The sequence below is a fragment of the Pistacia vera genome, unplaced genomic scaffold (genome assembly GCF_008641045.1).
Source record: "Pistacia vera cultivar Batoury unplaced genomic scaffold, PisVer_v2 Contig184, whole genome shotgun sequence".
In the NCBI taxonomy this organism is placed as follows: domain Eukaryota; kingdom Viridiplantae; phylum Streptophyta; class Magnoliopsida; order Sapindales; family Anacardiaceae; genus Pistacia; species Pistacia vera.
The window spans coordinates 800,263-872,351 of NW_022195938.1; the positions used below are offsets into that span (position 1 = coordinate 800,263).

At 35.1% G+C, this 72,089-nt stretch overlaps 4 protein-coding genes and 1 long non-coding RNA gene across 12 annotated transcripts; 4 read left to right on the forward strand and 1 right to left on the reverse strand.

Annotated features, from left to right (window-relative positions):
• Window positions 1–7,460: 7,460 nt before the first annotated feature.
• On the forward strand, window positions 7,461–10,841 carry LOC116126863 (putative pentatricopeptide repeat-containing protein At2g02150). The gene is made up of 2 exons (XM_031412541.1): window positions 7,461–10,238; window positions 10,508–10,841. Exon 1 carries the CDS (start codon window positions 7,563–7,565, stop codon window positions 9,867–9,869), a length of 2,307 nt encoding a protein of 768 aa, XP_031268401.1. The 5' UTR covers window positions 7,461–7,562; the 3' UTR covers window positions 9,870–10,238; window positions 10,508–10,841.
• Window positions 10,842–12,625: 1,784 nt separating this feature from the next.
• LOC116126837 (uncharacterized protein At2g02148-like) lies at window positions 12,626–23,785 on the forward strand. 6 transcript variants are annotated; one of them, XM_031412514.1, is made up of 9 exons: window positions 12,626–12,662; window positions 12,829–13,017; window positions 17,029–17,152; window positions 17,268–17,609; window positions 17,905–18,067; window positions 21,949–22,072; window positions 22,413–22,478; window positions 23,185–23,433; window positions 23,575–23,785. In XM_031412514.1, exons 2-9 carry the CDS (start codon window positions 12,844–12,846, stop codon window positions 23,674–23,676), a joined length of 1,344 nt encoding a protein of 447 aa, XP_031268374.1. In that variant the 5' UTR covers window positions 12,626–12,662; window positions 12,829–12,843; the 3' UTR covers window positions 23,677–23,785. The 6 variants fall into 6 exon arrangements, 5 of the variants coding, with proteins under 5 accessions (XP_031268374.1, XP_031268373.1, XP_031268375.1 ...); XM_031412512.1 differs by lacking the exons at window positions 12,626–12,662; window positions 12,829–13,017 and adding exons at window positions 15,463–15,499; window positions 15,666–15,854; XM_031412513.1 differs by lacking the exon at window positions 12,626–12,662 and having other exon boundaries at window positions 12,747–13,017.
• A 9,529-nt stretch (window positions 23,786–33,314) lies between these two features.
• Window positions 33,315–52,298, forward strand: LOC116126776. 3 transcript variants are annotated; one of them, XR_004127529.1, is made up of 5 exons: window positions 33,315–33,681; window positions 35,875–36,095; window positions 50,797–50,868; window positions 51,286–51,339; window positions 51,799–52,298. It is a non-coding gene; the product is annotated as an uncharacterized LOC116126776 (long non-coding RNA). The 3 variants fall into 3 exon arrangements; XR_004127531.1 differs by lacking the exon at window positions 50,797–50,868 and having other exon boundaries at window positions 33,524–33,681; XR_004127530.1 differs by lacking the exons at window positions 50,797–50,868; window positions 51,286–51,339; window positions 51,799–52,298 and having other exon boundaries at window positions 33,524–33,681; window positions 35,875–36,175.
• LOC116126775 (tobamovirus multiplication protein 3-like) lies at window positions 33,901–42,229 on the reverse strand. The gene is made up of 11 exons (XM_031412444.1): window positions 41,955–42,229; window positions 41,747–41,837; window positions 41,483–41,535; window positions 41,302–41,394; window positions 41,135–41,206; window positions 38,430–38,502; window positions 38,285–38,330; window positions 35,353–35,416; window positions 35,200–35,253; window positions 34,778–34,855; window positions 33,901–34,258 (listed from the first exon to the last, which is right to left on the reverse strand). Exons 1-11 carry the CDS (start codon window positions 42,096–42,098, stop codon window positions 34,166–34,168), a joined length of 861 nt encoding a protein of 286 aa, XP_031268304.1. The 5' UTR covers window positions 42,099–42,229; the 3' UTR covers window positions 33,901–34,165.
• Window positions 52,299–68,287: 15,989 nt separating the features above from the next.
• LOC116126854 lies at window positions 68,288–71,534 on the forward strand. Its single transcript, XM_031412533.1, has 5 exons — window positions 68,288–68,418; window positions 69,240–69,293; window positions 69,866–69,969; window positions 71,008–71,046; window positions 71,129–71,534. The coding sequence occupies exons 1-5, from the start codon at window positions 68,334–68,336 to the stop codon at window positions 71,261–71,263; spliced, it is 417 nt and encodes a 138-aa protein (XP_031268393.1). The 5' UTR covers window positions 68,288–68,333; the 3' UTR covers window positions 71,264–71,534.
• The last annotated feature ends 555 nt before the right edge of the window (window positions 71,535–72,089 follow it).

Genomic DNA, 72,089 nt, shown 5'->3' on the forward strand with positions numbered 1-72,089 from the left:
GAGAGGTCGCTCTGAGCTCTTGGTCCTTCTCCCCGGCCTCCTTTGAGAGTCTAGCTATGGTCTTTTGCAGCTCTTGTAACACCCCACTTGAAATACGTAGCCACTGTTTACGGTATAGCCTAAAGGATTACTGAATTGCCCCTAAATGAGTTTATATATTGTTCATGTTGTTTGGTTGGTCTTTGGTTGAGTTTATGTTTTGGGTTTGGTTGAGTGTGTACCCTGGAATTGATTAAGACATAGCAACTTTTGGAGTTTCAGTCTTCGCCGGGGCGAGGGAGAAGCTTCGCCGCAGCGACGTTGGTTCTGTGTTGGCGGTGTTGGTTCTGGAATGTTTCGCTGGGGCGATAGAAAGTTCTTCGCCGTGGCGACGAGACGGCAGAAAAGTTTCTTGAGTTTTCTAGAGAATTCTTCTTTTGGGGCACAATGACCATTCTACCCCTAATTAGCAGGAAAAGTGGGGAATAGAATGCAAGGAAATTTCATGGAGAATAGTGTAAAATGGGGGTGAGTTTGTAAAGAATTAACGGATAAAGGTGGAAATTTCAAAGAAAGAGTAAGGGCAAAATGGGAAAGAGTGGATATTATATGAGCTAATAAGGGTTGAGTTCTCTAAACCCATTCATTTTACCCATTTCCACCGCCTCTTCATCTCCCATTTTCTCTCAATTTCTCACTCAATCTTCCAAGGGATTTTTGAGAGTTTTGAGTTGGAATTTGACAAAGAAGTGATCCTAAGCAAGAAGAGGTAAGAATCCCTACTTTAGAGATGAGTTTTATTCATGTAAGGGTTAAGTTCTTACTAAGTTTATGCTTAGGAAATAAGGGGAAAGCTATGATCCAACAAGAGTAGAGGGCTTTAGTGGAGACTACTCAAGTATGAGGTAAGTAAATCCAACTCAAGCTAAAGTTTAAGAAATTCTTAAGTAGAGATTTATTGATGCATGTATATATGATGCTTGTTGAGAAAATTGAGTAGAGATATATGTCTACTTGTTGAGAAATTGAGTTGAGGAGAGTATTTATATTATGTTTGTTGGATATTTCCTTTATGGGAAGTGTTTACGAGTAATAGTTTGAGATGAAGTTGGAGGAGATTGAGTACATATTTTGGGAGTGTTTTTCTATGGTAGGGATTATGCCCATAGAAGGGAATTTCCAATTTTGGATGGTTAAAGAGAGAAATAGAGTTGTAGTTAGAGAAGAGTTTTTATATGCACATGAGTTGTTTGATGAAATGCCTAAGTGAAATCTGCCCTATCACTGCCGTGACTTTCTAAGTAATTTTTTGGCATCTTGCGAACTGAACTGGGCTGAGACCAAAACATAGAAGTTATAGCCCTGTTTCTAAGCTTTAAAACGAGACCAAAATCGTAGCAATCCGAGTGTATAACGCAAGTTATGGTCTTTTTAGTGCGACCTGTGCAGAATGACTGTTTTGAGGAAATCTTGCATTTGGCATTTCAAAAGTGCATTAATGAGTATGAACCATTCATATGCATTAATTGTGCATTGAGAAGTAGCTTGAGAAAGAATATAGAATGTTGAGTATGAGCTACCTTATGATTACTAGCTTAAGAGTAGAGAATTTTGAGTATAAGTTATACTATGAGTAATAGTTTGAGTGAGAAAAAGTAGAGAATGTTGAGAATAGCAACTCTTAAGAGTAAAGAGAATGAGAATACTCTGATAGTAAAGAAAAAAGTTGAGAAAGAGTAGAGAATTACTCTAAGAGTTAAGCTACATTATGATGAGTAGCTAGAGAAAAAGTAGAGATCTTATGCACAAGAGTTAAAGAAGAGAATAGAGTAAGTTGTGCGATGGGGAACCTGTGAGTGACGAGTAGAGTTACGCAGAGTGGAACACGAGGTTCCAGCCATGCCTCCGGTCAGATGGGGCCGTGACATTCAGAGAGAGAGAGATTGTACACTCACATGGCCAAAGGTTCCGAATCCATGCATAATTAAATCCGATTGGTAGCGAATTGAGCGAAAGTCACGTAGAGTGGTAGCACCCAGCCGTGCCTCCGGTCAGATGAGGTCGTGACATTCCAATGAGTAAGAATGAGAATGAAAAGAAATAGAAAGAACAGAGATGCGAAAAGCTAAGAAATAAGCTGTCCTATGAGTACTAGCTTGAGTATGAGTACTAGCTTGAGAAAGAGATGAGCAAACATGACAAATAATAAGAGAGAGATAAGAGCATAGAGTAGGTTATGCGATGGGGAACCCGTGAGTAATGGGTAGAGTATTCCCGCATGTATGCCGCATTGAGAGAGCGGCATGAGTATCAGATAAAGAAGTGGTGTAGCCCGTGAGAGTGCATGCGGATGAGGGCTATACCCGAGTACCCAAGAGAGAGATTATATACTCACATGGCCAAGGGTTCCGAATCCATGCATAACCAAGTCCGATCGGCTAGAATGAGAAGAAGTCACGTAGAGAGGGAGCAAGTCCCGGCCGTGCCTCCGGTAAGATGAGGCCGTGACTACTAAAGAGAGAGTTAACAGAAAAGAATTATGAGAAAGAGAAACAGAAATGAGAATGAGATAATAGAAAGAATTAAAGAATGAGAAAGCTTGAGAAAGAATGAGATAGAAAGAGAGAGAGAGTATGAGAAAGAATGCGAAAGTTTAAGCTAATAAGAATAGAGAGTAGAGGAAAGAAACATGCAGTTCTTTCGTATTAATTTCATGTAGACCTTGTACCGGCGAGAACCATGATTTTCCTTCATGGTGAGTATGATGAGAATAAGAGAGAACCATGATTGCCCTTCATGGTGAGTAAGAATAAGAGAAAAAGAACAGAGAGAAAGAAAGAGTAAAGAGCAAAACAGAGTTAAAGGAGAATAACAGTATTAGAAAGAAAGAGAAAAACAGTGAGAAATAGAAATAGTAGAATAGTCGAGTAAGGAAAGAACCAAAGAGTGAGTTGCGGGGATAGTAGTAGAGGATTTACTTACTGAGCATTGTTGTGCTCACCCCGTTGTTCTTCTCTGTTTTGCAGGAAATAGGAGCAGCGGTCGGATGGACCTCGAAGAGCGAAGAGTATTGGCACCACTGTCCACCAGCTATGACATTTTGTACTAATTAGAAAGTTTTTAAAACATAGTATTTTGTATTTGTAAAGAAGTATATTTTAATGAGTAAAGAAAAATTTGAGCCCACTATCGTTCATATTATATACATATCTATATTTTACATAGTACGTATTATAAGAATAGTACTAAAGAGGAGTTGTTACAGCTCTTTTAATTTCTCTCCCTGCTTCTCGAGCTGCGCTTTTTGGAAGTCCACCGTACGAAGAGCGGCGTCTCTTTCGTTCAGATACCTGTTCGCCGACTTAGAAGACAAGTTTCTCTATGTTTTGGCAGCTTCCAAGCTTCGCTTGAGCACTGCGTTCTCTTCCTTCAGAGCAACACCTCCCTTCGCAGCTCCCAGTTGGACCTTTTCCATGGACATTCGCATGGAAAGAAGAGCCTTCGAACAAAGAAAGAAAAAGTTAGCTAATCAAAAGAAGCTAAGGGAAATCGTCGCCGAAGACAATTCGCTCACCTTGCTCAAGTGTTGGACTGATGTGGACATTAAGTCCACATCGCTGGAACTTGCGAACTGCTCGAAAGATTCCGAGAGTCTGCATTCCAACAGGGCGTATACCACCGGCTACAGATCCTCCGACAGGTTCCCAACGAGTCCAACACTGGGGTACCCTTCTTCGCGGCCTCAACAGCCGTTGTGTCGTCTATAGGCGCCTTGCCTGACTTACTTGCATCCGGCCGCGACCTCTTTGATTGATTGTCCTCAGACTCGGTGTCTGATTCTTTGACCTGAATCTGCTTCCTCTTCTTTCGCTGGGTCGTTGTCTTCAACCTCGGCTGAGCAGGAGACGGCTTGGAAGCCTTCGTTTTTCGTGTTGGTATGTCCTCTGACTATTGCGTATGAGGAGTCTCGGAAGGTTGCGCCGGCAGGCCCGACGTCGCGCCTTCAGCCAGTGGGACTGTCGAAGCAGCTTCCGTTGCTTTGCCTTTCTTTGTCCGAGGGAAATTGACATGCCTTCGTCGCGGCTGCTCTGACTCCTTCGGAGGCATGGTCGCTGTATGCAAAACATCGTTAGCAAAAATATCTCATTTCACAACCAAGAAGGGGTCAGTTAGCAAGATTTACTCAATGGGAGCTCTAGCGACGCGTTTACGTTAAAGAAACCGTATTTCCTCAAGCTCGCGGTCGTCACGAGTTTCTTCACGTCACGTTGATCCTTTGGTAAGGAGTCGAAATGCACGATCCTACCTCTATCGAAGAGCAGCCCTAGGTCAGTCGTCTTGTTAACTGTCAGAAAGAAACCAGGTCGTTAGAAAAGCGCATTTAAAAAAAAAAAAAAAAAAAAAAAAAAGAAGAAAAGGGACCTACTCGAATCCTGGAAGCGGCAATGGCCATCATAACGAAAGAAGAAAAACTTCGTTTCGTAGGCACCCGCGGTACTCGGATAGCTATGTATCCCATCGGCGATAGTGGGTCGCCTGGACAAAGTAGGAATCCTTGTCCTTACTCTTCTTTAAATAATAAGAGTAGCTGACCTCCATCGCGGTTAGCTTGCCTAGTCCGTTCTCTTGGCACACGATATACATTGCAACAGCAATGACGTATGCATTCGGGGTCAACTGCATCGGCGCAACCCCGAAGTGGTCCAAAAGTGACCTGATAAAAGGGTGGAAGGGGATCAGTCCCCCACCCTTGATAATCTCCTCGGAAACCGCAGCCAGACCATTTAGTGGGTACCGCGATGAGTGCGCCACGTCGAGGAAAACATCCACCTCGATAGCGTATTGTTTTACTACCCTTTCGAGCTCCTCCCTGGTAAGCACCGAGAAGACCTCGACAGGGATGTTTGGAGCATCCTGTGGGGACGAACTGATTCCCTGTTTGGATCTGGTTGTTGAGGGGTCCATCTTGCCAGTCTGCAAAAAGCGACAAGCAGAAGGGTCATTTACCCATCGTACGCTATTTCGTATGATGATGTGGGAGAAAACAAACTCTCAAAATCCGAAAGGAAACCCTAACAGCATGATTCGAGCCGCCATTCATGGCTCGAACTAGGCCTAAGCATCTCGTCTCCGATAGGCTACCGGAAGACAGACGCCACTCAACCATGGAAAATAACGAAACAGAAACAGGGAGAAGCTCTTATCGTACAGAGTGTGAGAATGACTTCCGCTTCGAATGCTTGAAAACGCTGGTTTGAAAGACAGAAATTCCAAGTTTGCGCAAATCCTTTACTCTCTAAGAAAAAAAAAAAAAGAAAAAAAAAGGGCTCTGGTAACATTGCCTGAGAACGACTCGAGGTTTTTATAGCATATGAATCGGCACTTGGGTTTCTCAGAATCGAAACGACGTTTGGGCGACAAAGGTTTCCCACTGTTGATCACAGCCACGTGTCGTGCATCAGCGGAGAAGAGTGAGCGTCACGACTGGATAAAGTCAAACCTTCATCTCGTCCGTTGAAAAGCCCAAACGACAGACATTCTCTCTTTCTCAAAGCATTAATTGCATTTCAAATCCACATTTAATGCTCTGGTAAAGGGCGTCGTTCCAACATATTGCGCATTTAATGTCCTGATAAGGCGTACTGTGTCAACGTACAACGCATTTAATGCATCTGGCAGGCATTTATCACGCCCAGGGCACGTCTGCCAGCACAGGGACTGCTTCATTAAATGCACCCATGGCAAAACGACAACAAGTGATGTCTGACGAAACCAGGTCGCTCGTCCCCTGCAAACAATGGACATGTGAGGTCGTTCTCGAAAAAGTTCCATCTCGACCTACTTTCAAGCAGGTCAGGGTTTCCAGAATTTTTGGAATTTCCAAAATCTCCGGGAATCATCCAACTGCGGCATGACTAGTAGTTTCCAAGGTTCAGTTCTCGAACCTTAAAAACTAGGGGACTTCTGTTATGCCTGAGAACTTAGGGCTGACGTGGCGCCCTAGTAAGTGCGCAAGGTCAGGCCTCAGGAAGAGCCTACGGCCATCCTGACGCAGCTACTTCGTGTGATCACGGTGGCACCCACAGCTTCCTTCCGTCAGAGTAATGGGTGCACGTCAGGCCAGCAAAGAGATATGGTGATCTCGCGTGTCCAACCCCTGCGACAAATCACGTGAATTACTCTAAACAAAGGATTTGCACAGATCATCTCACCAACTTGCAGATTCAGTGACGATTGCCTCAAGACATCCCACTATAAAATAGGAGTTCCTCTCTCATTAAGGGGATTCGCACATTTTACTCTTGAAAAAAAACATCTCTCTAGAAAAGACAATCTTCGATACTTTGTATCATCAGTGTAAAGTCAGTCGTCTAAAGCGACCTGACCATCATCATAAATAAAAATATCAATGGATGTAGGATTTGCTTCCTTAGCATCCGAACCACTTTAAAACTCTTTTCTCACTGCATTTACTTTCATTTTTCTAAAAACCTTTCACGTGTGTCTTTTGGGGGCAACTCAACATTTCACGCGTGCTTTTAGTTGGTGTCAAAATCGTGCATCAACAGTAACAGTCATGGTTATTTGGAAACATATTATGGACATCTTATAAAATTTTCAATACGACGAACTCAATTTTGACAGTTTATGGACAAGAGTGAAGAACTGTAAAGGAAAAATTTTCGGTGCGTTTGGCTTATTGTTTTTATTCATATTCCCAATCCTATTTTTTAAATGTTGTTTGGCACGTTATTCCCAAAATATTAGTCTATTTTTTTAAATTACATTGAGACCCTATAAGTTTATTAATTTCATTAAATACCCCCCAGAAAAAAAGTTAAAAAACTAACAAAAACACCCCCACCACCAATACTTGCCAGATTCCGACAACCACTGCCGGTGGTAGCCGGAATCTATCACAATAGTCACACAGCCACCAGAAATAGCTAGTAATGGCTAGATTTGGTGGATCTAGTCGGAAAAGGTTAGATCTGCCGTCAACGACAGCCAAAGATGGCCGTCGTTTCAGCCTTTTCTAGCTGTCGTAGCCACAACAATTAGTAGATCTGGTCTTTTCCAGGTGGATCTGGTCGGAAAAGGCCATAACGACGCGTTACGATATAGATCTGACCAGTCTGTGTCGTAACGAAATTTTCTAGTGGCCGGAATCTGGTACTGTAGGTGGTGGGGGTGTTTTTGTCATTTTATATATTAGGGTCTTTAATTAAATTAGTAAACCTAAGGGCTTTTTTATAAATTTTTAAAGTTTACCTCATAATACTCTCCTATCCAACAACCCAATACTATCCCCAAAATCTTATCCAAAATAATAAATCAAACATACCCTTTAGTTTTTTACTTTTATTTTAAGCGACAATTTTTTTTGTTGATACCCGGGCCTTATTTTCCGGGGTCGGGCCGGTGTAATGAATACCCGGGCAGGCCCCATTTAAAAGTGCGAACTGAAGAATCTCAAACAATTACCGCTTCCTATAAACCCTAATAAGTAAGCTTTGATTATGATTTATATATGAATCCCTCTGAACACCAGCAAATGCAATGCTACGGCTCCTTTTTGAAAAATGAAACTACTTGTATTTGAAGCTGCTCTCTGTTTCTTCTCCAAAATGTTTTTCTCTTTACGCAATCTCTTCTCCATCAGTCGTAGAATCCCTCACAGAGTAAGCCCTTCTCTCTCCTTGAACCCTACTCGTTTCTCTCCTGATTCTTTTATTTCTTGCCCTTTAATTTGGTTCACTAGTTTTCTCTGTATTATCAGATACCCTTTTGTCTCTAAAACAAATCCCAACAGTCTTTTTCTAGATATAAATAGGGATTCCATGCGGAATATCATCCAACAAGACCAATGGGACGCGCCAATTATCATTCATTTGTTCGATTCAGCATTGGCGCCCATATGGGTTTCCAAGGTTTTGGTTGAGTTAAAGCAAGATCCAATTTTAGCATTCAAATTCTTTAAATGGGCAAAAACCCGAACTGGGTTTTACCACACCACAGAGTCCTATTGCATATTGGTTCACATTTTGTTTTATGCTAGGATGTACTTTGATGCTAATAATACTCTTAAGGAATTGATTTTATCGAACCGGGCAGTACCTGGTTTTGATGCTTTTGATGTTTTGTGGTCAAAAAGAAATGTTTGTGGTTGGGGATTTGGTGTTTTTGATGCTTTGTTTAGTAGTTTGGTTGACTTAGGAATGCTTGAGGAAGCCAATAAGTGCTTTTCAAAAATGAAGAGGTTTAGGGTTTTGCCAAAAACGCGGTCTTGTAATGCACTTTTGCATAGGCTTTCAAAGTCAGGAAAGGGATACTTGTCAATGGAGTTTTTAAAGGATATGGTTGGGGCAGGGATTGATCCATCTGTGTTTACGTACAATATAATGATAGATTATATGTGCAAAGAAGGTGATTTGAAAACTGCTAGAAGCTTGTTTGAGCAAATGAAACGGAGGGGGTTAAACCCTGATATTGTAACATATAATTCTCTTATTGATGGTTGTGGAAAGGTTGGGTTGTTGGATGAATCCATATGTATATTTGAAGAAATGAAGGATGTGGGTTGTAAGCCTGATGTAATAACATACAATGCTTTAATAAATTGTTTTTGTAAAGTTGACAGAATGCCTCAGGCATTTATGTTTTTCAGTGAGATGAGGAACAACGAGTTAAAACCAAATGTTGTAACATATAGCACATTGATTGATGCTTTATGCCAGGAGGGGATGATGCAACAGGCAATTAAATTTTTTGTTGACATGAGACGTATAGGTCTTTTACCTAATGAATTCACATATACTTCTTTGATTGATGCAAATTGCAAAGTAGGTAATCTGAATGAAGCCTTGAAGCTGGCTAATGAGATGTTACAAGCTGGCATTGAGTTGAACCTTGTTACTTATACAAGCATATTGGATGGTCTTTGTGAAGGAGGGAGGATGAAGGAAGCAGAAAAAGTATTTAGAGCAATGCTTGAAGCTGGAGTAACTCCTAACCAGAATGTTTATACTGCCCTTATTCATGGTTATATTAAGGTTAAGAAGTTGGAGACTGCCATGGATCTTTTCAAAGAAATGAAGGAAAAAAACATCAAAGCAGACTTGTTGCTTTATGGAACCATCATTTGGGGCCTGTGCACTCAAAGTAAACTTGACGAGTCGAAGCTTTTAATAAGGGAAATGAAGGAGTATGGTCTGAGTGCAAATCCTGTCATATACACAACACTCATGGATGCTCATTTGAAGGCTGGAAAAACCTCAGAGGCCCTGGGCTTGCTGCATGATATGCAGGACTCGGGTATTGAAGTTACTGTTGTCACATTTTGTGTATTACTTGATGGTTTGTGCAAAAGGGGATTGGTCCAAGAAGCAATTGATTATTTCAGTAGGATGCCAGAGTTCAATTTGCAACCAAATGTTGCAGTATATACGGCCCTGATTGATGGTCTTTGTAAAAATAATTGCATTGAAGCAGCAAAAAAGATGTTTGATGAATTACTTGAAAAAGATATGATTCCTGATAAAATTGCGTACACTGCTCTGATAGATGGAAATTTGAAACATGGAAATTTTCAGGAAGCTTTGACTTTGCATAACAGAATGATTGAAGTGGGTATGGAACTTGATCTGCATGCCTATACTTCCTTAGTTTGGGGATTTTCTCAATGTGGTCAATTGCGGCAAGCAAGAGTGTTTTTTGATGAGATGATTGGCAAGGGTATACTACCTGATGAGATACTTTGCATTTCTCTGCTAAAGAAGTATTATGAGCTAGGAAATAGAGATGAAGCTGATGAATTGCAAAATGAAATGGTAAAAAAGGGTCTATTGCTGCAATTTAGCAATAACGTGGTTCCTAATATACAAGCTTGAAAGGGTAAAAAGTCTTGATCATCAGTAACTTTCTAATGCTTTTCAGAAAGATGTTTGGGAAGCAGAAAGTGTTTTAATTTTTTTAATCCCGGGGGATAAGTACACAAGGAATACAAAGTTCTAGTAAATACTTATTTCTGGATGGATTGACTCAATGCAAACATTATATTTGTTGCTGGTTTGTTAAAAAGGGTTCTCACTGGACATCTTTTTATGCATATCAAAAGTTCCTTTTTGCTCTCATGATGCCAACTCTGTTACTTGGAGACATTTAAGTTTGCAGTATTGGAGTGAGTTTTAGTGACTTTGAGCACAGACATGGTATTTATTCTGGTTTCCAGTTACAAAATGCCTAAATTTCTTTTTCAGGTGAGTGGTAAGTTTTGATTTATTCTGGTTTCCATTTGTAATATATGATGCGAGCTATGTGGTCATAATAAACTTTAAAAGAAGTAGCATAAAAATGGGGGGAAACGAAACTGAGTAAATTTCATTACTCAAATATTGTGGCATATTATATTTTTCTTATTCTTGATACAGTGCTTCTCCTGGACTTATTTCATAGATATTTTATTGCAGCTGGGTAATTCTGAAGTTGGAAGGTTAGTTGGACATCCAACTTCCTCATGTTTTGGTAGGGCTTTGGACTCCAAGGATGCCATAGAACTCTTTTGTGTTTGCTGGAGAAGTGGGGTTAAAGCTTCAGTGGAGACAGATAAATTATACATAAATCCGAATGGAATGTGAAGGAGATGAACTTGTGGAATGAGGTTGTCAAAATTTACTCAGCTGGAGAAGAGTTATTTGTGTAGTTCCAAGTAGCTGTGCACTACTAGTCTCTGATATTCTTTATGTTTCAATCCAGAGTTATATCTTGCTTATCAAATTTAGGATCTACATTTACTTGTAAATTTGGTTCATTGGTGATGAATGAAATTAACCAAGAACTTAGCTTACAAAAACTATTTTATAAATGGTATCTTTGATCATGTTTTTCTCTTGGTTTAAGTTATGCAAGTTTTGTATTTCTAATAAATCTTTGACTTGATTCTTGTAGATTAATTCCCTTTTTGATAAATTAGTATTAGAAAACCCTTTTGCATTTTTATAGTCTCCAATCCTATAAGCTCTTCTTCCCCAAACGGCCCTTAAAATAATGAATAATACTATACGTATTTACGAGTGTATTAACTACCATACTAACCTTTGTAAATATAGAGCATAGTACGGGTATAACAAGTATAGTATGGATATCATATGTAGTTTTAACAAAGGTTAGTAAGATAATTAGTAAGATCCGTGAGTACGCATAACATTACTCTAAATTAATGTCTTTCACCTAACCCAAGGATTTTGGAAGTGATTTTTGTCCCTACCTAATGATTAGTATCCTCTTACACCAAATACACCTCTATTATATTTTGAAGAAAAATCTCTTGAAACCCTATTTAATACAAAAAATAGTCATGCTTAATTAGAGTTTTTTGTTTGCATTCTTTTTCCTTACTTTCAAACTTGAAGTTAATTTTTTAAACAAAAATATAAAATATGTTATGAATGTATTTAAAAATAATTATTATGCTATTCTTTAATGATTTTCAATAAGGTTAAATAAATAAAATTTAAAAGTGGGATTTGATGGGGCTAAAAATCACTTCCCTAAGGGTACGTTTGCTTTAAGGAATGTTGCATTACTGAGAATGTCATATTAATGAAAAGATAGATTACCATGAAAATTACTAAAAATATTTAGGGAAATATGTTTGGTTAAATTAAAATAAATTGATGAGTATTTTATATTGATATATTTGATTGGGACGAATAAATTGGTGAATATGTTATATAGATTACTAAATTACTTTCCTTTTTAATATTAATATAATATTATTTTTATTATTATTTTTTGAATCATTTTTTTTAACCCTCTACATTTGAGATTTTACTAAAACACCTTAGCCATATAAAAGTTTAAATTACAACAAAACCACTCTCACCCATCCCAAGCCATTATCGGCCACCATCGTCGGTTGTCAGTCTTGCGCCATTCTGGTCGTTTTCAACCAGATCAATGGTCAAAAATGGCCAGATGGATGTGGATCTGACTGTTTATAGCCATATCTATTATGACACACAAAGCGACCAGATCCATGGCCGTTAACAGCCAAAATAGATATGGTCGTTTTTTACCAGATCTACGCCCATTTGGCCGAAAACAGTCAGATTCAACTGGTCGTGCACTGTTTCGGCGACCATCAGCGGTGGTGACAAGAGGCGGTCTTGGGTGGCCTGCAATTTGTTTTAAATATACGGGTATTATTGTTAAAAAACTTAATTAATTATGGGTAAAATTGTAATGGCAAGTTTATGTAAATTAATGTCAAAATAAGGCCATTATTCTGTAATAATTTTAATAGTTAAGGGTAAAAATGTAACAAACTTAAGATTTTTAATTAATCTTAAAATACTTAAGAAAATAGAGGTATTCAGATTATCACTTATATAACCAACAACAATTACTATTGATTTTGTAAGATTACTTAAATCTTATATTACTTAACAAACAAATGTGACGATGTAAGTAATATAAGATAACATTAACTCATTAATAGGAGGTAACCCCCGACTAAACGCACCCCAAGGATTTGCATGAACTTTGGAGGCCAAATCTTTTTCCTCACTGGGCTGGGCCGAGCCCATATGAAAGGGATTGGGTTTGGAGTTGAAAGTAGCATTGAACTTCGAAGCGGAGGTTCGGAATTCGGGAACCTTGTTTGAGCAGAGGAGTAGGCTGAGGTATGGTTTCAGGCTTGGATTTTTCTCACTCTCTCACTCTCTCTTTAGTTTTAGTCTGTATAGCCGTTAGTTGATTAATTAAATAAAAAATAATAATAATAATAAAAAAAAAAAAGCGTTGTCTGCTCTTGTCAAAAAAGTACCTGAATGTCTTCTTCTTCATCAGGACTATGTTTAAAGAATGGGTTCTAGGGTTCCTGTTCAGCAGTACAACTTGAGATCAGCCAATTCCTTCATCGGAACCTCTTTGCATGACCTCAACACAGTCGATTCTCGCCCCTCTGACATCGATGCCATTGCTGACGTTGATCCTCACCAAGATTCTCTTCACAATCACCATGATTCCAACCCTGTTGTGAGTCCTCCTTTTTCTTTTTCTTTTACTCTTATTTTTATTTTTATTTTTTTATTTTTTTACTTTTTACTCTTTCATTTCACTTAACATTTCCCAAATTTCACTTCAATTTCAATCTTATATAAGACTAAGTGTTTGAGCTATGAAGCTTTTATATCAAAATTTGTACTCTGTTTGACTATTTCTCGTGGGAAGTGATTAACATTTGATGGTAATTGCACTGCAACTCTAGGTTTGTCAGTCATTTAATGTTCGGTGTTGACGTTGATGTGATCTCGTTGAGGCCTAGCGCAATCAGGAAGCTTGAAGTTAATTTCTTATAAGGCATTACATGAGTATTTTGCCAGTAGGTGTTCTAAGTTATTTTTCTTTGTGTGAATTGCTTGTTTAGGTTGTATTCTATGGTTCAAAATGTCATCACAAGGTGGAATAAGAGATTAGGAAATACGGAAGGTTATTCACTTCATTCCCTGTGAGCTGGAGATATGTTGTGGTTTGTTTTTTACTTTTAATAGGAGTTGGGAGTTGTTTCTGTGATGCCTAAATAGACTAATTAGACTGTTGGGGAGGAATGATTGAGAGGAGACATAGCATAGAAAGTGTTTCCTTTGTGTTGATTTAGGACTATCTTGAGGAGAAGGAATAGTTTACTTTTGAGGATGATGCAAGATGACTTTCTGGAGGACTCTTTCCATGTAGCTGTTGACTTCTACTTCTTTGCTTATTGAGGCTTTATTCTTGATCTTCTACATGCCTTATCTGTTAGGTTGGTTATTGCTTTTGTGTGTTATCCTTTCATTTGTAGGTGTGACGCGTGAGCTATGAGAATTATGTACTTCTTTTGGCATTCCTTTAGTGTGGTACCAAAGAAGTATGTATTACATTTTCATTTGTTCTTGTAATTTTGTCATTGTTACGGGTATAACAAGTATAGTATGGATATCATATGTAGTTTTAACAAAGGTTAGTAAGATAATTAGTAAGATCCGTGAGTACGCATAACATTACTCTAAATTAATGTCTTTCACCTAACCCAAGGATTTTGGAAGTGATTTTTGTCCCTACCTAATGATTAGTATCCTCTTACACCAAATACACCTCTATTATATTTTGAAGAAAAATCTCTTGAAACCCTATTTAATACAAAAAATAGTCATGCTTAATTAGAGTTTTTTGTTTGCATTCTTTTTCCTTACTTTCAAACTTGAAGTTAATTTTTTAAACAAAAATATAAAATATGTTATGAATGTATTTAAAAATAATTATTATGCTATTCTTTAATGATTTTCAATAAGGTTAAATAAATAAAATTTAAAAGTGGGATTTGATGGGGCTAAAAATCACTTCCCTAAGGGTACGTTTGCTTTAAGGAATGTTGCATTACTGAGAATGTCATATTAATGAAAAGATAGATTACCATGAAAATTACTAAAAATATTTAGGGAAATATGTTTGGTTAAATTAAAATAAATTGATGAGTATTTTATATTGATATATTTGATTGGGACGAATAAATTGGTGAATATGTTATATAGATTACTAAATTACTTTCCTTTTTAATATTAATATAATATTATTTTTATTATTATTTTTTGAATCATTTTTTTTAACCCTCTACATTTGAGATTTTACTAAAACACCTTAGCCATATAAAAGTTTAAATTACAACAAAACCACTCTCACCCATCCCAAGCCATTATCGGCCACCATCGTCGGTTGTCAGTCTTGCGCCATTCTGGTCGTTTTCAACCAGATCAATGGTCAAAAATGGCCAGATGGATGTGGATCTGACTGTTTATAGCCATATCTATTATGACACACAAAGCGACCAGATCCATGGCCGTTAACAGCCAAAATAGATATGGTCGTTTTTTACCAGATCTACGCCCATTTGGCCGAAAACAGTCAGATTCAACTGGTCGTGCACTGTTTCGGCGACCATCAGCGGTGGTGACAAGAGGCGGTCTTGGGTGGCCTGCAATTTGTTTTAAATATACGGGTATTATTGTTAAAAAACTTAATTAATTATGGGTAAAATTGTAATGGCAAGTTTATGTAAATTAATGTCAAAATAAGGCCATTATTCTGTAATAATTTTAATAGTTAAGGGTAAAAATGTAACAAACTTAAGATTTTTAATTAATCTTAAAATACTTAAGAAAATAGAGGTATTCAGATTATCACTTATATAACCAACAACAATTACTATTGATTTTGTAAGATTACTTAAATCTTATATTACTTAACAAACAAATGTGACGATGTAAGTAATATAAGATAACATTAACTCATTAATAGGAGGTAACCCCCGACTAAACGCACCCCAAGGATTTGCATGAACTTTGGAGGCCAAATCTTTTTCCTCACTGGGCTGGGCCGAGCCCATATGAAAGGGATTGGGTTTGGAGTTGAAAGTAGCATTGAACTTCGAAGCGGAGGTTCGGAATTCGGGAACCTTGTTTGAGCAGAGGAGTAGGCTGAGGTATGGTTTCAGGCTTGGATTTTTCTCACTCTCTCACTCTCTCTTTAGTTTTAGTCTGTATAGCCGTTAGTTGATTAATTAAATAAAAAATAATAATAATAATAAAAAAAAAAAAGCGTTGTCTGCTCTTGTCAAAAAAGTACCTGAATGTCTTCTTCTTCATCAGGACTATGTTTAAAGAATGGGTTCTAGGGTTCCTGTTCAGCAGTACAACTTGAGATCAGCCAATTCCTTCATCGGAACCTCTTTGCATGACCTCAACACAGTCGATTCTCGCCCCTCTGACATCGATGCCATTGCTGACGTTGATCCTCACCAAGATTCTCTTCACAATCACCATGATTCCAACCCTGTTGTGAGTCCTCCTTTTTCTTTTTCTTTTACTCTTATTTTTATTTTTATTTTTTTATTTTTTTACTTTTTACTCTTTCATTTCACTTAACATTTCCCAAATTTCACTTCAATTTCAATCTTATATAAGACTAAGTGTTTGAGCTATGAAGCTTTTATATCAAAATTTGTACTCTGTTTGACTATTTCTCGTGGGAAGTGATTAACATTTGATGGTAATTGCACTGCAACTCTAGGTTTGTCAGTCATTTAATGTTCGGTGTTGACGTTGATGTGATCTCGTTGAGGCCTAGCGCAATCAGGAAGCTTGAAGTTAATTTCTTATAAGGCATTACATGAGTATTTTGCCAGTAGGTGTTCTAAGTTATTTTTCTTTGTGTGAATTGCTTGTTTAGGTTGTATTCTATGGTTCAAAATGTCATCACAAGGTGGAATAAGAGATTAGGAAATACGGAAGGTTATTCACTTCATTCCCTGTGAGCTGGAGATATGTTGTGGTTTGTTTTTTACTTTTAATAGGAGTTGGGAGTTGTTTCTGTGATGCCTAAATAGACTAATTAGACTGTTGGGGAGGAATGATTGAGAGGAGACATAGCATAGAAAGTGTTTCCTTTGTGTTGATTTAGGACTATCTTGAGGAGAAGGAATAGTTTACTTTTGAGGATGATGCAAGATGACTTTCTGGAGGACTCTTTCCATGTAGCTGTTGACTTCTACTTCTTTGCTTATTGAGGCTTTATTCTTGATCTTCTACATGCCTTATCTGTTAGGTTGGTTATTGCTTTTGTGTGTTATCCTTTCATTTGTAGGTGTGACGCGTGAGCTATGAGAATTATGTACTTCTTTTGGCATTCCTTTAGTGTGGTACCAAAGAAGTATGTATTACATTTTCATTTGTTCTTGTAATTTTGTCATATTTTGATTGATATGTACAGCTTTTCAAGTTCTTTGCTCTTAAAACCCAAAACGATTGAGATGCCTAGAGTTTCATCTGTCTGAAAATTTGGTTTCAGTTGATTGTAGTTAGTGGTCAATTCTAAACAATGGATGAGAGATGAAAAAAGTGTTTTAATTTCTTTATTCTTTGGAACAAAGGAAGACAAACCGTATTGGATACCATATTTATTAAATCTTTGGAGAAAGTTATTAGTCCCCTTGTAACTTTTATTTGATTTTAGGATTGTATACATGAATCTTATAGAAACCCTTTACCACTTCACGGTGTTGGAGTGGAAGAAGATCGCTCTAGCTTGGAGAATACTGGTCCATCAAGTGGTGCTTACGATACTCTGGCTATTGAGGGTATGGTTAATATATCTTATTTTCTTAATATAAAAATCTCGGAGTTCTTTGCATTGAATCTTATGGATGATTAATGCCTCATATGGATTCACTAATTTAAATGGGTTTGAACCAGATGTTTCCCCTATTGAATCGGCTAGGGCAAGGTTTCTGCAAATTATTGTGGATCATTTTATTAATGACCATGTGATTGAAGTGGCTGACTCTGAGGCTGATTATACTTCTCACTCAGGGCAAGATAAATTGAATAAGAGGAAGACAGGAGATGTCCAATATGAAGGTGATCCAAGGTTTGCTTTGCCTTTGATGTATGTTGCTAATTTGTACGGAAGCTTAGTTAATGATGTAGACTTAAGGCTTGCTTCCTTGAATGGTATTCGTGAGAAGACCATTGGGGTGGCCCTTGAAGCAGCAGGCGGTTTGTACAGAAGTCTGGCTAAGAAATTTCCAAAGAAAGGTATTACCTTTTCTTTTTCCTCAATTCTTTTTTGTTGTACGGAGGAAAAGTAGTTAAACTCCTCTTGGGGGCTTTTAAACACCCTAAGAAATAAATTTCTGAATTTCAATTTCCTTCTTTCACTCAGCATTTTGCTGTTGCCCAATTTGTGTCTATAAAACTGCATTGAAGACAACCCATTTCTTTGGATTGCCAAAAGAAATATCAGAAAATGATAATGAGTCAATTTTTGTTATTTTTGGGCATAAAATCTGGATCCGTTATATATTTACTTGCCATATCTTCTTATCAACAGGTTCTTGTATATACAGACGAAGAGAACTGGCAACTTCCCTTGAAACAAGGACAAGATTTCCAGAATTAGTAATACAAGAAGAGAAGCGAGTTCGTTTTGTAGTAGTCAATGGCTTGGATATTGTTGAGAAACCAAATAATATGCCCATTGATGATGCTGAGTGGTAAGTACTTCATTTTTCTTATTTTATATTAGCATGTCTCTTATCACCATTAAGCATTCTATTTATCCAAATTTCAAAAATGCTTTGTCAAATTATTTAGGGTATTGATCCTCTATGATCTTTTTTCTGCTTTTTGCACTTCATAGTAAGAACAAAAGAAATGGATGAATGCATGGAATGGTGATTGTGCTAGGATATTTTTGATCTCAAACAGTGGAACACATGTTATTTTACCGTGCATAATGTTAAACTGCTCATCCTGAGATTGTGAATGATATTTTGAATCTATTCTGATTTACTTCGTCCTTGTTTGTGGAAAATATAGTTTTAAGAAAACTGGACATTAGTTTGGAGGGGTGGTTCTTTTGGATATTTTATGTTGTACAATGATGCTTGTTGAACATGTAAAAACCACTAAGGTGTAGCCTTATATTGAATATAGGGGATTATGTATTGAAAGTTTTTGGAAGAAGTTTGGAGTGAGAGTAAAGTTAATATAAAAGAAGCAAAAATTAGATTCTCCTTAGCCTCATTTCAGATATAGTACTAGATTCTTTTTTCATTTGATTGAGAAGTCAGAAAAAGTGTGTTAATATCATGAAGTAGAGAGCTTACAAGCGGGACTAGGTGTCCACTATTATAACAGCCACCTCTTAGAGAATTGGGACAAAAAGCTATACAAATGATTTGTAGTATAATCTGCACATTATGAACAAAAAATAGCTTTCCAAGAACTATCTTGGAAGTCTTTAGTCATTGAAGCTAATAGAGAAGCTAAAAAGCGAATTCTACTCCACAAAATGTTTTCTTCTTCATCTCTTAAAAAATTTGCTTGTTTCTTTCATGTCAAGTTACTAACAAAAGATCTAGCTCTATAAATTTCCAGAGATCATTATCCCATTACCCTTAACTAATTCAATAAGGCTATTGAAGAAGTAGAACTCCTTAGAAATAGCTTTCCAAGAACTCCTATTGGTTCTGAAACTAACAACTTTGGAATTTGATAGGAACCCACCCCAACAACTCAAACAATTGGGTTGGGCCATGGGTCTTTTGTGGGTTTGGGTAGAACTCTCTTTGGAAAACTGGCTTGCCAAAGGAGGGTGCCTAAGCCTTTATAACTCACATGTCCACCATTTTCCCTTCCAATGTGGGATCCTAACATTCCACCACGCTTTTGCAAAAGACGTCCATGCCAGGTGACATCCCGTGGGCACATGATCATGCTCTGGTACCAATTGATAGGAACCCATCCCAACAACTCAAACAATTGGGCTGGGCCATGGGTCTTTTGTAGGCTTGGGTAGAACTCTCCTTGGAAAACCGGCTTGCCAAGGGAGGGTGCCCAAGCCTTTATAACCCATATGCCCACCCTTTTCCCTTCCAATATGGGATTCTAACATTCCACCACGCTTCCACAACTGATCGGCCTCTTTACCCTCGTTGGCCTCCTTACCCCTTCAGTGACTACGCGGATTCCTTTTTCCTCAAGCCTCCATGCCCTTTCTCAGGGTAGTAGCCCGGGCCCAAGGTTAGCCTGCCACGTAGGCGGCATCCCGTGGGCACATGATCATGCTCTGATAACAATTGATAGGAACCTGCCTCAACAACTCAAACAATTGGGTTAGGCCATGGGTCTTTTGTGGGCTTCGGTAGAACTCTCCTTGGAAAACCAGTTTGCCAAGAGAGGGTGCCCAAGCTTTTATAACCCACATGCTCACCCTTTTCCCTTCCAATGTGGGATCCTAACAGAATCCCAATCATTTTGATGTTTTAAACGGGACTTCAATAGCCACTTAGTCAAAAGAGCCCTATCTTTTAGTCATCAAGTTCTTTGTCCAAGCTTTTATTTTTCTTTATGCTGGTAGAGTTTACTTCTGAAAGAGAACCAGACTGGTCGATTTTACCTTCTGAAAGAGAACCAGACGGAGGATTAGATAAACAGTAGGAGATAGGAGAATAAGAGAAGGTTAGATTAGGGAGAATGGCAAGAAGGGTGAAATTCTAGAAGATTTAACAGAGAAAGAGACAATCAATAGGAAGAGAACCAATATTTTTATTCAACCATTAAAATTTTTGTTAACAATAACAACAGAAGCCTTTATTTATTGGCTTAAGAAACCAAATCCTAATAAAAAAAATAACATCCTAAACTATGGAAAGACAAGGACTAACAGCCCTTTGCATCCTTCTTATATGTTTATGTCACCTTCATTATACTGTTTTCAAAGGAAGTCCCTCATCAACTCCTCTTTTGTTAGCAATCCTGAAAAGAGAAAGAGTATATAGGAAAAGCCAAGATAGAATGCAACAAAGTAAGCTTCTCTCCTTTTGAAGGGAAAGACCTTTTTCCATCCCCCTAATGTATTTTGGAGTTGCTCCACTATTGAGTCCAAAAAACTGTATGACCTTGAGTTATCTCTAGGTGCATGACCCATTATTAATAGGTCAGTTTCCTATGATAACATCCCAGATTGATAGACAAAAGTTTGACTTTCTTCTCCTAATAAATAATCCTAGAACTAGGACTCTTCGTGAATTTTTCTGAGTCGTAAAATAATTCTAAAACATTCAATGACTCTTAGTAAATTGACTATCTTGACCACTTCACCCATTGGGAAGAAAGAATAATTGAAGTTGAGACACATCAACATTACCCTTGCCAACCTTGTTGGCATTGACCATATTTGCTTACTCAATCCGTCGCCAGCAAATTAAAGAGGAGGAGAGAGCAGATCTCCTTTGCTTAATTCTCTTGAAGCACTAAAACAGCCCCTTGGACGAGCATTTATGAAGACTGAAAATTCATAGAATGAAGGCATCCCTTCATCCAATTTCTCCATCTTGGAGGAGAGAATCTGATGGATACCTGGCCAGAATCACTCAGTCAAAACACACAACACAGCAGTCACAATGAATCAACCCAGAATACACAACCAGAACTTTCTTACTTGCACAGCACAGGAAATATCATAAATTATATATATATTGAAGATGATGAGCTCTACAGCAATTCAAGATAACTTCAACTCAATCAACATGAACAAGTAAAAAAAATAACAAAAATGAAGATAAACAGGATAACAAATAAGTAACATAGCCTGCTGAACTTCGAGGGCCAGCCACCTCCCCCTTTCACTTTTCTTCTCTGAATCTCCTTCTAATTCTTCTTGTCTCCTTTTTATTCTATTCATTCTCTCTCCCTAACAGAATTCCCAAACGACCATACTCCTACTGCCACCTGTTTCACACAAATCTCCCTCACACACACACACACACACATAAGACCTCTTTTTGCCCAATAACAACAGTTAATCCTCGACTGCCCCTTCCTATGCCTCTTATTATAGACCAGATGCTCATCTGTTTCATAAGAATCTTAATAGTTTCTGGCTTGCTTGCTAAATTTCTATTTATCAGAAAGGTTGCTGGACCTTATGTTTGATTACAATTCAAAGGATGTATACACATTTATTTAGGAATGAGCATATAACGTCATCCTCACCATCCTTCACCGAGTTTGTCATTATATTATGTTTCCAGTTGTGCCTATGGATGGGTTTCTTGAAATCACCACTAAATATTTCAACTTCGCAAACAAGAGTAACTCTGACAAATTTCTATATTCTCTTACCTCCCACCAAAATTGAAGGGAAAAAAAGGGTAAAACCTATCTTCTGCCCTGACTTTCCACTCTTTGGAAAAGCCGATCTGGGAGACATGAATTTGGTTTTATTATGTTGAGGAGCGGGTCATGTTTTTAACTGCATAGTTTTTATCTTAAGCTTGTCACGTTGATAATGAATCTCTTTCTTAACTACTGATAAATTAAAATTTGCGGCATATCTACTTTGTGCTGATGGGATTGCACATTTCTACAGGTTTAAAAGATTGACAGGTCGAAATGAAGTAGCTATCTCTGCTCAAGATTATAAATTCTATTCCCCAAGACACAAGTATAGGCGTGTTACATCAAACTCTGTATCTAATATTCCTGGTTTGCCTGTAAGCTTGTTTCCTTTTACTCCTGCAAGCATGACGTGATTCATTTTCATTAAGTAATGTGCTAGGTTGTGATGTTTCCTGTAGACGTAGAACATTCAATAGCTTATATTACTTGCTTTAGGCTTCCATGACATGATAATATTTCAGAGTCTCATTGTTGATTTAGTTATGACGATGGTTTAAATATTTTACATTGGCACCTTCACATGTTGGATTTGTTAGTGTAATGAAATATAATGGTGCAGAAATTACTGTTAATATTTAAACATGCCCTAATCATAGGCCTTAAGGAATAAACTCGACCATAGAGGTAACTTTTCATTCTTATATCTTTTTTCAGGCATTCCCTGGTGCAGAAAATTCTTCTACTATGGCTAATGCACAGGGATTTCGCTCTATAAGTGAAGTAAGAGTACTGCTTTAGTTGTTGTTCTTTTTTTTTTTCTTTTATTCTTTATTCTTTTTTTACTTTTTACCTTTTCACTTTTTTGCATTAAGTGTGCAAGGTTTTCTAATGGGACTGTTTAGGCTCCAAGTCTCTGTCACATATCCACATGTGTGGGCATGATGTAACATTAGAAATCAAAATAATTGATTGAAAAAACTTTAAAAAAAAATATAAAATATGCTTTAAGATTCCAAGATTCTTATCCAGTGATGAGGATAATAGTTGTTACTTGTTGATATTCTTTTGACCTTTGACTGTTTACTGTGATTCCTGATTATCATTGAGATGATCCAAATCTATTCTTGCTTCCACTTTGCTTTATTATGGCTTTGATAGTCAAATCTTACTTTGGTGGTTTTGGATTTTTCTAAGAGTTTTTTTCCCTTTTTGGGCCAAGAAAATAGTATTGTTAAAGTGTCCATTTTCAGCACAACAATTTTTGTTTCAAAATTTCTGAGTCTCCAACTTTGTTATGTTAGATGAATCTTCATTTGTGGTTAAATCAGAATTTGGATACACGTAAATAAATTTCTGGTCTAAGGCAAGCTGTCAGAGTCTTATTTGAATTGCAGTTTTGTTGTCTGGCTTATCTGCTACACAGAAATTTTGTTAAATTTTATTTCTTTCCATCATCAGCGGGACTTATGTACAACTTTTTCCTCAGTCACAAAATCAACAGCAGACTCCTCCAAAACATCACATGCAATCACTTTCACATCAACCTCAGTTTCATCATATTCACCAGAATCATCATCAATCTATTCACCAGGGTCAACATGCAGCCCACTATTCCCAAAATCATCGACACTTGCCTGAAATTGCTCATCCTCACCAGTCACCAACAATTTCCCAACACATGGCATGCTTACAACCTCTCACAGGAGGTCATGTCGGAGAGCGCTTGCATGTAATGGTGAGTTAATAACTTTATATATGGGTTGTTTTGGGAGGTAATAAATTTAGAAGTCAGATTGTTTTTTAATATGAACTCAAATTGTATATTGAGTTAAATTATTTTCGATTTACTTACTGTGTAAATTTGTCCATATTGCAGCCAACCAGCCCTGCAAAGTTTTGTGATGAATGTGGGGCTCCATATCTTAGAGAAACCTCCAAGTTCTGCTCAGAATGTGGAGTGAAGAGGTTAGGAATATAATTAATCAAGAATTAGAATTGCTGTCATTTTTGTGATCCAGATTGTAACTTTTGCCTAGTTTTCTCAATTTATTAAGCATATGACTTTTGAATGGGTCGTTTCTTAAGGAAAGCTCAATTACTTTTTGGGTTTTTTAATTCTTAAGCATGTGTAGTTAGTAACCAATGTTTTAAAAACCGACCTAGGGCAAAACCCAGCAAACTGGCCGGGTGTCGGGTTGACCGGTTCAACCGGCTGGTTCAATTGATGACATCATCATGCTGATGTCAGCATGGTAACATCAGCAAAATTACTGTTCACAGAGTCCGGAATTCCAGAAATCAGGATCCAAATCACAAATTCCTGAATAAAAAGCTCTTAACAAGACATCATCAAACATCATTACATAAATACAATCCCTATTACAACTAATTACAAATTAAAATAACAAAATTAAGGAAGAAATCACATAATACTTGATCAACATTCTAGCAAAAAATGATCTTCACCCAATGATCTTTAATTCCATCCTCAATTGAGCTGCACAATTCATATATCATTTGATAGATGATCATCATCATTATTAACATCGACAACATCATCTATAAAAAGTTCTAGCAAAAAAGGAAAACCAGAAGTTAAATCTTTCCATTTGAACTAATTGAATTTAAACTAGTTATTACCAAATTCAAATTGCTTAAAAAATCGGAAACAATTTTCTGAAACATCTGTTGAGTCATAATAAAAAGGTGATCGCCACCATTTATAGGAATAGCTCTTTCTCCATATAATGATTGTTCCAGTTCATCATAATTAAGTTCACCAACCTCTTCTTTCTCATCAACTATCAAACATTCAGTGTTATCAATACTTTCAAAATCAACAGGATCATAAATAATTTTCTTGTAACAACTCTTGAAAGACTAGAATTAAATGTTAAAATCATGACCAATAACGACATCAATAAAAATAAAATAAGAGATAATAATTAATAAGAAAAATGATGAAGGCTTTATACTTATTTTGCAAATGCAAGTTATAATGAGTGAAAACCAGATCATTTAACCATTGATGCTCTAATATGTTCCTCTTTTTAGTATGTATGCGTTAAAAAACACACAATTTCGCTCACATCCCGAAGAGGCTGAAGTTTGACTTAGGATTTTGATTGTAAACTTTTGCAAATTTGGAGCACGAAACCCAAATGTCTTCCACCATTCATCTAATTGAGAATAAAAGTATAAAACATAAGAAATAAACAAATTTTCATAATTCATCACTGAAAAATTAGACTTAAAAAGTTAATAACTATTACATACCAAGATGTGTAGTTTTGCATGTTTGAAGAGTAAGCTCACGAGAAAAGCTTTCTAGACGGTCTCGATATAATCTATTCTCCTCCAGTAACATTGTCTTGTTCATTTTGAATGCACTTGCTTTATTATCAATATTGTCAAGGAAACCATACATGACCCTTGGTTTTTTTGGAAAAAGTATCTTCATAATATTTAAAAGCAGGATTCAAATAATATGCTGCTGCATGAATAGCACAATGCAATATCCTATCCTAGCGTCTCTTAATAATTGTTGTATAAGGCTTGTACAAATTTTTTTTATTCTTAAACAACTTCTTGATCCCCATCCTCGTTCTGTACATATCATCATACACATATCCTATTGAATGCCTCTTATTTGAGTCTATAATCCGAAGCATACGCATCAATGGACTAAAAATTATACCAATGTCATTCCAGAATCAATTATCTAGAACTAGGGAAATAAATGTTTTGCCTTTATTAGTTTTTGCATATTGAGACTCCACAAAAGCTCTTCTGTCACCGTAGATTGCACGTCATGTTTATGCTGATGTAGGCTGCTCAATGCAATGAAAGTTGTGGCAAAACGGATTGCGCCTAGGCGTACAATTTCCGTCCAACGCTATTCAAGTGATAGACAGTAGATGTTAGTACTTAGTAAATTATGAAAAAAATGTATGTGTGTGTGTGTATATATATATATATATATATATATATATATATATATATACTTGACAATGTAAATTACAAACATATGAGGTAAAGATATATAACCTGTTTTTTCCTCAACAAAGCTAGCACAAACGAATGATTATACACAAACTTTGTAACCTCAGATGCATGTCTCGAAAGGTTAACTATGTGATTTATCTCAACTATTTCTTTTAACATCAAATTAATACAATGTGCTGCACAGGGAGACCAAGTAATACTGCTATAATTTTCACACAACATTCTTCTAGCAACTTTATAATTTTCTCCATTGTTAGTGACAAGATGAAAGATATTGTTTGGTCCAACCCATAAAGCTAGTTCCTCAATCAAGCTGAACAATATTCCAGCATCCTTCACAACATCTGAAGCCTCCACTGATTTCACAAAACACACTCCTTTAAGACAGACAGTACACTAGAAAATTAAACAACGACATATGTGAATTATCTATCCAACCATCACCCATTAAAGTACATCCAACATCCTCCCAAGTTTTCTTGTAACCATCAATAAGTAATTGCACTTCTTTCTTAGCATCTCTCAATAAATTTACACACAAACTATGATAAGTTTGGAGTCTATACCCAGGACCAATTGTAGTTATAGCATCCACCATAGGTTGAAAATAAATTGAATTAATAACATTAGTTAGGATGCAAGAATCATAAAATAATCTTGCAACAGCCATGTCTGCTCTCCACTAAGCTTCTTTTTTTACTAAAACACTCTTAATTGAGGGTTGAGACCCAGACTTAGTCCTTGGAGTAAAATAGTCACCAATCCTAATAGGTATTTTTCTCTTAGTGCTTGAAGTTGAAGTTGGAGCTGGAAATAGAGAAACCTCTTCACAATCTTGATCTTCATCTAACATATCACCCTCAAATTGTTGTACACTAGCTCCATAAGGATTGACAATTCTTACGAAGTTTAACTTTTTGTTTATTCTTTGCCCCAATTTTGTTTAGTGCTTCTTCAATGTTGAATTTAACATCAAAAGGAACTTTAGAGTACTTTCCAACTTCCTCATTTATACCCGCTAGATGTAGTTTCACTCGATAAATACCTCCACCTCTGATTATCTTGCCACAGTAAAGACATGTTAATATCTTTTTCCCATTTTCATCTATGCCCTCATTAACATGTCTTCATGCTATATCATTCCTTCCTCGAAAAGATTGTGAAACATCCATGGAAGTAGATTATTGACAAGACCCAAATGATAGCATTCTTTGTCATTAATCTTGATCTCTACCTTGGCGACACAAATAAGTTAGTATCGATAATAATCAAACAACATAACAAACCAAAAATTTCCATATTTTATTGCTGAATTTATAGAAATCATGTGCATAAGAGAAGAAAATATCTTCAGAAATTACATTAAAGGTTTTATAATGTCAGAAGAGATAATTATAAAGTTTCTAGCAACATTTGACCATATATAGCTAGCACCGTGCTGATCGATGTTGCCGCTGCCTAAAACATTGAAATAGGAGATTTGAATATATGCTTATTCAACGAAGATATTAAATTAAGTCAATTAGGAGATTCAATATGTTTGGTTAATTCTTGCATGGCATGTGTGTGTACTGTGTAAACATAAGATATTCTCCTCAAATTAAAGTTTATAAGATTGCTACTTCTACTACTAAACTTGAAAAGAAAAGGAACAATTTAACAAGAAATTATCAGCACATACTTCACCGAAAAATCAACCCAAAAATTCAAAGCAAAATCCATCAAGTTATTATCAAATCCATAAACTACAAGAGAGTATCAAACCATCACCTGAATGACCAAGCCAGAGTAGCTACAAGGGCCAGGAGCCAATGCTTTAAAACCCGCCAGAAAATCACAAACTTTCAAAAGAAATGAAAAAATGATGGATGCACATAAGAAGATGCATACCAACAGTGAATTAAAGTAAATAGGGAGTAGAGAACAAAGGAAGCACTGATGACGGCACTTGGCGAATATGAGTTGCAGTTGATGTCAAAGAGATGGAGCTCGACGGTGAAGAGAGGAGATCGTGCAAATGAGAGGAAGAGACAAAAGTACCTAGGCAAGATGAGTTGCAGTTGACGACGAAGAGGAGGAGATCGACGGTGAAGACTGAAGAGAGGAGTCACGCAAATGGGAGGAAGAGAGTCTCAGTACCAACTGACGATGAAGAGGAGGAAGTCCATGGTGAAGAGAGGAAATCAACAATGAAGGGGAGTCACGGTAGAAGATTTTCAAAGCAAATGTGAGGGAAATGGCATAAAAAGGGAAAGGGGGGGGGGGGGGGGGGGGGGGGGGGGGTGTGGAATCGCTGGAATTTGGGTTTAGGTGATGATAGGGTTTATTTGTATTAGACTCGGTTTTTTGGAAGAAAAAAAAGGTTGGACCGACGGTTTGCTATAGTGCGCCGGTCAAACCGCGGGTGTAACCGGGCAGATGAGGGGTGCAGATTTTTTATCTCAACTGGCTCGGCTTCCGATCAAACCAGTTTGACTGGTTAGTCCAGTCCAAGTTTTAAAACACTGTTAGTAATATAATTGAGGTTATGTACTTGCATATTAAAGTTTTCTTCACTTGGAATGTAAAGTTGAAAATATTTGCGTTTTCCTCGTTTGTTTTGAAGTATTATTACACAGAGAGATTGGAATTACTAAATCTCATTCGTTCAATCACATTGAAAAAATCTAGAATACATCAGAAGTATTACCACTCTTCAGTGAATTTATCAAATTGCCCCATTCGTTAAAAGCGGGTTTGGTTTGATTTTATTGGTTTGGGTCATTAACGGGCCGTTTCATAATGGGCTGCGTTTGAGTTTAATCTTGAAAAACATTTGAATTTTTAATTAAATATATTTTGGTATTAAAAATTATAATAAATAAAGAGTGATGCTGATCATTTATCTTTATATACTTCACTTTATGTTTATCCCATTAAAATTTTAAAGCATATATAAATGTCTGAATAAACCTCATCCATTTATAAAATTACCCTTACATTTATATTTTCACTACTCAATGCGTCGCACCAAGTTGTTACCAAACAACTTTAACATGCAAGATCTATTACTATCTTTCAATAGGGTTGTTCAACGTGATGTCTTACCGTATTATTTGTGCCCTTAATTCAGGATAATACTGGGGTTACGGGCGTTTCTTGAATGGCCACCAAATGTGCTCATAGGGATCTCACAATTAAGACTTATCACTACTTGATTCCCTCGTCATGGTTCTATCATTTTAAGGACATATGTTATCACATATATGAAATACGATTTACATAACATAGATATGCTTTTATTAATATCAACATATTTACAAGTAGTTAACAACTACAATTTGATTGGTTCTAAAGCACCTACCTAACAGGGAAAACTAGAAGTTTTTAAAGTAGTTCGGCTGGGAAAGCGAATAAGGTCTACATCCACTGATATATTATTAATTTGTGTGGTGTTGGGTATACAAAGGATGGATTTTTCTGGTGATTGGAAAAATCTTTCTAGTTGGCCTTGAGGCCTGAGAGTAAAGGGGGTCATGTTTGATAGCTCTTTTCTCTGTCTGTCCGAGTGTATCTGTGTGTATCTTTATTGTTTCTTTCTCTCTCTCTCTCCCTCTCTCTCTCTCTCGTTTTTTTTTTTATGTGTCTCTCCCTTCTTTCTCCCTTTTTTTCCCTTCTTTTTCATATGGCTATTGTCGTTTTATATGGAGAGAGAGTTTTGAAATGTTATGATGGTGAGTGTGTCAGCCACGATGTTCGATGTCGCACGGTGGCCGGAATCTAACATGCCCCTATGTTGTAGCTAATGATGGATGCGGAGACGTCTCGGGCTCCTTTACTTAGTGAGGGCTAGGGATTTTTCGCACACAATAGTAACTTTACAAATTAAATTCCAATATAAAATTGGATATGGGCAACAACCTTTCAACAAATTTAATTGTACTGTAAGATTACAAAATACCCTTTCATAAAAAAATGATAAAACCACCCTTTTATTTAATCTTTCTTAAATTGGCTTCTAAATGTGTGACTCATGGGTTCCTTATCATATTAGCAGTGGGTAATATCGCGATTAACACCCTATTAATCGTCTCATTACACACAACTAAGATTGGACTCTAGCAAGGCATCATGGCCACCCAATATATTTGGATTTAGCGAAACAACTACCTATCAATGACATGGTTACCGTGCAATTCAATCATTTCATCACCTATTATCTCATCAAGGGTTGAAGCACAGAAATAGTGTCAGCTTCAAGTATGAATCACCTTGATATAATAGTATTTGGTTACCAAACCAATGACCAAACGAAATTGGATTCGAGCAACAACTTAATTCCACTATGGCACAAATTTAAGATCATTGCTTTTTACTGAATATCTCACTGAGATAATTTCTCTTGTACCCAAGAGTGATGAATCCTTTGTTGACCCACCATAGCCATAGTGTACTTCTTGATGTAGTCAATCACTACCATACTAATAACCCTAAATAGGATCACGTTTGGCTAGCGTCAAACTACACTAATATTTACACATGGTGCTTTGGTGATCTCAAGTTTAAGGATCACATGCACCACCATCCGTTAGAGGATACATTCCATAGACATTGGGATTGCCATCTATATGAAATCCTTTATGTGGGCCAGTCCAGTGAAGTCATGAATAATAATCACCCATGCATCTCACCAAGTTGTCACCAAACAACTTTGATATGCGAGATCTGTCACTACCTTTTGGTAGGGTCGTTCAACTCTATGATAGTCTTATCGTATTATCTGTGCCCTAGGTTAGAATAATACTAGGGCTATGAACGTTTCTTGAATGGTTATCATATGTGTTTATAGGATTCTCACAATCAAGACTTATAACCACTTAATTCTCTTGTCACAATTCCACCACTCTAAAGACATATATTATTACATACATATAGAATACGATTTACATAATGTAAATAATAACTTTTATTAATAGAATAACATGATACATAAAGTCATATTACAAAAAGTTATTGGCTTTAGGTCACCTACTCTAACAAATGTGACTTGTATAGGTAATGACAGAGATACCTCTTTATGGCAATATTATTGGCTACCGCAGGGGCCTCTATGTGCTTTGTTTCCTTTCAAGACTCTGACTTATACTGGGTTTCCTTGGGATGCTAGGGTTTCATATATCATTCAAGATGGCTCAGGATTTTTCCTATGGGTAGTGCAGATCTTCAGCATATCTGAGACTCTATAACGATATGACCTTCATTGGGTCTTCCTGACCATTTTGTCTGGAAGGGTCACCCTTTTAGGAGATTCTCCATTGACTCAACTTAGAATGTGTTACGGGACAGATGGGATGTCAACTCGATTCATCATCTCTTGTGGTTTTCGGGGCATGTTCCATGCCACTCCTTCATTTTATGGCTTGCTTCTCTCGGTCAACTTTGCACCGTGGATCGTCTAAGCTCTCATGGTGTCATTGCATCTTCTGTGTGCCTTTTGTGCAGGTCTACTACAGAGGCTCATGAGCATCTGCTCTTTAGTTGTGACTTCTCTTCTTATGTTTTGAGAGAGGTTACTTCTAGGACACTCATTGCCTGGCCATCTTCCTCTTGGTTCTCTTTGCTCCAGTGAGCTAGCTTGCATCTTAAGCGTAAAGGGGATTTTGGGCACCTTCTCTCGTAGTTAGTCCTTTCGGCTACAGTTTATTTTATGTGGTATAAACAGAACAATCTTGTGTTCCATCAGCATTGCAGCTGCGGGTCTCTTAAATGCATAAAAACCACAAACACAAATTAAATTAAAAGAACCTTATCATAAATATACTTCATATATTACATTTATACACCAAAAACAACTTCATTGCATTACCAAAACAATAAAAATCAAAGTAAACAATAAACCTTAACCAAACTCTCACAAAACCCTCACTTTCATGGACATTGATTTAAAAATAGAATTTACCTTCTACCCTATATTCAAAGAAATCTTTCCTTGATATTAAGATAAAAGCCGATTTTATGACTTCCAATCACAAATTTTCCAATTTTCATTCGTCGATTTGGAGGAGGAATACAACTTCACGTTTTATTTTCCAAAAAATTTGCAAAAATGGGAAAATTAGCCTCTTTATACGAGCGGCAAAAAGGGAGAAGGTTCCTTTATTTGGATTGAAAGAATAGGGCCCAAAATTTTGGTCAATTATTATAGCCCCCAAACTTCTGCATATTTAATTAATATTCCAAAAGTGTTGTGATGGGTGTTGGTATAGCTAGTATTGATGGGCCTGTATAGCCCACTACGCTCATCAACTTCTTTACCAAGAAAACAAAAGCAATTAAAATCTAAAAAAATTTACCTGAACTAAAGTAATATTGTCGCATTCATTTTAATAGACCAATAACTAAGATGGAGAGAGTCGAAAACTTGTGCATTATAACTCCGAAGGGGTATTTGGTTGGGGGTTATATGCGATTACTCGGATTATATTATCTTATATTACTTGATTACCACATTTGGTTATCAAGTAATATAAGATTCCAGTAATCTTTTAATACCAATAGTAATTATTATTAATAATATTGGAGGTAATTTTATAACCTCAATTTTCTTAGGTATTGTAAGATTACTTGATTATCTTATTTTTGTTATAATTTTATCCCTTATTAATAAAAATTTTGGACAATAATGCCCTTGTTTTAAAATATATTTACATTAATTCACCATTGTAATTTCACCCTTGTTTAATTAAGTTTTTGGACAATAATGTCTTTATATTTAAAACAAATTGCAGATCACCACCGCCACCCATCCACCACCGTTGATAGCAAGCCAACCATCATCAGCCGCAGCCGGAAAGTCGTCAGAGTCGCTAAAAATGATCGAGAGTCTCTGGGAGGCTCTGATATGGCCATATTGATGGTTGATAACGGCCATGGATCTAATAACGATTAGATCTACTCCGATATGATCGTTTTCAGCCATTAATATGGCAAAAAACGACTATATCATAGCCTCCTAATGACTCTCGACAATTTTTAGAGACTCTTGACGACTTTCCGACGGCAGCCGACGGTGGTTGGCAGTGGCTTAGGGTGGTGGGGGTTATTTTGTTATAAATTAAAGTTTTGTATAAACTGGGGTGTTTTAGCTAAATTTGAAATGTTGGGGGTTACAAAAAATTATTCAAAAATTAATAATAAAAATAATACTATATTAATATTTAAAAAGAGAGCAATTTAGTAATTTAAATAACATACCCACCAATTTATTTCTCCCAACCAAACATATTAATAAACATATCCACTAATTTATTCCAACTAGCCAAACATATTTTCCTAAATATTCACAATAGTCTTCAAGGTAATATAACTTTCTATTAATATAATATTCTCAGTAATCCAACATTCATTTACCCAAATGCACCTTAATAGGTTGGACTGACGGTCAATAAGGTTTGCTTCCTTCATTGACTTCTTAGGTTTGAACATTGATGTCACCTACCACATTTGTGACTTATCTTAAAACATTAGATTTGTAAGATATTCAATGAACCTCGAATATTAGTTGATATACGTACAAACTAGCTCAGACACCCCCGATAAAAAAATTGCATCACAAAAGCATGATTACCTGGAGATGTTATATAAAATTCTTAAATTGAAAAATAGTTGGTATGGAGATGAAGAGGGTAAATGTTAAATATGAATAGACTTGTAGATAATAATAATCTCTTGGAAGTTGAAACAATCATAAAACCTAACATTCAAAATGGTAACCAGATTCAGAATGGTAGAGCATCAACCAACCAGTCAGTCAACCTTCTCAACTAATCTCTTCAATCCATCCTTGTTTCACCACACAACCATAGTTTCGGCAAGAGTTTTTGTTCACCTTCTTCCATGTCAATACATTAACAGGTTCCACAAGTTTGCAGGCAAACTCCCAAGAAGATTTGACATCCAGTGAAGATGACCCAGCTACCTGCTATTCATATTTCAAAAGGTATGCTCCTCAGATCCGTCGAATTTGTTTCCCAGTACGCATATATTTAGATTTACATATTTACAATTTTTCTAAAGATATTTTATGCATCATGTTCTCAACTCAAATTCTGTCTGAATAATTCATTTTCACTAATCAATTCATACAAAGAACTTTGTTAGAGAAGGAAATGAGAAATAAATTTAACCATTTTTCTATAATAGAATGGTTGGGTGCAACTTTTGAAAAGCCAAAAAGCATGTATTATAAACCCACAACAGAACATATTTCACAATCCTTTAGCAGGTCTATCATTTCTTTCTAAAACTTACAAGCAAGCCCCAAAATACCAATTAACATCCCATAACATCAAATACAGAAGGGGTGTATTTTCCTCTACCCTTATCGTGTCTTTGTTCTCATTGAAGGGTAAATAAAGCATCTCCAAAACTGAAACAAGCATTGATTCCTTTCTCTTTCAGCCATATCTCCATTTCCAATTTCTTCAGCGTATAGGATGATATTGTGTAATACCACGTTTTGGAGGCAACTTCCTCAGGATGAAAAGCACCAATGAAGAAGGTAATATTTCCACTAACTGCAATTATAAATTGGGATCATCAAAAACCCATACATACCTTAAAAAATATTCCTTAGTAAGCTACACCGCCTGACCTAAACCAAAAACTGCAATTCTTAATACACTACTAGATTCTCAACCACCATTCCTTTGTAAGTTTCAAGTTTCAGCACAAGAACCCTAGGTTGTGACCTAAACTAAATAGTTCCAAGGAAATAAACAGCCATCATAACTTGACTCATCTCTATTTGGCACAGTATAATTTAAGAAAACCATCATGCACCTTTCTAAGAATAATTATATCAATGACCAAAAGGTAGCAGACGAAGACCACTCATTGACCAATACATATGAACAGTTCTGAAATAATGTAAGCTTCTACAATGCATTTGATTATGTTCATGGGCATCATTGACATGTCTAATAGTATAGCTGAAAAAACAAATAGAAAACTTCTTGTTCTGAACTCCCACAAGAACATATCTAAAGAAGAGTATGTTATTGACATTTTTATACCACATTTATACCAGAACTTACCAGGTAGTATATGAAGTTTAGGACAGGATGATCCAAAACATCAAGGTTTGCAGCTTTGTCGAATGCATTAAGGCACATCTATAGAAAAAAGGGAAAAAAATAAAAAATAAAAAGATAAAGTTAGATGAGCTTGTATAAAAGACATCACAAGCCACAAAACCTACCAATCTATTGCCCACATATGTGCTTCAGTAAAATTGGATACAGAATATATAAGCAGAACTCAAATTAAACAGCCTGAACCAATCAGCACAAATATCTTAAATGAAAAAGCTGCCAATTGCTGATAGTTGCATTAAAGAGAAAATCACCACAAAAATCTAATTAACCATCCTTGTGGCATGCTATTTTAAGTTGTGAAAAGGAACAAACTCCCCAAATGTTAAACATTAACAAAGTAACAATCATATTAAAGAACTCACCATTACACATCTAACAAGGAAACATGTGAAACATATGGTGGTCACATAGCCAACCTGTCAAAGGTAATCAGAAAAAATACTTTAAAAGAATAAAGTAACATATGATGGAAATGGATAGACAAGAAAAACCGCCTGTCGAAAACACATAATTACCTCTTGCAGCTTCTTACGACGACCTTTTGATTCTACAGGGAAACGCTGCAACATTAAGAACAGCCTGCATCATGATAACACCAGATCATTGCCCATCTCTTCAACAAAAAGAGTAGTTACATGCAAGTTGCATGTGACATCCATAGATGAAAAATGTTTCATTGGAACTAAATAGTGATGTCACTTAAAGGAATTGCAATTAAGCGAAATGCATAAGAAATGAATAGTATATAAAATAATACCACTCTGAACCTCAGTTAAATTGTTAAATCAACCACAGGTAACTCGTTAAATCTCTAAATTGCACACATACAACACCATGCTTGGCACCATATTCGATCTTTTAGGCAAAACCTTGATTTAAATGAGCTAGCATATTACTAATATCTTTAAATGGTGATAATTTGGTTTGAACATTATAGGACTGCCATAGGATATTAGTACTTTATGAAACCAGGTGTCTAAATGCAGACTCTAAGAGACAATAAAGATGTTCCTCTATACTTATTCCCCTCATGCCAGGTTTCTTCCCTCAGCAGAAAAAAAAAAGTATGCATAGTAAGCATGGGCTACATAGTGTGGCAAGCAAAGCAACCGACTGAAAAGAGGCTTTTAAATTTCAGTATTGGGGAGGGAGGAAAATGTGTAATTGATCAACAATGGGATACACAACTCCTAAATGGAAAGTGAAGCAACTAGCTGCATGGAAGTTTTTCGGCTTTGGCATAATGCTCAACAATCTGGTAATTGTCAATAACTGTTGAACATGAAAGACTGCAATTTAAGCATGAATCTACTCTTAGAAGGACAATTAATTTTTTTACCTCCAAAGCTCATCAACACCAAAATGGGAATTCTTTAGGATCACCACTTTAGGTAATGGAACACTGAAAATAACATAACAGCACTGAAGATTGCACATGCCAAAATGACTGTTATGGTCTCTGCATTAGTGTTGTGATCCCACACCATATAAAACAGATTAGATCTCACACTTATAAAGGTTGGTAGGCAATGTTACCTAGTATGTTAGTGTTTTAGATAGTTGACTAGCACCCAGCCTATGAAAATAAACAAGATCTAACTAGGGAGTGAGACAAAAAAAGTAAGATTAAAAGATGATATGTCAATACTCAGCTAGTTAATTAGAGAGTTACAGGTTGATGTCATCTTATTCTTTTGAACATGAAGATATAAAAAAGCCATTGCAATTGCCGGAATTACTAGGCCCACTAATGGCACAAAAACAGAAGGTAAGTCGTTGAGAATTGTCATAGCATAAGTACCTCGGTTAATATATTTGTACCTGTTATTATTACAAAGATATTTTATAATAATTAGAATTCATATAGAAGTACACTAAGAATTTCTAAGTTGGTATATAGAATAAGTGCAAGGAACGTAGAACTAGATATTCGAACTTATTCATCTTTCTCCATGAAATATACATATGATAATCCACTTTCTTTATTATTCGATTCTTACTTCTTTTATTTTTCTATTGTTCTTATTTCAAATTTCATTTTTAATACAAAAAGTATACTTTTACCAAATTCTGAAAGATTCATTGGAATCTGATCTGAATTTGCGTAATCATTATATCAAAGGGAGCATTCATTCAATGCAGGATACAGATGCATAATACGGGAAACTAATAAGCTTAGAGATTCCATTAATAATAGATTTTTCTTTTCTACACTTATTCGACACAAATTAGGTCATTTGATTTTAAAATTATATTTTTTTAAAAGTTGACCGTCCAATTACCAATTATAAAAGGATCATCAGCCAATATCTTTTTTCTTTTATTTTTCTTTTATTTATTTATTTATTTTTTACCATAAATAGAGCCGTGTTGTGTATGTAAAACTTAATTAATATTGACACAAAATTACCTAGAAACTCAAATACTATTCTTGCCCCTATCTATAAACTTAAGCTTTTGAGTGTCCATTCAGTTGGACTTATCTACCAATGAAAATAGCTTTTTGTCATGTAAAAAGCACTTGTCAAGATTTGTGTTGTTCAGTTACCACTCAAAAAGAGCACATAGGTGAGTTAAGTATTTTGTTTTAAGCCTACAAGGAGAAGCTCAAAATTCTTATTTAATGTTTTAAAATGTCAAAAATAACCCCACATTATTGTAACCATTTTGCTTTATCATTCTTGTTATATTAAAACCCTTCTTCGTAACTTCAACTAGAAAACTCTTTTACATTAATCTAACCAAACAACCAACTTTTTCATAAAAGCACTTTGGAGAAGATTTACTTCAATAAGCTCCACTTTCAAAAGTGCAACTTGAATATGCTTAACCAAATCCAAAGTATCACCTAACATGGTATTAGATTTAGGTTAATCAAGAAGTATTATATTTTTAATTAAATAGCTTGTTATGGTCATGGTTGATGATGAATTATATGCTAAACGCACTGGAGCTAATGTGTTAAAGCTTAAACATTACTAGTTGATCCCTTACTTATGAGCTTAGCATTTAGGTCAAGTTATTACTTAGCAATTAGTATCCAGCTTACTTTAACTGCTCTAACCATGAATCTTTTCCTATTTGAACACATGAAGAACCATTCTATTTATCGCTATAGTTGCATTCATTTTTTCTTGTTGGGACCCACAAAATATAAATATGACTGGATGGTAATTTGTACACTAGGAGAAATAGACAGGACATGATTTTTTACACACAAAAATAGGTTACTACTATTTATTTCATAGAGAAAGCAATTGTGTCTAAGTTGTTAATAGTTTGCAGTCCTCCACACATGGGAACAACATAAGCCCACTGATGCAACAATGAATATTCAGAATTTTATTAAAATAACAAAATTCATTCATGATAGATACTAAAGCCACCGGTGCACTTATGTCTTTCAAAAATATGGTAAAGCATGCACAAAGATGCAGGCATTATTACCTTCCACCATAAAGTAAGAACCCAAGGGCTGCAAACAAGGAGACTCCTGCAGATGTACATATAGATTGAAGGGAAGTTCCTCAATGTAAAAATAAGAATAAGTTGAGCGTATATAATTTGTAAAGCTTTCTAGTGAAGAATTTACCAGCAAAGAACATCTTAGATAGGATTATTACAACATGGATAGGCTTCCAGCATAAGATCAACCACAAAGCAATCTGAAAACAATTTAACCAAAGAAGAAGAATGTAAGCAACAAAACATAAAGCATCCAGCTACATAAAATTTACTTCAAAATTAGCACCAGCCATACAACCCAATATCCAGATGACAGATATAATTGCCATTTGCTTTATAAAATTCCAGCCGCACTTTATCAATAAGTATAGTATATTACTCCAGATGTTCAAGTATGGAAGACTTTCACAAAGGAGTAAATAATAACTTAGAATGATTGGCAGGTCAGTAAATGCATCATAGTCAATTTAGACACCTTAATCTCATAATTAAAACATTAAATCAATCTCATGAAGTAATTCACCAGCAAACGAAACTAGAACTAAGATCTGATATTTAATATATAGAATCTCAATTTTTGTTAAACGATTAAATATCTTATTGTTGCAATCTATAATAGCTTTATAATTAAATTTTCTTATACATATAAACATTTTATATACCCAGAAATCCATCAAAACTTCTTAAGTGTTCGCCGATATCCAAACCAAAAAGAATATCAGACCCAATAACCTTACTAGTCATATATAATATGCCAAGTACGTGCCTCAATGAAAGTTGAGCCCCTAATCTCTTGGTTCAACCAAAACCCTTAATCACTCATAAAAGGTTGTGATATAGTCACTTAAATTTTACATAGTTTGTTGATACTAATTATGAGCCATTGATTTATTTCAATCCCATAGTATTAACAATTATTAAGTTGGCATTAAAACTACTTTTTAGTTTCTCTCCCAACATCCTTAGATTGAAATTAATCAATGGCTCACAAACGGTGTCAACAGATAGTATAAAGTTTTAAGTTACAGTATCTAAACCCTATAGTAAAATATATATTATAACATAAAATACATATTTTATTAATAGTATAACACAACCTATAACACTAGTATCCCCAATAATTAATTTGTATCATATAGTGCTCATATCATATACGAGTATTCAATATTCGTGCGTCATTTGAACACTACATAAATGATGTAAAAAAAATAAAGATAAAAATAAGAGAAGTAAAAAGAATAGAATATTTTCCAAAACCATAAACTGATGGAAGTTCAGAAGATCGATATGGAAAACTATATGCATTATCTTTCAATGATAAGGTAATATAATTAGTTGCAACATAAGAACATAGGACTTAATTGCAACACATTTCTAGTAGCAGTACATGCACACTCTAACCCTCGGGGTTCAATATTAACATTTACAAAACATAATGTAACTAAAACCTACAAGGAGAATACCTAAATTGGAAAAAGGGTAAAGAGATGAAGAGAAAAAAGGTTTATGTGTCTAGGCGGTATGCAATAGTAGAAAGGTGAATTGGAAGGCACCCATCCAAATCCTATCATAAGTTTTCTGTATCCTTGGTTATAACGTGATTATTTTATTAATTTATTCATGCCAATAAATATAGTAGCATATTAATAATTTATTAAATTCTAAAAAAAAAAAAAAAAAAAAAAAAACTCAATAAAATTATTTCAATATGTGGCCCATAAAAAACCCTTACAACAACAAAAGATGTTCTCAAAGAAAATCAACCCAACATAGCAACATATGAATATTCCAAGAAAATCCAAAATTCACTAAAGTCAAGTCCTAATAGTAGGGAATTAACTATAGGGTAGTAACACAACAATCTCATTAATAGGCCTATATCAAAAAAGATGCATTAGAACCACATGTGAAGGACAACTAGATAATGAGTTTCATTATCTATTATAAAAAGAGACCCCAAAATTACATCATTAATGAGTTAATATGTGGGATTAATGTAATTTAGGATGTTATTGGGGCAAAGAATTTATGGTACTAAAAGTTTACAAACTCATAACATTAATCTAGGAAATTTCGCCATATGCCATGGATTTTTAAATTGTATAATTTGTAAGGAGGATGGGATGCAATACAGACCATGCAAACAACGTATTGCGCAAAATTTTTCAACTCATCAAATCAACAGACATTCAATCCTCAACCATTGGACAGCATTCTCTTTTTTTTTTTTAGTTCACCTACCAGAGATAGGTCCCATCTCTATTGAGAAGTTCTAATCGATCAAATTCCCAACCCAAATTCCCAACCAAGGTCTAAACCCAATCCATAATCCAAAACTTGTATGTGAAAACTGAAAAAGTTCCTCAACATTGCGTCCTTGTATGACTCCCAACATCCTTGGCTCCATCCAGTAACACCAAGAGATGATGGTAATGTATAGAAACCTTAACTTTTCCATTTAATTGATTCCCACATGATTCAAAGATAACAAGCAAATAAATCAGTAAGTTGCATTCTTCAGATAATTCTAGCTTGGAATGAAGATATGTTTAAAATACAAACTGTTCACTTAAATTGTCTTCATAAACTGTTTACAAATTCACTAAATAACCTGATTTCATAATTATTACTATTTAAAGATAGCAATCCACTCACCTAAATAACTTCTACAGTAATCTTCTAATATATAAATAAATTAACAAAATAAGAAAAATAAGCAGAAAACATTATAATGCTTTTTCTCTTGAAACATGACTAGCTTCCACGAAGAAGGAATGCCAACTCAAATCTTTCCTTTTGCTGGGAAGAGAAATAATGAACAAAAGGTTTCACCTGAACAGCATAAACTACTGCATTAATAGTAAAGAAACTCGGCCTCAGTCCATCAGTAGATACTGCACGTGCCTGTTTAACATACAAGACTAAGTTATAGTTTAACCAACTTATTCCAAGGAAAGCAAAAACATGGAAATTACAACCACCCTAACATAGAATCTAACCTGATAGTAAATCTCAGCCCAAAACAGAACCAAAAGGGCATACGTCGTGAAGAAAGCAAGACTTGGCATATCAAGCAGAATATGTTGAAGAATCTAAAAAAAAAAATCAACATAGTTAGAAATTGAGAAAGAAGATGAACAATAGAACATAGTACAAGAAATAACCCATGTAAATACGAACATCAGGCTGTAACTTCTGCACATTCCGACGAAAAACAAATACTAAACATCGAACTGCAAAATAAAAAAGAAAACACCAAAGTTAACAAAAATCATACTAATACTAAGTTTGAAGTGCTTTCGTTCATAATTTGTAGAGTTCAGCTTAAATATAAAAAAATGCTATTAGAATAATTTACCCAAAGAAAAATAAAAAGTCTTTGATACATGTTTTTTTCCTCAAAAACTACATATATTTAAACAAAATTAAAATTAGAATACGAACCTCCGTTCACCAGAAAATTAAGAAAATGAAAGACCTTCTGCGTGGTCCAGCCGTACTCAGGAACTCTTAACTGTATTCGAATCAGTTGAACCTAAACACAATATTAAATTAAATTTAAACTAATATTAATAAAAAGAAAATTCCTAAAAATCATAAAAACCCTAAAAAACTGAAAATGGAGTTGTAATTTTATAAAATGTAAATTCACCAGAGCTACGGCGGCGACTAAGCCGTAGAGGGCGGCGAGGACATGGAAGATACGATCCTGCCAGAGCGGTGACTCATTAACATCTTCCCACCAATTGGAGGCATCTTTAAGTGTATGAGCTATCACGGCCGGTGTCACGTCCATCTACAATTTAAAACTCAATCTCTATGTCTATCTATCTCAAATTTCCTCTCTTTTTATATAAATTTAATGCAGAGATGATTTTGGAGAGGAATGAATTTTACTTATCGTTTTTGTTTTGTGCCTTTTCTCGAACTTACGGGCTCAAACCGGTTTTTTTTTGTTTGCCTTGGTGGGGGCGGCCATCCGCCATTGTACGCGTCTTGACGTTATCGACATTCCACGCGCTCTCACACCACCACGTGGCTTTTTATTTTTTATGCCCTGTCAGATTAATTTTATGAAGGCCGAATATCATTTTCCCTCCTAAGTTTGGGAAAAGTACAAGTATTTTTATTCCTGGTTCAGAAAACTATTAACATCCCATCCGGTTTCATTTTTAATTGTTGAATCTATTCAATAATTTTTTCACGAAAAACAGGGTAAGAAAATGTATTTCAGCATTTCATTAACAGTATGATCCAAATATTGAAGAAGTGTCTACGGAGATCCGAGTCAAGTTCTGTCGGCTTTCCTCAATGGGCTTGCTCGCGCACGACAAGGAAATATAGCTGTTCAAATAATAAGGACTATTGGAGGTGGACTCCTGCGATCAGTTGCGATGCAAGTACAAGCTGGCACGCTGATCTTGAATGCCATGGTGGCATGGGATATGATTTGAGCACATCGGCTAGGGGGCGCTTATTCCAGGCGTGTAGTCCCATCATCGTGTCAGATTTGACTACTCCTCTTTTGAGAGCGAGCAGGTTCTCGATGGTTCATCTCCTCCATCATCAGCTATTTTCCTGGACGTCATCTCGGGTAATCCAGTCTTGGTGATCTCCTGTCGACGAGTTGATCTCATTGTGGATCACTTGTTGTGGCAGAGTATTCTATGGCGGTCCTGAGCTCCCAGCTCAGGTTCGGGGAAACGACACCCTGCGGGTTTGGGGGATTGTTTGCTACTCATCCTCTCTTACGTTCGTCACTTCCCGTTGGAGATTACCGATCACATGAGTGATCTTTCATAACATTTCTATTACTTGTGGGTTTTTTGGATCAGATGCATGCGTATTCTGGTGGTTTTCCCCTTGAGGAAGTGGGACAGCTGTCAGAAGATCATTAGTAGTTTCTTGGATGTTCTCGAGGCCTTCAATATCGAAAGTATCGACCTGATTAGCACCAATTTGACTCCTGGTTGTTCTTGTTTGTCGCACCATTTGCAACGAGATGCGGTGGCTAGTTCAGTGATAATGATTTTAGTTGGATTTAGAGTGGACTTTAATTAGAGTGTTCAAGCCCTCCTTCTAGCACCAAAATGTTGATGCAAAATTTTGTACCGATTAAAACATTGAGACATGAACACACGTCAACCAAAGGTACCCGGTTGACCATAAAAGGAACCGAGCAAGATGGGTGCATGATTCTAGGGAATCAGCGAGGATAAGTGTGCGTAGTTAGTACAAGATTGGAGTCGATGGTGACATTAACTGATAATGACGAGAAAGAGGCGAGGTTTTAAAGTGGTTCAGCCGAGCAACGGATCGAGGCTATTTCCACTTATTTTTTTCAAAATGAGTGACGACAAAGATTTAAGCAACTCAAACAGATAATTATCTCTTCTCTTTTCTTATATCTCCTTCTTCTTTTTATTTTTTTCAAGGTTTTAGCCTGGTATTTATAGGAGCTGCAATGGTAGTCTTTAGTGGGGATACATCAACAGAATGATTGTTGTCTAGTTTGATAGATTTTGGGCGATCGAAGGTGTCAGGGCATTATTACGCTTAATCCTAGTCATAGTTGTAATTAACTTGCGTTTGTCAGAGAGTAGTCGCTTGGTTAAGAGGAGCTACTGCATGTACTGCACGTGGCAACCATGCAGTTTAGTAGGCCTATCAAGTGTTGCAGTAAGCGTTGAAGCGGTTGACACCTAGCTTGTTTTGTTGCAAGTTGACACTTGTCTTAGGTAGAAGTCTTCTTCGACTTGCTTAGCGCCGTACCCAAACTAGGATCCCAGTGCATTGTCCAGGCTTAAGCTGGATGTTTTATCCCCGCACAACAAAGTTATGGAAGCTAGCCTAACTTGAGATCAAGAGAGAACTTTTAGTGTGTTATAATTATAAAATTGGTTTATAAAAATTCATCATATTATATTAGCTTTTGAGTTCGTGGAGTTAAGGGTATTTTAGTCAGACAATATAAAAAGTTGGAAAATTATTAGGGGTTGTTTAGCAAAGCTCTACTTTTAACAATATATCTAATGCACCACTTAGGGGACGTTTGGATCATATAATATATTTTTATCTTAGTATTAAAATTATCAGAAAGATAGATTATGTTGTAGATTACTAGGTTTAAATTATCAGTGTGCTTGGTTCAATTAGGATGTATTAATAATTCATGTGTTTGGTTGACAATAATAACAGATATCCTAAAATACCCTTTTACTATAATGCCCTTTGGAAGATTACTTGTATTACTAATTAATCTGTTTGGTTGGCTGTAAGAGCAGATGTCTTGATTACATTTTACTAGAATGCCCTTTAGATGATTACTGGGTATAAATAATTAATGTGTTTGGTTAATAAAACAAATGATCAATTAACAAAAAAAATTTCTCTTATATTTTTGCCAAGTATTTTATTGTTAAGTCATTTATTGACAAATTTACACAAACTATTGAAACTCCAAAAAAAAGTTATTGTATTTTTTGTTGGCTAAACATTCAACACCTCACCCTGCTATGGAAACCAATATAGTTCTCATCACCTAATTTAAAAACTATGATTTGTGTACTACTCTAAATTATAGTTCCTACATGTTTATTTCTACTTCAGTCCAATTGAAGACCTTTTTTTTTCAAGGCGAAAGAAAAATTGTATTTTTTTGGTTTACGCCATTGCTGGAATTTAGGAGCAAGTTTCCATATTTGAGGAATTTTGTTAACTTTTTTCACTTATTCTGGACCAAAGTTATGTGTGAAAATTGTTGGTACAATTGTAATGTCACATATTTTGGAGTAACTGTGCATTTACATTATGCTGAATCCAGGCAATGTACCAATAAATAAAGTACAAGCACAATAACGCTACTCTTTAAATTTGTGAACCAATAATAATACATAATTCCACACGTTATAAGAGTGAACTTAATCTCCACAATTTTTTAAGTGAACTCAATCTAACATCCACAAATACAAAGTATGCCATACTCAATACACAGTAGTCATACATAAATGAATTAAATGCAGCCTAAGTTACTCAACTTCACACAACAGTTTGTCATGGAAGGCTGTAAATTCAGCGAGGGTCAACCAATCCTACGTCATCTGTTGAGAATAAAAATTAACAACAACAATCCACATATTATAGTTGAAGAGAAAATAAACAATTGACCCCGATCAATTAAATGATTGTAGTACTTACAAAGTAAGAATACCCGTCATTGATTGAAAAATCTTCTGGGGCAGCTTCCACAAACTTGGTTATGTAATAGAGTACGAAATATCCGCAATCCATGTCATTCTGTTGTTGAGGGACTTGGTGAGTGCATTTTTCAGTCACAACAAATCCTTGAAATACTAAACATATCAACCAATATTTACCATCAACCAACATAATAGACTGTTTTATCACCTTAAGCACTAGCAAAGGCACTTTATCAACCAATGTTGGATGCTAGGACATTGTTCCTAATTCATAAATATCCCTCACAAACCTGTATAATTAAAGTTGGACAATTTCAAACCCATTCCAGTTCCAAATCTCCAACAACACAATTTCATCATGTTCTCAAATGTGCTTACAAATAATTATGAAATAATGAAAGTTTACCATCGAATCAGAGGTTGCAACCTCATCCCATTATCCGATCCAAGCGAATCAAGTAGTGTCATGCATCAAGTTTTAATTTCCAATTTCACATCTCCACCAAAATTGCACAAAATCAATAAACTCCAATGACCCCTATCAACATAATTGATGCATATTGTCAATTTGAAGTCTTAAACAACCAAAATCAACCGATGTCCGTGTTTGGTAAGTAAAAAACAAATGCGTATGGACACAAAATCTTCACTTGCCAAAGGACTATAGGAATGAAAACATATTTTCTTGAGAATATGTCCAATTTCTCAATCCACTTCAGCACCTTCCCTTTGTAGATTTCTTCTATGTACATAAAAAACCATATGCAGTCCAGCCATGTGAAATTGCATAAGTTGTCTCTTGTAAAACTCCTCCACAATTTACTGCGGAATAGAAATATGCAGTCAATCATCTGAGGTAAACATATTATGTAAATGTGGCCTTGAAGCATCTGAATTGTAAAATAGTTATGTACCGCATGTGGAGGTCAAACATACTTCTGCTCAATTTCCCCCCCTTCCCCTTTCTATTTGCCAATCGCCTACTTGACCTCCGTTGATTTGTGGCACCTACATATGTTCATCATTCATTTACATTAGCAAACAATTCTAAACATCTTTCATAACCGAATGCATTGGTAGGTTTACGAGTTACAATGTAGGTACCTTTGCATTTGCTGCCCTTTAAGGCTGAAAGGGTCTCTTAACATTCTTCATCTACTGAATGATTGGTCCCACCTACATCTGGACATCAATCAATTATGAGCTATGTTAATAAGCATTATTCCCAACCATACAGCAAATTAACTCCATAACTATCCAACCATAATACCTTTCACATTGTTATCTGTACAAACTGTGCGGCTCTCTTGACATTGTCGCGAACTTTTGCTCTTTCAGTCGTCACTACTGGGCAACGTCGTGGTCCTTCCATCGTTCCTACACATCAACCCATAAAACAAAGCACATCAAAGGAGCAAACAAAACAGAAATTAGAGAACTGACACTTTATAAATGCTAGTATAACTTTATCGTACTTTCCTAGTGAACTAAATGTCAGTTTTCGCAAGTAAATCAAAATACCACATTCACCATACTAAGGCAACACAAACATTAAATACACAGACATCCACACATCATTTTATACATTACTACCAAAGTTAAGAGTTTTTTACATTCCATATTAGTGAACCCTACCTTCCCATACTAACTACAAACATAGGACATTACCATTTAATTACTAGATAGACATGGTTTTAACAAAAACATAACAGAAGACACCATGTTGTATGCAATTAGAATATACGCAAAATACAAATACGAGACCACAACCGCTGAGTCAACATACTAATAACCCTACGCAAATAAAAAAAAAAAACCATTGCAAGACTTCACTAGAAATCAAATGTTGGGCGGTACTCATTACTTGCTCCAAGCTGCATCTTCAAAATTCCCTCTGCACGTGCATTGGTAACCCAAACAAGATATATATCTTGTGAGGTTCCTTGCAAATCTCCGTTGTGGCTATCAGCATCTCAGTCACTGTGAACCCACCCAACTAAGAAACAATCGAATATACCTGCCCTTTATGGTCTTTCTCCTGGGTCTCCTTCTTGAAATAGTCAGCAATACGCTTCAGCTTAGCTTGGGTCCCATCCAAGACAGTCTCAAACTTGCCCAATGTGTCTTACCAGTCTGTTACTTTTCCAACATCTTTTTTCCTCCTCATACTGCTGACCGCCACTCTACTTTGACTGGTAGTGGCCGCTTGACAAGTTGAATCAACCACATCTTCCTTCTGCAGGGCACTGGTCTGCTCATCGACATCGAGATCTATATCTACATCAACATCCATCTGTTCATCATTATTGTCAACAGTCTCATTATCCAAATCTTCCACAACATCCGCGGCTGTCTCTACACTAGCTCTAATTGCCCTGTCTTTGCCGTAGATGGCAATAAAAGAATCATAGTGCACCCAAGGTTTATATCGTAGTGCTCTTGCAAAAGGATGACTATACAAAAAAGTTAATCATCATAAGACATATTACATTTGTAAGAGTACATGTAAACATAAAGTTGAGAACAGAAATGTACACAATTAAACCAACACAAGCATATTTACCCAGACCCAGTCATCGAACACGTCCTTGGTAAATGTAATGCATTTCTCCTCATCATTCCACCCAAAGCCGCTACCTTTCTCAATCATGTCGTTAATTGCATTATATTGCCTCTTCAACATCTTGACTTTTGAGTCGATATGCGGTTGTGCTTTCAGATCGCTATGAGGAGGACCTTCCTGCATCATATTTTCCACCTCAGCTAGCTAGCCGCATTTGAACCCTCACTCAGTTCTCCATAGTAGCTGATCTTTCAACTCCAATAGACACTCCACCAACACAGTGTCATCCCTTTTTGTTCACCACCACTTACTTCCTTTAGCCTTTGCCTTTGCCTTTCTACCCTTTTTCATAGGTATAGCGTCGTCATGCATGCTAATGCTCTTGTCAGAATCATTGGGCTGTGTTGCTAATCTCTCCATATTACTGAAACAATAAAAAGGCTGATTAGTGATATTGGGAAAAAAATTCAGGTTAGAACTTCGTATATACACAGTGTCCGAGCAATTGAATGTAAACAACTTACTTTGCACACACAAATATGCATGATATTCATAATTTTAAGTAAATCAACAACAAGAATACATGAAGGGGATCAATTAACATTCAACCATCCACATTACGACAAATGTAACTCAAAGTACAACTCCACAAACAAAGCATATGTGTTTTGGTTCATTCATACATGGCCAATAACAGAAAACATAAATTTTAAGAGTCACAACACTACACATAAACTCAACACTAGCAAAATCATGCATTCCGTGCAGCCATCCAAGTATTGAACATGTCAGCCGCCATATTGTCTCTAAATGCAGTCCACGCTGCATTAGGCTTGACATGCCTAATTAGTTCTCTATCGTCGTCCTCTTACCCTTCATCGTTGATCTCTTCCTACAACTCCACTTCAACCGGATCAATGGGCAACTCAGACCTTATGAAATTGTGCAAAAGACAACATGCAATAATGATTCTACATTGTGTTTTTACGGGGTAGTAAGATGTGTCCTTCAATATTCTCCATCGAGCTTTTAGGATACTAAAACATTGATCAATACAATTTCTTGCTTGAGTGTTTCATATTGAAAAATTCTTGCGGTGATGTCGGTTGCTGACCTTGTTGCCATTCACTCAAATGATATATTTGTCCTCGATAAGGGGCCAAAACCTCTTCCCCGTTAGTGTATCCAACATCACATAAATAGTATTGCCCTAAAATAATCAATTTCAAGTCAATAACAATTAATAAGTGTACTATTATGACAGACCCTAACATTAAAAATGCAATTTAATTTGTTATATTACCTTGGGGGACCTTTAATCCATTTCTCCTAGTAATGGCATCCCTACGAACTCTACCATCTGCAGCGGAACCTTCCCACCCAGGGAGGACAAATATAAACTACATGTTTGTTGTGCATACACCAAGGACATTTGTTGCGATTTCATTTTTCCTTGACTGATACCTAGGTATATCGTTAGCGGGCACGCGAACCTTTATGTATGTTCCATTTAAAGCTCCCAAACAGTTCTAACACAGAACATGAAAAATATTTTAGACAAAACACTAAGTCTAATTTTAATAAGCTATTGAACTACATGTGCATCATAAACTAAGTCATTAGACTGTACCTTGAACCATTTCCACCTGTCATCGGTTGAGTTTTCGGGAATGGGCTCTGGTTTTTTAAACAGCAGTGTATGCAACCTTAACACAGCATTCAACACTAAGTGAAAATTGCGGCTTACTATCTCAGTGGATCTACGCATTTGACGTTTCATGACTTTGGTCTTTTTGTTATAGGCAAGGATGTGAACAAAAATCCCTACTAATTCTTCTACAGATGAATAACGAGTTGATTTTAAGTTGCCATGTATAGTAAGTAAATTGCGGAATTTGTTTAATAGAACTCTATTCATTCTACAGCTCTCAAAACATAATCCATCACTTTGGAAAAGAATGGTGTGTAAATTCAACGACCTAACCTTAAACCTAGACACAAACTCACTGGCATATGATATACTAGCCCTATATCTATCCCGTATATTAAGTACATTAACCAACCCAAGAAGGATGAGCATGGTGTACATGGTTTCCAACATGTCCAAATGGAAGACTAAAAGGGCAACCAAGTGCATCTTTTGCTTGATTGTTAAACGAGTCATAGCTGTTTCACATCATTCATGTATCAAAGCATAATAAAGTCAATCAACCATATACAAGTCCTTAAACCAATAACAGCAATCTTATATGAAAGAAATCAAACTGAATTTCGATGAAAACAACATAAACATCATAACTTAGAAATCTCACCACACAAACCAAAATTCACCTCAAACACTCATAAAATTCTCAACGTCCCACACATCAAAATTCAGAATCCACCACACAAACCAACATAAACATCATAAAAAATTCACATTAATCCCTCAAAATTGTCTTCTTTAGCAATTCAATTGGTATATCTTTTATGTTGTTGCTAACCAATTGGATTCTATAAGTTTACTTGAACTTTATATTTGGGAAATAGGATGAGCACTTGCTATTGCAATACCTTCATCATTCTAGTTTGTCTTAAAATGTTTTGACATTTCTGTCGAAAAAATGTATGTTAAACATAACAATGCAGAATTTATTTTGTCTAACTTCCACTTATTTTCACTTTTCAAAGTCAAACAATGCAGATGATGTACAGTATTAAGCTTATTATAGTACAAGTTTCGTCTTATGCAGGCTGTTCTTGAAGTTCACGATGTCGTCATAAAAGCAATGAAACTGGGAGTGAAACTAGGTGGAGTTGCACAAGTAAGGCTAAAAAGTGAAAATGTCCAATATGTTTGCGCACAGTCGCACACGCACATGTTTGTGGTGCTTGATTGTGATTTTATAGATGACAGTTTGTTTAACCTGTTGCGTCATAGAACGAGACCTTTGTTATTTAGTTAATGACTTGTGATATAGCAGAAGCCATAGATAGGGTAGATATGTTTCTATTAATAAAAATAAAAAAATAAAAAAAAGCTAGGGTAGATATCTGAAGTTGCAAAAAATTTGCTTCATTTATCACTGGTACACATTGTATTTCAAGATTCATTGAAACAATCTTCAGTTGAAAGAATAGCTTGCAAATATCGAAGGTCTATGATGGCAGTTCGTTTTGCTTAGAGCTTTTCTTGTCTTTGTAACATGCATCTTGATGTTAATTGTTATTCGTTATTGTAGGTTAGCTAATAAAGTTATTCTGGAGTCATTGAAGAAGGGTTTCGTCCTTGTTGGGTAAATTTCTATTTTCACATGCTCTATTTTCTTCCAACTTCTCACCATTTCAGAAGTTAAAATCCAATATCTAGATAATTGGAATTTTTTTCATGTAGGAATGTTGATGATATTTTCCTGTAACTTGTAACTTGTAACTTGTAGCTACCCTACTTCAATCTCTAATTGAGTAAAACAATTTACAAAAAAACTAGAGGAAAACTATAAGATAAGAAACATCTTAGACATTGATATATTTTTATTATCTTTCTAACCAACGAAATCTGATTCTCATGTTCAATAGTATTTCATATCTCATGGACCACTACACAACAACAAATCAAGACATTAAACAAGCAACCTAATGGCATTTCGAACTCTTTTCATTTGATTTCAAGATCAAATCAATTATTGCATGGTAGTTTTACCCTCTCTAAAGTGAAACAAAGCAACCCTCTTAATTTAATAATCATCGTACAGTATAAAGAAGCCGAGGAACTTACCAAAAACCGCGATTGGAGTGCTGTTGGGAGCAAACAGATGGTGACGAAGACCCGAGGTTGCTGCAACGGAGAAGGTGGACCAATGGCTGATACAAAATGGAGAAGTTAGGGTTTGAAATTGCAATCCAAACAAATCACGAACCATTGATGAACTGGTTGCGGCGGAGATGGTGGACCAACAGCTAATGCAAATGGAAAGAGGGCGAAGGACTTACCGGAAATGGCGATCAAACTGACAAATGAGATCAAGAAGAAGAAGACTCCAGTGACGGCGATGGACGTTTAGGGCAGAAGGAGATCGAAATGTTTAGGGTTCAGAATTTTTTTTTCCTTTTATATTGTAGTTTTATTGAAATCCAAGGGCATATTGGTCACAATATGCAAATATGTGAGGATAATATGGGTACACCAATATTTCGTGGCATTTATTAAAATAATGATAATAACCAAGGCAATTTCGTCTGGAAAATTAAAAAACTGAGGACAAATCCGTCTGCTTGTGTAAATTGGTTGTTTTGTAATTATTAACAAAGCAAAAGATATTTTTGTCCGCATTATCCACTATTTTGAGGCAAGATTGGACAGAAATTTGGATTACTGGAGGAATGTTTTAATAATAGCTTCCCCCCTAGTAATATTATTCCCGGCCATTTACCTTCAAATTGGCACTGTTTAACTTTCTTTTTGTTTTTTTTTTTTTGTTTTTTGGGTGGGGGGGGGAGGGGAATGTTTTTTTACAAAACAATGAAACATGGTTATCTACTCAATTTAACATATATTATCCATTACTAGGGGGGAATATTTTTAATATCAACCCCATCCAAACGGGCCTTTAATATATAGAAATTATCCATTTATATAATCTCATAACGTTGTACTATTGCATGGATGATGCTATGAAAAGGAATATTTTTGAAAGAAATTAAAATATAAACTATTCCTAAAAAGTTGTTTGGATGATTGTGAGGTAGTGTGACACATTTTTTAACTAGGAGTTTAATTATATAGGTTTACAAATTGAGATGAAAGGAGGAGGGTGAGGGAGCGGGTAGTAGAGATAACAGAAACAGATAGTTGATGCAAAAGAAACAACTCAGCTTCACGTGCATCTGTGCACGCAATCCATCAACCCTCAACAATCAAATGGTATCTCTTCAGTCTTGGGCTTTCCATGTGTGCAAGGGGGCTTCCCAACCAAGCGTATCTAATAATAATAATACGGTTTATTTCATTTAATTACTTTAATATGAAACACATCCAACCTTTTCCATAATACAATTAAAAACAAGACACTAATACTTTCCAATAGATATTATATGTGTCTCATATCAAGGGATTTTATAGACGTTAAATAAAATAAACCTTTGAAAAGTATTATACCTCTATAAACATTAGAAACCACATAATACTTAATAATTTAAACATTAGATACCTTAATATTTGATCAAACAAAGAGTAAATAAATTTTATAATAATAGATTGGATGTTGCGAAAAAATCAATCGAAAAACAAATTAAAATAATCCAAAAAATTGAAAAAAAACAAAAAAACTTAAAGATATGAAAATTTATTTATTTTTAAATAATATTAAATATATACTTAATAAATATAGACTTCTTACAAATAAAAATATTTTATTAAAGGATGTTTGCTAAAAGTTTTGCATTATTTTTTATTTTGTTTAAATTTAGACAAATTAAAAAGAATTTTGTTAGGGGAAAAAGGATCAAGTCTCAAATATAACCATGAATACATTTGTCTTCTTTTTTTTTTTTTTTTTTTTTTTTTTTGTGGGTAATAAAAATTTCATTAGAAGAGAAGGAAAGAATATACAAAAAGCTATAAAAACTATGCCAACCTACCTCAGGACGTGCCCTGGGTTAGGTGCAAAAAAATCAAGTAATGTAGTCGATTATTATCTAAAGGCTAAACTAGGCAACAATCTAACCAAAACAAGAAGCCACTCTCCTCTTGTTTTGTAATCTTCATACTAAAGATTGTGAACAAGAGGAGCAAAAACGAGCCAGCCTCCAAGCAATTCTAAGTTTAAGTTTAAAACTCAAGATTCCCTTAAACCCATTGGAGGCGTGAGCAAAGATGAAAAGGTTGTTTGCTTTCATTGTGGCAAGCCTGACCACTGGAAGAAGTATTGCAAGACCTTCCTAGCGAGTAAGAAGAAGAAATATGCATCATCTTCTAAAGGTATGTACATGATTGAAATAAATATTTCTCCTTTTACATCTTGGGTCATGACACTAGATGTGGTTCTCATATTTGCACTTCTGTGTAGGGATTGCAGCAAAGTAGATTGCTCAGTTAAGGAGAGGTAGACCTACGAGTTGGAAATGGAGTGCGAGTTGTTGCATTAGCCGTAGGAAATTATTATTTATCTTTACCTTCAGGACTTATTTTGGAACTTACTAATTGTTTTTATGTTCCTTTAGTTTCAAAGAATATTATTTCTGTGTTCGCTTTGGACAACATTGGATATCAATTTTTAAAAACTAAAGGATCATTGTCTATTAGTTTAAATGGTATTCATTATGGAACTATTAGATTACATAATGGTTTGTATGTTATAGATTTAAATAATAATGAAATTTTCAATCTTGCGAATAAGAAAGCCAAAATTGATGGCTTTAATCAAACATATCTTTGGCATTGTAGGCTTGGTCATGTGAACTAGACTCGCATTGCAAAACTTCATAAAGATGGAGTTTTGGACCCATTCGACTTCAAGTTTTATGTGGTATGCAAGTCATGCCTAGTAGGCAAAATGACCAAGTCACCTTTCACTGGACACAGTGAAAGAGCAACAGAGCTATTAGACATCATCCATAGTGATGTATGTGAACCTCTAACAATACAGCCAAAGGTGGTTATTCATACTTTATCGCTTTTACTGATGATTTCAATAGATTTGGTTATGTCTATTTAATAAGACATACATTTGAATCTTTTGACAAGTTTAAGAAATTCAAGAATGAAGTACAAAATCAATTGGGCAAGAATATCAAGGTTCTTCAATCCGACAAGGGAGGGAAATACTTAAGCTCAGAGTTCGATACATACCTAAAGGACTGTGGGATAGTGTCTCAACTCATTCCTCCTTATACACCTCAACACAATGGAGTGTCTAAGAGGAGAAACCGTAACTTGTTAGATATGGTCCAATCCATGATGAGTTTTACAGATCTACCCATATCATTCGAGGCTATGCCCTAGAAGCTGTGACTTATACACTGAATCGTGTATCGTCTAAATCAGTAGATAAGACTCCATATGAAATATGGAATGGGTGAAAACCCGTTTTGTCTCATCTAAGAGTTTGGGGTTGTGATATTGGTGAGTGTTGGAAATGTGGATTTATATAGTGATTTGGGGGTGAAACTATAAGGAATTTAAGGCTTAGTGCATGATTTTTTATGAGATTCCTTGCATGTTTCGTTATCTTCCAAAATCACATGTTTTGTTGTGTTTTCAAGTATTCAGGTGCAAAAAGATGAATTATTCGTGCTAGTGTTGGTGTTCGGACATCCTGGACCCATTCGAGTGCGGATAAATCAAGGCAAGAAAAAAAAGAGTGAAATTTCAAGTCGGGCCATAGCATGATTTCTTACGTCGCGGCGTGAAAACAGTGCAATCCAAGTTGTGTCGTAGCGAAGACATTCGACGCCACATCACAAATCGATAAAATCCAAACAGCGCCTCAATTCCATTCAACTATGTCACGGTGTGGATCGGGTTGGTGACGAAAAAGAAATCGCCTAGAAGCGCGCCGCAGCACCATTCAACCACGCCGGGGTGCAAATCACAAATTTTGCAAAATATTCGCACTTCCAACCCTAATTTTGTTTGCTAGTATTTACAAAAACGTTATCACATGTAATTACTATAAAAGGCAACTTTAGTTCGTATTGGAGAGAGCCATTAGACTATACACATTTTAGGGATTGAACCACATTTGGGGCTTCTTAGAAAGGTGGAGCTTGGAGAGGAGAGGAAGTTCTCTTCCTCTCCTCCTCCTTTGTTCTTCACGATTATGGTTTTAGGTGTAATTCTTTCTTTTCCTTTATGTTGAATTTTGTTTTCTAAGGATTTGATGTAATCTAATTGAAGGCTTGTGTTTTATTGTTATTCAATTTGTTTAATCCGTTCTATTATGTTCTAGATTCATTCATTGCATTTAATTCAATCTTTAGTTAATGTTAAGGCCTAGTCAACTTTGATGTTAGTTAATTGATTGTATGAGACAAGATTGGGTATGGAATGACTAATTTGTAGCCCTGCCCGGACATAGTTTGGCTATTGTCTTTAAGATTGTCTTGTGCTTAATGGGTTTTTGTAATTAGACTAGGCTATATGCCATTAGCTAGTTTAATTGAAAAAAATACTAGGTTAATCCCGAACGTCATACAGTAATACCTTAGAACAAGAGACATCGTGCCTATCTTGATTAGCTTTGTGAATGGATGATTTGTGTTTATGCAAATTGGTTCCTTCGTTGTTTAGACTAGGATATACGCCACTAGCTAGTTTAGATGATGAAAAGTACTAGGTTAAACCCGAAGATGTACGAATTCTAGAATAGAGTGGAGAGAACAATATTTTGATAATGAACATGTAGCCTGATAACTATGTTAGAGTTAGAGCCCTAGGATTCTTTGTAGATTGTTAGATTTAGATTCGTTTTAATATTGTTAATGTGTTTTCTTATTTCATTTTAGTTATTTTTACAAGGCATAGTTACTAAGATCACAAAAGTACTTCCGATTGCTGTCGGATCGACCCTTACTCGTGCACTATACAGTGATTGCGACTTGTGCACTTGCGAAGGATTAAACTTTGTATCTGTCAAGTTTTTGGCACCATTGCCGAGGATCGAACCCGAGTTGCGAAAACACTTATGGAAGTGAAAGTGGAATTGAAAATGGAACATCTAAAGAGGGGGAAGTGGAACCAAATGCCGACATATATTGCTATTTAAGAGGTAGCTGTTTATTCCTCTTCTTGATTGTGCTTTTTGGCTGCTGAAGCCTCTTAATGATAGTTTATCTATTGTAAATTATTAATATTAGGAAAATCTTGTTCTTTCTCTGGAAAATTATTTATTCTTTGTTTTTTTAGCATAATATGGAACTGGTAATTAAATTTATGGTTTGTTTTATTGTTCTGGTTTACTGAATTTGTTAGCAATTATTGTTAGAGAACTTTTATGATTTACTGAAAATTCAGGTTGCAATGATGCAATTGACTAAATTAATTCCTATTAATTGAGTTTATAAATACTTGGACGTCTCCCCTATAATTGATAATATAGTGCTTAGATAACTTTTGAGGCTTTTTGAAGTAGTGATAACTCTAGTGCCGATGCTTATAAAGATTGTAAAGTGCTCAATTTTGAAGACAACAAACTGAAACTGAGCTCTCTGCTTATTTTCTTTTGCTAATTTTATGACTGGTTGGTGATGTTTTCCATTGTCGTAAAGGGAATGCCTTTGAAGATGAGGTAGGTGATCTGCTACTACTAGATTTGGAGTTGAAGGAGAAGTTCAGTTAAATCTTTTGGAGCCTATGAATTAGGTATAACTAAAACTATATGAAATATAATGAATTAGTTTTATCGATATCCTGAATAATTGATTCATGGTTATTGATTTTATAGAATTGATCAAATGAGTGGATGAAACTTTAGCATACAAATACAATACTAAGAGATACAAATAGGGTGCTCTGTTTTCTCTACCCTTTTACACACTAGTTTTGTATGGTTACTTGAGTGGTTATTAGCTGAATCTACATATCTGAATTTTCAACATATTTTAGTACTCAAAACTTGATATGTCACGCTCCTTAACACTTGTAGAAGGGGTTATTGAACCATTATAAAGAAGGCTGCAAACTGACATGAACATTAAATTTATGTTTTTGGAAGGGTTATTTGGTTGTGGCTGCGGTTTCCCTGAATTTACCACAACTTAATATGGGCTCTTGATAGACCTAGTTTTGTTGTATATCTTATCTTATGGAAGAAGTGTCGAATGGAAACTTGTTTACATGGTTCATTTTAACTTCTACTAGGATTCATAAGTTTGTCCTCGCCATTACTCTGCCCAAGCAGTCTTTTTTACTCAAATAATTTGCAATTAAGTTTCTAATGTGTTTGTTGCTTTTTTGTCACTTGAAAATAATGAACAAATGATGCGTTTGATCATTTCAATCCTCATAACATAGTCCATAATAAAACAAAAATTTAGAAAATCTTGGTAATTGAGTCCATTCAACCTAAAAAAGTAAGGACATTCGAGCCAACAGGTTTCAGAATACATGATTATTCTTTTTTATAAACATTGATAAGATAAATAAATATCCATAAACCATACACATAATCCTTGCATGCTCCCAATACCGATTAAAATAAAAAAAAAAAACAATATGAATGAAAGAATTTAAATCATACTTACATAAAAATAGGCTTCCCAAGTAATTGATATGCTTTTAGATGAAAATAGGCTATGCATATCAGGTAAATTACCTTACAGTACATGGGAGCTTAATTTATTAAATTTTAGACAGGATGCTTAACAAACTTAGCATTTTTTCTTAGTCTTGATAATCATATTTTTTGTGGAAGACAGAATTTTTACCACAGAACAACTTACAAGATATTATTACAATATATTTCTCAACAATCCTTCACATGGTATGCTTAGGGCTGTTTAAATCTGGATATCCGATCCGAATGGCTTTATTTCTGATCCGATCCAGATTTTCGGATCAGGATATATCCTGATCCGTATCCGATCTGAAATATGTGGATATCCGGTTTTTCGGATATCCGATTTTTCGGATCGGATAACTGGATATCCGAAATCTATCCAAATTTTTGAAAATTCTTATTATAAATTTAAAATCAAATAATTCTTCTAATAAAATTGAAACTACAATGCATGATTATCAACAAATTAATCCACAAGTTGTTTAATGCCAACTTAACACATAATCTATTACCCAAATTACAATTACAAATTTAATAAAAAGACAAACAAAATAGCCAACTTCATCACAACGACTTCACTCTATTTCCTTCCTGGACTGAAGTGCGAGCAAGGTTCTTCATTCTCAAGTTCAAGCTACCTGCAATTTACAAAATACAAACTTTAAGTTTAGAATTTTAACCATGTTTGGGGTGGGAGAATAAATCAAAAGGAATTTTAACCATGTCCCAAGTTTTAAGTATTACAGATACTGAATAAAGTAGTCCATGATAACTGTAGGTAGTATAGTAGAACAAAAGTAGCTCAATTTTAACAAGATAAGCATCCTGCAACTTTAAGTCTTAAAAAAAGCATCAATGATCATAAAACTACAAAAACAATATGTCAATATCAATGTATTACCACCGGATTCTGTCTTCTGTTGAACCTATTGTGAGCAAAAACTTTTTATTTGAATTCCGTATATAAATGTTTTCCTATTATTTAACCTGTTTACTGGTAATCCATCTATTTCAATTATTTGAACCACAAAATTAATCATAAAATTCATCAAATTTTCCACGAAAAGTACAAACTTTAACTTAATCCCTCTATTATCAAAGATAATTTGATTCAAATGACTGCATATGAACATTCGCACAAATAAGAATTCCCACTTCAAATCAAACCATAAACTCATAAATATTTCAAAATGTAAATAACTAAGGAAATTGAATTCAAAAATTGAACGCAACAATTCAGCTGTATCTTAATTTATAAATGATTCAGAATCACATGCCTCAATGTCAGGAACACAAGGAAATTAAAATGCATCAAATGTAGGCAGTTTGAATCAAAATTTCCCCCTAAACTCCAAGCAATTTTCAATTAGACCCTAACATAAAAACAGAAAGATAAAAAATTGAACTTGACTGTTTAAGATTATCATTACGATATCAAAAAACAAACCATTTTTTTCTTCACTGTCCTGTAGCAGAAAAAAAACCATGAATGAAGATCCAACAATCCATAGTCAAAGCATCCATCACAAAACAAGGCAAAAAATTCAGCAATTTATAATGGAAAACACTACAATTTCGAAAGGGAAAAAGAAAATTCAGCAAATCTAAAGAAATTTAAAAACCCATTTCTTGGTATTTACCAGAAAAAAGAAACCAACCACTACAAAAAATTAGGGATTATTTGTATTTACAATATGGAGATGGAAGGTAAAAGAAGAGATGAGATATGGAGATGAATAAATACTTACGATCGATTTGGGGGTTCAATTAGGGATTTAGGAGAGGAACTGACAATTTGGGGTTGTTGACGATCTTGGCTTTGATGGTGGAAGGAGTGAGTGAGAGAGATGGCGATAGTGAGTTGATGACTGTAAGTGAAGACTAAAGAATGAAGATGGCGATGGTGAGGTTGAGTCGTGAGTTTGTGACTATCGTCTGTCGAGTGTCGAGCGAGAGAGACTGAGAGAGTTGAGTTTGAGTTAAATTAAAATTGTGTTTGTTGGGTTATTTTAAAAATCAATACGACGTAGTTTTAGTAAAATCCGGATTGGATACGGATATCCGCTTTTTTAACAATCTCGATCCGGTATCCAATCCGAATATTCGGATTTTCTAAAATTATGATCCGTATCCGATCCGAATTTTTGGATATTCAATTTTTTCGGATCGAAGCGGAGCGGATCAGGATCGGATATCAGATTTTTTTGAACAGTCCTACGTATGCTTGGTGCAAAGGACCTAACTAGTCATATTTATATATTAGGGCTAACAAATGCTTGGAACATGAAGCAGGAACATACATGCATGCACAGCCAAGTCAAGTAGCAGATGATGATACAGATTGTGTAATGTTAAACAAGTCTGCAACCTAGAAAGGCATATAGATCCTTGGGATAGCTTCAAGTAAACTAGATTAAAAAATCTAGTTCGTTATATGTCAAATGAGTGAAAGTTAGGTTTAGTTTTACTTAAGTCATAATATTAGCAACCACTAAACTTTGCTATATCTATAATACTTAAGAGAACAATCATAAATTTGCTCACACCAAGTTTCAAGCAGTACACTTACAGGATGAGTTATGCCATAGCGTAGCACTGCATTACAAATGGCTTCCAAATCTTTCTCATTATCAAACTAGCTGAATTTACTCACACAACAGTGAATTGTACAAACGTAAAGCATATACGAAACAATCATGTATTAGAACAAGGTTCAATAGTTAGGCCAATCGACTCGTCAATCAGTCAAATAACTATCATTAGTAGATAGGAATCTTAAGCAATATTTCATATTACAAAGGCAAGTATCCTGCACTATTATCCAACTAAATACGCTTTTGTTATTTGTTAAATTTGTGTAATAGTCAACAACATTTAAAATTTAGAATTATATATAGAGGATGTCTGTTAGAATTATATACTTAATTTAACATGTCATAGCAGTATATATCCACAACAATGTTTTGAAACCCAACCCGGGGTGAAACCCAGCAAAGCTTCTGGGTCTTGGGTTGACCGGTTTAACCGGTTTGACCAGCGATCAAACCGGTTGACAAAAACTTTTAAAATTCAGCAAATATACCCCTAAAAACTACGGTAAGTCCCTATAGGTTTGAAATTTATCAAACACACCCCAACTGTAAATCGACCGGCGATTGATTAGCAGTGGCGACCTATTTTTAAAAGCCGGACCAGACCGGCCGGTCCAACCGGTTGGACCGTGAACCGGTCAAATGTCCGGTTCGGGTTACCCTCAAACCCGTTAATAAGTCTTTAGTCGTTTTAAACCGGTTGAAAACCGGATAATATAAGTGAACTGCCGGTCCAACCGGAACAGCGAAAAAATTGGTCCACACTTTTAATCCCTAATACACGCCCATCGTCTTCTCTCACGCAACCTATTCTTCTCTGTCACGCATCGTCGATTTGTCGCAGCCTTTCTTCTCTTCTTCTCTGTCACACAGCGTCGTAGCCCCTTGATAATCCGTAAATTATACAGTTTTTATTTGATCTTTTTGTCGGATTTCAGGTACTTTCTAGTGCATTTTTACCTGAATTGGTGCTTAATTCTTTACTTTTCGTGTTTCAGGTTAAAATGGACTTTTTGAGCGAATAAAGACAAAATTGGATAGTTTTGACTCAGAAATGAGCGGATCTCAGAAGATAGGAGAGTTCCGAAGCAGGACAAAGCACGATGAAGCTTGTTTCCAAGGAAGAGTGCCGAAAATCTAAGAATCGATCGAAGAAGCAAGCAGAGTTGCAGTTCTGTAAATTTTAGAACTTTTGAAGGAGCTTCGCCCCGGCGAAGAAATTGTCTTCGCCGCGGCGAAGTAGGCCAGAGACGATGTGGGATTTCTTCCTTCTTCGCCGCGGCGACAATCAACTTATTCAGTTTTGTAAACGCACAGTTTCGTGTTATGCGTCTTTTTGGCTGGGTTTTTGGACTAAGTATAAAAGAAAAACTTAACCTTTTGCCAAGGGGGCTTGAGCTGTTAGGTTTAGCCATTTTTACACTTTTCTTAAAGAAAAAGCTTGAGTTTTTCGGATTGTTAAAGGGAAGATTCAGACTTTGACTAGAAGATTCATCTTTTGGGGAGATTTCTAATCTTTCATCTCAGTTTCATTATGTTTAACTTGTTTATTTCTTTTTCTCGTTTTTGTAGTATTAATTTAGCTATGAACTAATCTCTTATGGGTTAGGGTTTTGATTGTAGTTTGGATTTTAAATGGGTTAAGTTTGTGATTGTGTTATTTCCATGTGAATAAGCTTTGGTTGTGTGTTACNACCTTTTTTGTGATTATAAAAGAACTATTTTCCTTTAAAGTGAAATTGAAATATTATAACCAATTCTAGGTGGTCCAGTGGTTTTATAGGGACTCTTGAATGTATTACTCAAGATGTTCAGAATTCGAATCCTTCGTCAGTTGCTAATAGAGGTGGCGAATGAAGTTGTTATTTAATTGGTAGTTTCAGAGTTCTAAAAAATTAATTGAAATACACATAAACTAGGTTAGACACCTCATCTATGTATGTTTGCATCCAACCCTGGTTGACTATAATTCGACTCAAATAACGAGTATGAAAATGAAAATCGTAGATTATGACATGAAAATGTACACCAAAATTAAGAAACTCAGTTGCACAATCAGTCAATCAACATCGTGGACAAGACAAACACAAATGGGAAATGTCAGATGTAATGACAAACACAAGTGGGAGATCAGATGTAATGCAACAAGTCCAGGAGTGCATGGTTTTTTGTATGATTGCATATTTAATGTATATATATTATATATACTATGCTTTTAGATATAAATATGTGTGTATTCTTGTTTATAAACTTTGGTCCGAACAGGCGCGTAGGCATATAATGGTTCGTGGGTTCAATTGAACTTTTCAAAATTTTTAAAAAAGTATTAATAATTTATAGATTTTACAATTTTAACTATACTTAACTTCATGCAAAATAAATTATTAATTAATATTTTTTAAACTTTTCTATTTTCTTTATTTTCTCTTTTTTGCTATTATATTATATTTTTCCTTTGGTTGGATACTCAAGAAAGGTTATTCCTTTAGGTTATAAGGTAAGATGATACTAATTTTATTTTTATTTTTTTACTTCAAATTAATTCTTTTCTTTTAGTTTTCTTAATTAATGAAAGATTATAAGTTATGAGTTTTTGTTGAGTTTAATAAATGAGTTTGAAATAATTCATAGATTTTGATGTGGGTTTTGATTTAATCTTGTTTATGTTGGGGTATGGGTTAATTAATTGCTGTTTTAAGCTAGGTTTGATAAATTGTGGTTAGTTATTTAGTTAATTTTGAATATGGTTTAAAGAATTGATGAAACACTCAGTTGCAGAGATTTTGGGATTTTGTTTAATTTCGATATATTGGTTAGTTACTTGATATATAGAGTTAGATTTGATAAGTTTTTATAGGTTTATAAGTTGAATTTTATTGGGTTAGTAGAAATTGTTTGAAAAACCTAAGTTACGAGTTGAATTTTGATAAATTTGTGTTGTTTTTTAATTGTAATTGCAAATAAATTATATTTTTTATAATAAAAATTCTTTTACTTTTTTTAGTTATGGACACGTTTTTTATCAAAAGAAAGTTTTCTAATGAGGAACCATCAATTGAACAAAACATAAGGCGTCACGACAGTGTTCACAATGAGCCTATGGAATCTAGTTCAAGACAAACATATGTTAAGCTTAACTTAAGTAGTCTTCCTGCAGATTCTGGATTGAGGATTAAAATTTTAGAATATCATCCTAATAATAGAGACAAAGTGAGAAAGACATACTTGCAAAAGGGACATTGCCAACCACACAATCATAATTTTAAAAAGCGAGCAATTGAGAATTTAATGCGTCGTTCTAATCACATTTGGTTTAGAGAATATGCAAATTGGTTAGAGTATAGTGTAGAAAAAGAGGGTGTTTTTGTTTGTGTTGTTATTTTTTTAGACATGAAATTAGCATTGATATTACCTGTTGCAACTACAAGTGTTAAAAAAACATTTTATGCGATGAAGATTGTGAAAAATCGACTACAGAATCGAATGGGAGATCAATTATTAAACGATTGTCTCATTACATATATTGTGTGAGAGAGAGAGAGAGAAAGAGAGAGAGATTTGATGGAATTGTCAATGAAGCAATTATGCAACGTTTTCAGAATATGAAAAATCGTCGAGGACAATTATAGAATTGATAATTTGGTATATATAACTTTTAAAATTATATTTTTTATGTTTATTACTTCAGTATATATTTTATTGTAAATTTATCAATTTTGGTGTTTTGAATCCACTGACTCAGAATCCTGGCTATGTCCCTAGATCCGAACCACCACTAGGTGGTCTAGTGGTAATAGAGCAAAATGATGTTCTATGAATTCCTAAGTTCGAGTTCCCATAGACATTAATAAAGGTGGTCACTAGGACTCTTACACGATCAATAGTCCTGTGATAAAAAAAAAAAAAAAAAAAGTTGTGACAAGGGGTATCCGGATAGCTTGTGTGCATCTCAACTAATACATCAAGGCCCTGAAGTTGAAGGCCGGGTAAATCTTCTCAGTGGCCATCTCTATTAGCAACTCAAGTGAGTCGAACTCAAGATATTTTAAATAATACACTTAAGAGTCATAGCTGACCATTAGGCCACAAAGTGGTGGTTAAAAAAAAAAAAAAAACAAACAAAAAAAAACCTTTGAAGGGTTTACAGGTATGTATGGTTTATAAGAAAATTTTTAAATAGAAATAATAATCTTTACTGAAAGTCCAGGAAATGTAAAAATATAAGGTGATAATTGATTGTCAGTTTTGATTTTTGATCCAGAATTTTTTTCGAACTTGGACATTTGCACTTGAAAATAACTATCAATGGACATGTTTTATTGTTTTTTTCAATGAAACTAAACAAAGATATAACACGGTCTTATATATCCATTGTAAAAGACATAATAAAACCTGTTGTATGCTAAAACATGGAGAAGACAATTATTATCAAATTAAATACCAACTAAGTAAAACTTTTTTATCTTATTTATAATTTGACTAGGGATAAAATTTAATTAAAATAATAATAATAGTTGGGATGTAAAAAGATAAATTATGGGGGCTAATAACATCACTCATAAAAAAGTAACTTCCAATTTTAACCTTTACCAAAGTTGAAAGCAGAGCTAATAAGTAATAAGTGTGTGACAATAACATCACTATAAAAATAAACACTTAACAATTATTATTTAAGTATTGAAAAAAAAAAAAAAAAAAAACCAAACATATTATTCGATTTTACACGTTTAGACTTATTTAATTTTTTTTCAAATTGAGACCTATTAAACTTAAGGGTTAATGACATCAATCTCCCAAAAATGTGACAAAAAAAAAATATCTTTGAGATTTCGGAAATAGCATAAATTTCTCTATCATTAAGTTTTTAAACATTAAAATAAATGATAAGAGAGTATTTTGATAATATTTACAAACTTTTAAAAATGTAAATTTTAAACCGCTCACTGACAATTCATTAACGGTAGTGGAATTTTGTTATTTCAAAACCTCAAGAAATTTTTTATTATTTTATCATTCCTAAGAGACTCTATTCTTTTAACCCTAAGGGGGCGCTTGGTAAGGGGTTATGTGAGATTCTTAGGGTTAAGTCATCTTATATTACTTAATTACCATCTTATATTACTTAATTACCATGTTTGGTTGTCAAGTAATATTAGATAGCGATAATCTTCAAATACCAATAGTGGTTAGTATTGGTAATATTTGAGGTAATCTGATTACTTCTATTTTCTTAGGTATTTTAAGATTACCAGAGTTATCTTTTTTTTGTTACAATTCTATATCTTATTAATAAAACTTTAGGACAATAATGCCCTTATTTTAAAATTTATTTATATGAATATGACTTTTACTATTTCACCCCAATTAATTAACTTTTTGGATAAAATTATCCTTGAATTTAAAACAAATTGCAACTCGCCCAAGCCACCACCCCCACCCACCTGCCGCCGCCGCCTACCGCTGGCAACCACAGCCGCGGCCAGCCACCGTCACCGCCAGAACGGCGCATGGAAGACCGAAAATGGCCGCAATGCGCCGATATGGCCATTTCTGGCCAGATCTCTTGCTAGAAATGGCCATACGACGCACGGAGGCCATTTCCTGCCTTCCGTGCCCTGTTAGGTTGCCGGATGCCGGCGGCTTGCAATGGTTGCTAGCGACCGATAGTGGCTGGGTTGGTGGGGGTGCTTTGTTGATTTTCCAAACTTTATTATGGAGTTGTTTTTGCTAAGTTTTTAAATGCAGAGGGGGGTTATATAATCCAAATAATAATCAATATTAAAAAATAATATAATAATAATATTTAATTAGAGGACAATTCAGTAATTTAAATAACATACCCAATAATTTATTCCTCACAATCAAACATATTAATATAACATACCTACCAATTAACCAAACACATTTTCTTAAAGATTCCTAGTAATCTTCAAGGTAATTTAGGGTCTGTTTGGTTTGTTATTTTGAATAGGATTTTGGAAATAATATTGGGTAGTTGAGTAGGGTTATTATTAAGAGGTAAAATTTAAAAATTAACAATAAACCCCCTAGGTTTGCTAATTTAACTAAACACCCCAATATATAAAAAAATTGTAAAATGACAAAAACACCCCACCCACAGTGCCAGATTCTGGCTACCACCATCAGAATTTGGTCAGAATCTGGTGTTACGATGCAGACCAGTCGAATCTGGCCAGTCGTGCGTCGATCTGGCCTTTTCTGGCCAGATCCACCACGGATCTGGCCGAAAAAGGCTAGATCTACGACCAGATCTAGCCGTCAACGATCGAAAAAGGCTAGATCTGGCAGTCAAAGACGGCCAAAGAGATGACCGTCGTTGACTCTAGCATTTTCCGGCCAGATCAGCGAATTATCGGCCATTTCTGATCATTTTTATGTCGTTGTGACAGATTCTGGCCACTACCGTCAATCTGACAACTATGGGTGGGTGGGGGTATTTTTGTTAATTTTTAAACTTTTTTTATAGGGGTGTTTAATTAAATTAATAAACTTAATCGTTCTAAAAGTAATTAAATATAATATAATAGTATTTTCTAAATAATGAAACAAACAGTTGTTTTGGGAATAGAGTAGAAAATAAAGAACCAAATGGACCTCTAACTTTCTAGTAATCCAACATTCCCTAAACCAAGCGCCCCTTAAACTTATAAACAAAATCCTTCAAAATGTCCCTAAATAGTAAATTCACATATCCATTGGCATTGCATATTTGCATTTGCCACACAAACTGAGGCGTTTAGGGCATCTTCAACCCACTCCAAAATGGCGTAAAAAACACCAAATTGGCATGGGTTGGTGCTCCAACCCAAGCCAAACACCACGCCATTTTGGCGTGGTGCTACAGTGCCACGCCAAATTTGTAGCATGAATAAAATATATATATATTTTTTAATTTTGCTTTTTTTTGTTTTTTTGTTTTTAATTTTGTTAAGTTAATTTGAGTATTAAACATAATGTTTATTTGATTAAATAAATGCTTAATTTTATTAAATTAGTATAATTTTCAAAATAATTATTATTTAATAAAACTATCATTCTTAATATTTAATTAATATATACAAAAATAATGAGTGAAATAGATTAATTGTTGATTATTACAATAAAAGAAAAAAGAAGAATATTCTAAGGAATATTCTTTTTGGTGTAATATTTGGTGTTATGGGTTGGAGATAGAATAGTGTTTTGAACCAAAATTTGTATCAATTTGGTGCAATTTTGTACCAAATTGATACAATGGGTTGGAGATGGTCTTAGCAGCAAGCAAGTCATGGTCCAAAGTCAAAACCAAAATGACCAAAATATCCCTTTAAAACGAATTTTTTTGGGTAATTCGAACCTCCTTCTTCATCGTTACATTTCCCCTCATTTTTGTGGACACTAGAAACACAGAGAGAAAAAATTATGAATCAGATGATACCGCAACAATGGGCGTCTCCCTGCGGAAATCAATGCACACACAAGTACGCAGCTCTCACGCAGATTCCATGTAACATTTCTTTTCACTCTTTCGTCAAAGCAATGCAATTTTAATACTTTTAATCTAATTTTAATACGCCAATTTCTGTTCATTAGATCTGTAATTTTGTATATTAGTTGTTGATTGAAGTCGAATTTTGCATGTTTTACGTGGATGGATTTATATTATATGCTTATGTTGTGGAAAATTTAATTTTTTTTTCTGACGTTTTGACAATAAATTTAGTATTGTTTGGTGCTGTATTGATGATAGTTTCTTGATACTTTGTACTGAAATTTCTGGAAATAATAACTTCACTATGTTTTCTCTCTATTCTGGGAGTTAGTAGCTGGATCTCCCTTTCTACATACCTCAAATGGAATGCTCACTCTTAAAATTCGAAAATTATTCAGTCATTGTAGAACTATCTTTCAAGTTACTCCATGTCTTCAATATGCATAATAAATCGCGTTCATTTGTCTTTTGGTAAGAGATATAGCTGAGGTAATGCAATGTAATTACGTTTGATCTTTCTAGTATGGAATGAATTTTTACTTTTTGTGTCTGAAATTGTTCCTTGGTAACCAACTGGACCATATCATTACCTGTATTAGTTCTTTTACCAAATTGTTCCATGTAGGAGTCTCATTGTCTATTATTTAACTGTGGTAAAGATCCTTCATAGTTTCATTTGCAAACTTGAATTATTTTTAAATAGACATCACAGGTTGAAACAAATTTTTTGGTTGCTTTCAAGTATTTTAATATTGCTTCTTGATTATTCACAATCGATTTTAATTGTGTCTAATGCTTTTGTAAACCAATGTACTAATTGTTATGGCTTTTTCTAGGGAGAGTATTTTGCAAAAAAGGTTGTGGTGCTGATGGAGACACATGGGAAGAATGTAAGCGTTTCTCTGCTTTGTTATTTATTTATGTTTGCCCTTATTTGGAATTTAGAATTGAGATTATGCATTTGATAGTATGTTCAGACCTGACCACCACGCACAATGCTTTCAAGCTTCAAATTAACACAACTTTTACAGCTTCCTTTATTAAGGATTTGCATAGCATTAGAATCTATTGAGATCCAGGTTCTGTTTATACGTTATTCTTTTCTTTTAAAAGAAAATATTACTTGGCATTGAATGTGATTATTTTATGTAGGATGCAGTATTTTCCTTGTAGTGATGCTTGAAATTATTGTAGGAATGCACTTATCTCATAATATAAAGAATGATGTTCTTACAGCTTATTGTTGGTTCATGGCTTGTAATTTCTTTGATTTTAATAATCTGTTCATTAACTGGAAATTGGTACATAAAGATATCACTGGTTTGAAGAGCAATCTGAAGTATGCTTTTATTTAGCTGGATAATTTGCAAGTAATCAAATACTGCAAAAAGATGAGTGTAGAGCCAATATATTGGCTTCTAGTTCCTGTAAGCTTCATTTGTTATGATTATTGGATCTCCAGGCTTGGAAGAGTGTAATGAGATTTGTTATAAGGATCCTGTATTAAAGGACCGCCAATGGAGTGCATACATCGACCGTTCTCCTGGAGCTGCTAACTACTCTGAGGTATTTTATCTTCTAGCTATTTTCACACTTTTATACATCCCTGTAATTTTCGTGATTTTATACCACTTTCTGAACTTAATGTGATGTTATTTAAACATCATAACAATGATAAGAAACAATGGCTGATGACCTCTGCATTCTATGAAATTGTACTTTGAAGCTGATAGATAGCTCTAGGAAGTAATCTGATTGGAACAGATAGGGAATAATGAGAGACATTGTAGATGAAATGCTGAAAATAGAAGTCATGCATTTTAAATTATATGTATCTTCTCGTAACATCTGAAGTTTGAAACTCCTAGGCACTAAGGCTGTGCTAGTGTCCTCCACCATTCAACCTGGGTCGCATCAAACAGATCGTACTTGGTAATTCAGAATATATGTCATCTGGATATTGCAAGTTCTGTATAAAATTCCGAGTGTGAGAAGAAATTTGAAGTTTGAACAAATTTTGGTCTGGGTGACATGTTGTATCTGAAAGTTTTGTTGATTTCATCCAAGTGTTGCATATGGAGGGTAATTAATGGTCACTTAAATGCAATTTTGGTACTATCCCAATTTTTAGCTAGTAGTTTTGCTAGGTCGATTGAGGTGCTAAGAAAAAATTCACCATCTTCAAGTAAGCTAGTATATTTGAAAGGTTTACTTTCGATTTACATGTATTTTGAGCTAGTGTAAGCCTGTCACAAAAGGGCCTGAGCTTCATCTGGAGTTTTGATTTATACCACACCATCTTGCAACCTGTACAACATTGGTGAGCTTGATAAGAACAAATAGCAGTCCATTATGCTAACCACTTATAAACTCCAAACCAAAGATGAAATGCTGCTTGTTGCAATGGCCGATGTCATTATTTGGGATTTTATACATTTCTGCCTCTAGTATTAGAAATTAGTATTAAAAGAATTTTGTTATGTTTAAATCATTGTATTAAGGACATCTCAAGTTAAATTTATCTCAAGTTAAATTTAGTCGCACGACTTGTCTTTGTGTAGTATTGCAGTTTCTTAATGACCACTGATCTCTTTCTTTATACAGGAATGTTTCCATGCTTGTGTTGCTGGCTGTGGTTATAAGGTTGGTTGTTGTCAATTTTAAGGCCTTTGGTTACTTCTTGGTCCCGGAGTTTCATAAACTCATTGATGTCTGTACATTGTAGTTTGACATTCACCCAGAGAAAGTTGATCAAGTTCGTCCAAACAGGCCACTTCCACCTCCCCCTGTCTCAAAGCCACATCCTCCCACTGTGGAACACCATGGACCTTCAGAAGATGTACCTGCCACCTCAGCATAGTCAGATACAAATGCAATTTTTAGCAGAGAAATTTATACTAAAAGTTTTGTTAGCTTAATAGTTTGCGGGAACATTATCCTTGCTACTTGCATACTGATGATATAAATCAGTAGTCTTTGGTTCTCGTCAGCTGAGGCTTAGATTTTGTCCTGGTCGGGGTTTATAAGCTTTCTCCGTCACCTGAGATAACTGGAAATGTAAAATTTGATACATTAAATTAATGGCAGATGGAATCTGTTGATATTGATAATTTCAGAAGATTTATATATTATATAAAGCTTTGGATTTGATCTCCAGATTTTGGTAAAAAGAAAATTAAAGATTAGTTTAGAGGTAAGTGAAAATTTCTATTGAGATAGAGTTCCATCGGCTGAAAAACCGTCCTCATGCTGCTCAACGTGTTTGCCTTTTTTTTCATTTGCTTTAGCGTAGGAACAATTTTTTGTACATTCGATGCACGTTCAACTGTCTAGTAAGGGGGCATATGTCATACTCATACACGCATGCTGGTATGGTACACTTTCATTAGGTAATTTTACGTGCATTGGATGCACAAAAGAATAATTATTTGTTGGTTTGTATGAAATAGGTTGAATAAATTTTTTGTATAAGATGTATCATCACATAATAGAATTGATAGAAAAAGTTTATTGCTTGATTATGGGATTAGGTGTTCGTGAAGAAGTGATTTTGTTGTTTTGTTGGAAGAAACTAATAAATAGGAGTGATAGGTAGCCGCGAAATGGATTGCAAATTTTGCCCGATAGCCCTTGTTAGAGTCATGAAAGTGACTATTTTTGTGATAAAAATACCCTAAGTGTGATTA

Excerpts from the sequence above, each read along its gene's own strand:
- LOC116126863 (XM_031412541.1), top strand. The coding sequence starts at position 7,563 with ATGAAACTACTTGTATTTGAAGCTGCTCTCTGTTTCTTCTCCAAAATG.
- LOC116126837 (XM_031412514.1), top strand. The coding sequence starts at position 12,844 with ATGGGTTCTAGGGTTCCTGTTCAGCAGTACAACTTGAGATCAGCCAAT. Across the intron at positions 18,068-21,948 it reads CCCATTGATGATGCTGAGTG|GTTTAAAAGATTGACAGGTC; the intron begins GTAAGTACTTCA and ends ACATTTCTACAG. Across the intron at positions 22,479-23,184 it reads GATTTCGCTCTATAAGTGAA|TCACAAAATCAACAGCAGAC; the intron begins GTAAGAGTACTG and ends CTTTTTCCTCAG.
- LOC116126775 (XM_031412444.1), bottom strand. The coding sequence starts at position 42,098 with ATGGACGTGACACCGGCCGTGATAGCTCATACACTTAAAGATGCCTCC. Across the intron at positions 41,395-41,482 it reads TGCAGAAGTTACAGCCTGAT|ATTCTTCAACATATTCTGCT; the intron begins GTTCGTATTTAC and ends TTTTTTTTTTAG. Across the intron at positions 35,254-35,352 it reads GTCGTAAGAAGCTGCAAGAG|GTTGGCTATGTGACCACCAT; the intron begins GTAATTATGTGT and ends TACCTTTGACAG.
- LOC116126854 (XM_031412533.1), top strand. The coding sequence starts at position 68,334 with ATGAATCAGATGATACCGCAACAATGGGCGTCTCCCTGCGGAAATCAA. Across the intron at positions 68,419-69,239 it reads AGCTCTCACGCAGATTCCAT|GGAGAGTATTTTGCAAAAAA; the intron begins GTAACATTTCTT and ends GGCTTTTTCTAG. Across the intron at positions 69,294-69,865 it reads TGGAGACACATGGGAAGAAT|GCTTGGAAGAGTGTAATGAG; the intron begins GTAAGCGTTTCT and ends TTGGATCTCCAG.